This window comes from Myzus persicae, unplaced genomic scaffold (assembly GCF_001856785.1).
Source record: "Myzus persicae strain clone G006 unplaced genomic scaffold, MPER_G0061.0, whole genome shotgun sequence".
In the NCBI taxonomy this organism is placed as follows: domain Eukaryota; kingdom Metazoa; phylum Arthropoda; class Insecta; order Hemiptera; family Aphididae; genus Myzus; species Myzus persicae.
In genome coordinates this window covers 278,503-350,591 of record NW_019102455.1, presented here as the reverse complement: position 1 = coordinate 350,591, position 72,089 = coordinate 278,503, and the positions used below count along the sequence as shown (strand labels likewise).

Genomic DNA, 72,089 nt, shown 5'->3' with positions numbered 1-72,089 from the left:
GAGGAATATGGTTATGGTAATTTTATATTATAACATAACTATCTTATTTCATAAATAAGTGCATCGAATTTATATTTTTAAATGATTTATTTGTAATTGCTACACATTAATCAATTATTATTAGATAGGTCATACAAATTTAAATTGATTTCTTATTGTAAAAAGAAGAAGCCCGTTAATCTTTAGCTGTTCACTTAACAATACAACACATTTTAACCGAATACTATTTATATACGATAATATATAATATTATGTTCCTCACTGTTTCCAACTCCACATAATATAAGGCACCAGGCATCACCAATATATAGATAACTCATGAACCAGATCCAGAGAACGAGATAATGACAACAAAATGTTAAATTTTATAAAACCAATTAATCAATCTGTTTGGAAAAATTAAAATAATCATAATTCATAAGTCATAACTTGTTTCTTAAGTAATTAAAATATCAACACTAGCCTCTGAGATTTCCTGGTTAATAATCTTACCTTTTTTAAAATTTTGTAACAATGATCAATTCATTATGGTTTTAAAAATAACAAAATATAATGGATTATCGTGAACTTAAGACTTACCATATCTTACATTTGTAAAACGGAAACAACACAATATGCGAATGTAGTATCTTTTCAATAAAAATATAAAACCGTTAGTATCATCAATGCGCTTGTACACAAATAATAATACAATATACTATATAGGTATAGTATATTGCAGCTTGATAAGCTCCCACTGATTACCCTATTAATCACTTTACTTTTTGATTGTAGTTATGGATAATATATTATTAAATTCAATTATTTAATACATCATATTATATTACGAGTTTACAAAGTAAAGTTTTTATAAACATTGCAATTTTTGATAAAAATAAATTATTATACACATAAATCAGAGTTGATAAAATGTTTAATATATATTGTATATCGTTGGCTTGATTCGAAATTATTGTATATAACTGAGAAAAGGTGATTTTAGAAAAATATAGCACATTGTTTAAGTTCATTCTCAGTATGAAAAAACAATTTCTCTTCCATGAATTAGTCGTCAAAGTTCCGACTCAACTCCAACAAAGAAAAATATTGTGGTATCTCCATAACTCTTGATAAAATATTATTTATTTTTTTATTAAATAACTATTGATATCAAATGAAATATAATAATGTCGTCTAGATCAATAATCAAAAACAATGATTTTAATGAATGAGGTGTTTTTTGTTCTTCCTGAAAAGTAGTTATTACGGAGTTATGATATTTGCAAATTTGATATATTTTTATTGGGTGTTCATCAACTGCACCGAATTTGGGACACTATCTGTATAATATACATTTATTGCGACGGCACAAAAAAGGTATACTAAAAAGGTATACATCCATTAAAAATAAAATAAAATAAATAAAATATTATTTTTTTTATTAAAAATAAAATACGAAAACCACCTTGGTTGTTTAATTTGTATAATTTTATTCTATAATTCGTTAATATTACCGAAGTTAATACGTCACAAAATTTTCGAATCTATCGGTTTTAATGTTGTTTGTAAATTTATTAGATATTTTCTTGTTTATTATTTTCAACGGGTTTTCCGTTAATTCGTATACTGTATTCCTATTCACTTGATTAGATAAGATGCCGTTTCAGATTTTTAGGAGTAAGATGTTCGTGATTAATTTCTTCATTTCAACTGAAGTGTTACCCTCGTATACAACTTCCAGTTGCAACTTTTTTGTGCGCATCACCATTTACGACCTTTTTTGGTAAGTTCTTTACAAGAGAATCTAAAATTTTGGTAAATAATTAATTCTTTACCACTTTCACTTAAAACGACTTCCATAATATATGAGATCACAAGCCACAACAACTTTATTCTTATAACTCGTGGAATTATATTGAACAATACTACGGATTTATAATATAAACGAATAATAATTGTCCACATTGTGTTATATCTCCATCAATTAATAAAATTATATAAATTATAAAAATAATAGTTTTCAAACGTACCGTATACTTTCGAGGACAACGCCATAAATTAGATTGGCACACTTTAGGTAAGACTATAGGGAATCCAACATGTAAAAACAGATTCGTAATCATCAAAAATCTATAGGCGTAATAATTGACATACAAAAATGTATTACATTCGAATATTGATCGACTTTATTTTTACTATCCAATAATTTTTCTTTCTTTACCTGAAATTGTCTGCGCAGTTGATGTATGCCCTATTTATTACAATGTATACTATTATCAAATGCGCATAATATTATGATTTATGGTATTACGAATACTTCAAATTTATTGAGATTTACCTTGCTTTTACAATAATATATAAAAATACAATTCGTTATACTCTATAATACTATATATCATATTATATATTTATATGATAAAATATGAACTATAAATGAACATATTATATCGTATATTCGAATATAAATCAATAAATTCCACTCAATACAAGGATATTAATTAACCATATTGTAATAATAATAATACTAAATAATACTTCGTCAATCATCTGGCATAACCACGATAATAATATTACTACCAATGTTATGAATAATCAATGAAGTATGGACTCGCAGTTCTGGTTCGGCCATTAAATACTTTACTGGCTATCTATATATACATATATTAATATTATGTACATAAGCGTGTCGTTATCGAGTTTTGGACAACAAACCACGTAAATAAACAAATCGACTATCCGCCAAAGTTTGTGACAATAAATAATATCTTCGATGATTGTTGACGCAGTTGACTATAGAGAAATAGTAAAATATGTCGCATAATATATGAACATCCGTCATCCGAACCTGTATCAATACAAATATAATAATATATTGTGCATTCGTGCTCATAATACGTATCATATTTTTCTGAAAACAATAATAATAATATTACAGGTCGCGCCGGGTCCGAAAGTGCAACAACTGTGTTTGATTATTATTTATTTGCAACGCGGCAGTAAGTTGTAGGTAGAACAGGTACCTAGTGCCTACGGTGTGTGTATAATATGTTTGTGTTAAAAATGAAAATACAATATAGTTAACAACCACCTGTACCTGCAGTCCGAGCAATGACCCGTCGAACACAATGTCGCGTGTGCTGTGTGCAATTATTATGCTGCAAAAGAAACTACAATAATATTCCACACATACATTACATATATGTTGTATGAATATAGATAATATAATGCTATGCACTCAGACGAATGTGTTTACGAACGCCGAACGAGCGTACATAATATTAAAATCAACAGTAGTTGGGCCACAGCAGTGAGAATGGCAGCCTCGTGACCCCGTTCTTGAGCGTGTTAACCGCGATATTGTTTTTTATAATTTTATCGCAATATCATATTATACCTCTATTACATAGGCAATAGGTATATTCCATATCGCGGTGGGAAAATTATTATTCGGTTTCATTAAACGGCCATCCGGTTGCCCAATAGTAGTAGGTAACAAATATTTCGGTAAACGCTGACGATTTATGTTTATGATTCCGAATAAATGTACACCTATTCATTATACAATATTATATTGTTCACAGGCCACTCTGTTCGTTTCAGAAAATTGTTGAACTGCCCAGTGTTGTATTGCATTGTTGCTGATCACCGACAGTTCTCAAATCTTGGTTTAATAAAAACAATACGATTATGGAATATCAATTGCAGTATTTATGTACCTATTTGTTATAACTGGCCGAATATTTTAAGCAAACCACAACGGTAAAAGCAGACAACCGAGCCGTATGTTTTTGTTTTGAAATTATCATATTTCGTTTAGGTTTGTTAAAGTCATTCAAATGTCATTTTTATTTTATCAAATGTTAAAAATATGTGTATTCAGTGCATATTATATTAAAAAACCAATAATTTAAAATAATGGCTAAGAAATATTATTAATATATAAAATTTCTAACCTACCTATCTGCATAAAATACCATTTTGAAATAAAACATCATTTTTCAAAAATAATTATATTCTTATTAGCGTTTTGATTAAAGTGTCCTCGTCATAATTATTAATTTTCAGAAAATATAGTTGAATCGTAATTAAAAAAAAAAAAAACCCGTTTGTAATATTATTAAAAATAATTCATCACATTTAAAAATCACGGTAGGTATACAAAACCAATAAGATGTATTTCAATTAACTCTTATACAGTTTATAGATTTAATTGTAGTGAACAATTGTACATAATGTGAGTGAAATTAAAAATATTTTTACATAGACATATTTGCATCTATTTTTTATTTTAAAATATGCAAATACATGTATTATGTGGTAGAGTATTATTTCATAACCGTTGTGTTTGGATTATTCATACTCATTAACCCTGCACTTGAATTTATGTCTACAATGGATGTAAACAAAACGTAGGAACTGATTTATAATTTAGGGGGAAAAATGAAAGTGCATGTCTGGTTAGTGGTTTTCATTGTACATAATATTATACTAGGTATATACAACAGAATATTATATATGATAATATATCGTCGTTTGTTCCATTACGATTGACTGTTCTAATATGATGCTTGGCTTTATAATTATTAAAAAGATACAATTAACTGGGCAATTTTTTTTAAAAGGTTTATCAATGACTAGTGAGTGTTTTTAAGATTCATTTTATCGAAAAGTTTCAACGTTTTAGATAATTTGAAGTAGGTATGTATTAAATACATAATAATTACAAAACAGTTTGAACATAAAAAACTATTAACTATTTCTATCTTTATCAACTATCGTATATGAAGTTTTTACTTGTTTAAATGCAACGTACATTTTTATTTCATAGTCCGAAGCAGAATAGTTTGTCTGAGAACTCAAATGCATAAGAAAGGAATTTTGAATAAGTTGTAAATTAGTTATAATAGTATTAAACGAGTGGAGTACTGGACCAACATTCTGCAGGATAACTTCACTCCATTTATTTACCCTAAATAATAAAATACTATCAAATGGTAACTATAAAAAATGTTTATTGTATAATTAAATACAACTATAAAAATAATATATTTCTAAAAACTTTCAAACTTTTTTAGTGTTTACCTTTAAAAAATCACTTTGCACATAAATAGTATAAAATATATTATAACATATAGATATAATGCATTACATCAAAATACCATTATTATTATTTATTTATTTGTATTTACTTATCATGAGGTATTCAATTATAAATAGGTAGTCAAATATATTTTAATAACTATTTTTTATCAGATAACCAATAATTATATACATTTTATCTCATAATACATATTAATGAAATCGACGGTTATAGATCGAACCGTGATTAAATTACGTCCTATTTTCGGTCTAATATATATGTTGATATAACAATATAGTTGTATTACAAATTACAATAATATAATAAATTATAGGATGTCATGTGAGAAAATCACTGCATTATTACATTGTTATTCAGAATTGTATTGTTTGAAAGTGAAAGAAAATTGTTTTCCTTCTAGAAAATTATTAGTGAATAGTCTTTATTTAAGGGAAAGCAACCGGAGTCATAAACTATCAAATTTTAAATGAAAATAATAAATATTTATTTTCAGTTTAAGTTTTTAATTTTGTAGTTAAATACAGTGGCGTACACACGGGGGGGGGGGGGTTCAAACCCCCCTTTAGTATTTTTTCAGTTTACGTAATTACGTAAAAATGTATTGTAAAAATGATGACAATTAAAAAAAAAAATAAATACAAAATTAAATTAAGGGAATTTCAGTGTTACCGTCACAATCTAGTTTCGATTAAAAATGTACGGCGAGAAGACCGTCGTCACCGAAGTTATTATTTATTATTTTTTTTTATTTGATATTTTATATTACACTCTATTCTACAATAACATTATATTTTAAACTGAAAAATAATTATTTACACAGGACAGATTAAATGGATTGACCATGTTGTCGGTATACCGTGATATAAATTTAACTCCAGAAGAAGTCATTGATGAGTTGGGACAAAAACCCAGGAAAATAGACATTGTTTTATAATGAAAATAAATATTAGTTAAACAACAAAATATTTTTTTAATTTATCAATGTATTATATATATATGTATATAATTTTTTATATGTAAGCCCCCCCCCCCTATTGAAAATAGCTGTGTACGCCACTGGTTAAATATAACTATTATTATAAAATGCTTTTATAAATGTAAGTGGTCAACTATTTGTTATAGACTATATTTTACTATGAAATATTGTTAGTTTATGCAACATATACAAATACATGCTTTGATTTAAAATAAATCTTTATATGAAGTACGAATATATAAGATTAATAAGTACTTAATGATTTAATTAAATCAGCAAAGCCAATGGGTCTAGAAGTAAATCAGGATAAAACCAAATATTTAGTCATGACTAGGGGAACAAGAGATAACTCGGACCTAGTAGTAGAAAACTTTACCTTCCAACAAGTGGAAAATTTCAAATATCTTGGTGAAAACATAAATCAATACAACAACATGCATAATAAAATTAAACTGAGGATATCAGCCGCTAACAAGAGTTACTACGCTTTATAAAAATTGTTCAAGTCAAAACTCCTCTCTAGACGATCAAAGGAACGCCTGTACTTACTCAAGTTTCCCTACGGCCAGTTCTAACATACGCGCGTGTGAAACATGGTCGACTACTAAAGGAAATGAGGATAAAATGGCTTCCTTTGAAAGAAGAGTTCTTAGAAGAATTTATGGACCTATACTGGAAAATGAAGTATACAGAAGAAGAACTAATGTAGAAGCTCAACAAATTTATCAAAAAACCCGTATCAACTCTTATCTGATGAGTATACGAATCGAGTGGGCTGACCATGTATGGAGGTAAAATGGAATTCTAAAGAAAGCTCTGGAAGGAAAAATTATTGGGAAAAGACCTTGGGGTCGCCCTAGACAGCGCTGGACAGACAGGGTTAACGAAGATTTAAACAAGTGCGCCCAGGGTTTAACATTAGAAGGCAGCATAGATAGAGATAGTTTGAAAAAAGTAGTAGAGGCAGCGAAAGCTCTTGAAGGACCATAAAGCTCAAGAAGAAGAAAAAGAAGAAGAAGAAGAAGAAGAAGAAGAAGCTGCAGAAGTACTTACTAAGAAACTCTATTAAGTATTATTAATTTAGTACAGTTATTACAATAATACATGTACCTAGCTGGTATATGTATTCTCTGCTCAGTAGTTGCGGATATACAACAATAAGAACATTCATGTATGTAGTTTAATATAACCAAGGTCTCCCGCAGAAATATAAGCCAGTGGAATGGAAAGGGAAAGTAAAAAATCTCTAATAATACTACACGCACAATTTTTTATTACAAGTGATAAAACAATTAATATTAATTAAAATAGCTGAGATGGACTCCCCCTCCCCGGCACCCTATGCGAGCACTCATGAATATAACCAAAAGTAGTTTCAAAATTAATATATATTGTTAATAATATAATATATATTTATATTATATGAAATAGTATGCTACTGGATATTGTTTCTCTGCTAGGAAAATGTATTAATCAATTAATCATTGATATGTTTTTGGGTATAGTCCAGTGGAAATATATCTATAGTAGCATGCTACATTTTGTTAGGAATTTAAATTGATTTTTTTTTTAGTTGATTTGCATTTCTATACAGTAAATACGAAAATCGGGCTCGAAAAAATTGGCTAGAAAAAAAAGATTGTATCCAGCCCAAAAACACATGTCTGTTAAAGTACATAATAGTCAATCCATTATAATGTTAAAATTGAAATTATTTGTATTAAGCTAATTGCCTGTAAATAACACAATAGCGGTATCCGTTTTACAATACGAAATTTCACAATATGTACTTAAATTATTATATGTATGGTATTTATACCTTACGGGCACACATGGGTCTGGTCTGCACTCTGGGCCTGTAAAAAATTGCCTAATTAGTAGTTATTTATTAATAATACTAATAATATTCAATAAGTTTATCACTAAAAATTAAAAAATAAAAAAATATATAAAAATACAACTAGGGACGCAATTGGTAATAATTTATGTATCAGATACTTGGATGGTAATAATGTACTATACTATCCGACTCTAAAGGTTAAAAAAATGTTATTATTATTATGTTATAACCTTTAGGCAAATGCACATATTATATTTTGTATTATTTTGTTGAGAACCATCTACGATGATAAATAATGTTACAAAGGAAAGAAACGAGAAAATCACACTGCTGAATAGTAGGTTTTGAATGTACCTACCTCGTCATGTATAAATGTATAAATGTTTAAATTAATTTAATTTATTATTATATTATGATAAACGACACTGAACAGAAACGCCAGAAGTGTGTCAGCGTCATCTGCTTCTAAGGATATCTTATTGTGCAGTCAAAATATCTATAGGTACTCTAATGATGTATATTTTATCTTAATATTTTAGGGTTTATCTAGTTGTACAGTCAAAATATAACATAATAACATATATTGTATGACAATTTAAATTTAAAAATGTTTTTTGATATAGAGTGAGTTTCCGGCCCATTCCATATAGTTTACATAACTTTGAATTTGAAAGCGGAGGACTCATTGATAGTGTTGAGTGAATTTTAAGACTTAGCTTGAAAATGAATGTGTACGGTAAACTAAATATTTACAAACAAATTATTGTCAAAAAGGTTAATTTTTACTTTCGACGGTTCTTGCAATCTGCTGGTGAGACCTGTTGCTCGCCCTTTACTAATAATTGTAGTTTATGTATTTTTGATTTTGTGGGGGAACGAGTGTTCAGCGAATTTCCTAACTAGGCTTGGAAGCTTACAGGAATGGTATACTAAGAATTCACAAAAGAAATTCGAAAATGTAAAAAGGGTGGTCCCTTATGTGTAATTTTGATTTCGAGATGAAAGAAGTGTTGTGTAAACTTTAATACTGCGTGCTAAATATTCACAAAATATAAAATTTCTTTTATGTTGATTTTTATTTTAGATGGGTCTACAGCTGATAACTGATAATAAGCGTAGATATTTTAATGTATTAAATAAAAGTAAGAAGTGCCGTATGTGAACGATCGTCGAAATGTATTAATCATGTACGTCTTGCTATTGCATATCACATGCGCCGGTCCTTATGCATCATTCACAGAGAAAAAACATATTAATAAGTATTTCATGCGTTTCATTTGTGGTAAAATCATGATGTTATGTATATTAATTATTATTATATAACCCGTAGATTTCACTTTAAATTGTACTTAAATAATTACAGGAAGTAGTGCTAAAGATGCTCTATATAGTTTTCTCTGATTTATCATTGTATACATAATATTTGATTTTTGTTTGAAGCAATTATATTTTCACATACTTCAGTCATTTTATTGAACTCAGCTGTATAGATACTTCAAATCTTCTTCAGGAGTTTGGACGTTTTTCCGATTTTTAATGATGCAGAATATATCTTTGTTTTTATGAACATTTTTATTAACATTTTTGATTTAATAAATTAGATGGTATCTATTATATTGGTTATTTAATTGAATATAATATGATATAATTGATTTTTTAATGAATATTAAAAATTATTATTACTACCATGTTTAAGTAATTATGGTGATATTAAATCAATACAAATTTGAATAGATAAAATATGTGAACAAAGTTATATTTAATAAATTGAAATTTCTGTACCTTTTGATTAAATAAAACATAAAACACGTTCATGAATATTCCTATTGCATTTTCAGATTTCATTGATGTATACCAATAAATGGTTCACTCATTACAGACTCGATAATAGTATTTTATACTTTCATAAATTAAATGTATGTATCATGATATATTTTTAAAATATATCGATTAAAATAAGATACGATGACTGATACAAATTGGCAAGGTAGGTATTTATTTTGTTATTTGTAATAATATGTTAACCTCTAAAGTTGAATGAATTTACGATTAACAATTATTAATAATTCTAGGTCTTAGTTTTGTTTAGTGGCTCAAATAAATAAAAATAATTTAAGTTGGCAAAAAATTATATTTTACATAACGTCTTATAATAATTGATTAGTTACATGTAACTTAAATATTTTTTTAAACTAGATGCCTAAGAAGATAATTAAATTTAATAAATAAGACAATTACAATTTAAACTTACATAATATTTTAGGTGTAAAAATAGTTTTTTATTTAAATGTAATAAATAATTAAATAGTCACACAAATTATAATAATTATTAAATTGAAAATCTTCAAATGATTTAAGTCTTTTATATAATATTCATTCAATATAAAGCAGATTTTATTGTTATGGTTATTATTTTTAAGGTATGTTTATTGATGTACATATGTTTTTTTTTATTATTCAAGAAAAAGCCTCAATGACATACCCATTAGCTTGTCTTACATAATATGGTCTTAAATAATTTAAATAAATTAAATTGTAAAATTCAATGTCTTTCATAAGTAAAATTATAGTACATATTATGTTCTATTGTTAGTAAATGTGAAATAGTTTAACGGAAATGAATAATTTTTTTTCTTATACATTTTTACTGTCTTATTAAAATGTATTTTTATTTAGAATTATATTATGTTCTTCTGTTTGAAAAAAGAATACTATTATGTTATCATAAGTTTAATCATAGGAATTGTGGTCCAATAATGATATAAATGGGTCTACTGTCTAGATTCTAGAATCTAGATTGTATATATTGCACTACAACTATTGGTAGGTATTAGGTATACCAATATTATATATATATATAATGTTAGTTATATTTTCTTGGTTAGTGGTTACTATGTTCTTAAAAGCCTAAGCATTTTACTATTTTAGGACATGAACAGTAGTTTATCTATGCGTATGTAGAGGAACTTCAGGACATAGGTGTGTATTATATAATTAATACTATCATTATTTTAAAGTTTCAAATGTTGAATAATAATATTTTATATTTATTTGTAAACTATGCGACGTTTGTAAAACAAAATTTATATTTTTTTCTCGTTGATACATCATTAAATATACATAATATATTGTATTCAAATTTCAAACACGAATTATATTATTCTTATAAAGTATCTTTTTATTGTGTTATTTATATTATGGAACAATTTACATATTATAATATACATCGTAATAAATGATTGGTATTTCGATACCTAGTCAAACACTTGTTTAATTTAAGTTTGAAACAATATGGTATGGATAACGAAGGGCGCTTGAGAAAATTAGGTATTAGATTTCGAAAGAATATTACACACATTAGAAAGTCATAGTGGAACGTTTTTAAAATATTTGATATTGTACCGATTGGATTATTTTTTTTTAACACCTATAGTTATCCACGTATTATCTTCATGTAGCGTATAGTTAAATTGATTTTTTTTTTTAATCTATTAATCTATACCTATTTCAATTATTGTTATGATTATGAAGTGTCTGCAATAAGTATTAACGGTTAGTTATATGCAGTAACTAGCAGTTATTCGTCATTAAATAATATTAATATCATCTAGCATCAAGATTCAAGATTATGTAAATGCAATCAATTAGTTTATAACCTGTAATAATTTGTTGGATTAACTTGTGAATTTAATATATTCTTTACTCGTGTAGCGTGTATTGAAGATTTAAAATGATTAATTAATCAAAAATAGCGTCTTTGGTAGTTTGCTGTCAACCTCACAATATTGTACTCAAAAAGCACACAATGAGTTCATATTATAGCCTTAAAAAAAACACATACACAAAAAAACAATAGATTTAAAAAAAAATTAATGATGTTCTACATAAAAAAAATTAACAATCTAATAACCTAGCTTCCTTGTCGCAAAGAAGACTTTGTTAAGACAAAACCTCGATTGTGAGTACCTATCAAACGAAATGAGTACATAATATAATATATCTATTTAAGCATAATTAAACTATAATATACTGAAGTAATCGAACTCGGGGTACATTAAGTATAGATCTACATTGAATACATCATTAGTTTATCAAGGACTTAACTAGTTTAAATTTGGAACGGAGCTCTCAATATGACAAAATTGCTTAGAGAATTCTTATTTCATACATTATTGCTGTAGTGATAAAACCTTGGTATCTTTTTATTATTTTTTACGAAGATTACGTTTCTCTCATACAAATATTTTTATGGCGTTTGGTATATTTTATTTATAAACATTATGTATTTTAATAATTACATCATAGTGTAGATCAAATGTTTACGAAATAAAGATAAATAATTTCATTATAATAAATTATAAATACCTACTTTAACATAACTGATGTGTACTAAGGCGCATTTTTTTTTCAAATACTAAAACAGTTGAGGTCCTTATATTACAAACATTTGGTATCGGAATTAGTTGTATTTTTTTTTAAATAATATTTTTATTGGAAATCTATTCCCGGTAAGTTTAACTCGTATCGGGCAGAGAAAACTTCAACACATTAGTTTGAAACAAAAATCTCGAGGGACAGTTAAACAAATAACGGGTTACCGAAAGTTTTCACAAGGATTATAGTATAGTATCTTTTTTTTGCATTTGTAAATGTAGTAAATAATTTGTGTGATGCCTAGTTAATTTTAAATAATATGTAATAGGTAATGATATCTTATTTATAAAATCGTGACTTGACCTCGTATAATTCGAATTGCCGAAATATATCTCGTAAAATCGTTTCGTACGTAATACATACACGCGCAGAACATAAACAGATAGGCAGAATTTACGTTTTTTAAGTTATTTTATGCGTTGTTGTCGGGTCTTATACATCTAACGCAATGCATAGTATTTCATACCAAACCGGCTATACCTATATAATACGTCGTACGTTTGAGCAGCGTGGTTATGACCTAGGTATAGGTCCGAATTTTTGAACTACATTTTGGTCTGATGTAATCTGCACGCGCCGGATCGATCTCGTCTACGCTATAATATTAGGAGTGAACATACCAGATTTTTAATATTTGGTCGCATTCTGTCAACTTCCGAAGCACGAGGCGGAGAAAGCTGAGATAACCCATACGAGCGGTTATCGAATATCCTCATTCCACGTACAAATGGGTGTGTCCTGCAGCTTACCTAGGTATTGAAAACTGGTTCAATTATTATATACATACAATATTATGTCTATGGGTTATAAATATATATAATATTTATTTACGCAACTTTTACAGCACTCCCGCAAAACTGCGAATAAACGGAGGCACATATTCTGCAAGCAATCAATTAGAATAACCTAAGTACAATTAATATCAATTACAATATTAATTAGCTCAACAATTCGATTAATAAATACTAAATCGATTTAGTAGGTATATAATATTAGCCTAAATATGTAGTTATATATATATATCAATCATATAAAGTTTAAATCGTCGGCAGTTTTAATTTTAATCGTGAGTGGCACATAAAAATGTATTTTAATTTTTATATATTATTATATAATACATATAAGTATATATACAAAATTACGAACTCCTACGGTTTATATACGATATACTTAAATGTTTTTTAGAAACTTATATGTATATTTTGTAAAACTGTATTTGTTTTCTGCTGTTGGTAATTATTTAAACTTATTTGCATAACTGTGTATACTTATATAGATTCAAATACAACGTTTAAGTTAAGGTTTGTGTTCTTTAAACTGTAGTTGTTTTGAAACTATATATACATACGTATGTACTTAGATTACTACCACGCGTATAATTACTGCCGGAAAACAAATTTTAGCAAATACATTTACCGGCTTATATAATATCATCGTTATTTTTTACAAAAATAAAACTAAGTTTTGTCTATATAATTTAGATAATTATTAGAAAAATGTTATTCTGTGAATCTCCTAGTTGAAGCAAAATCAATGATAAAATACGGTTTCAATTAAAAAATTAAAATACTAGTATACTATAACAGTTAGTATACCAATAATTGTTTAATTAATCCTAATATTTTTACTAATTTACTAAACTTATTTAGAAATTATCGATGAGCTGTAATTGTCTGCACAGGACCAGATCATAGTTGATTTAAAAATGTAGGACGTTTTATGAACTTATAAATAGTTTGTATCTGATGTCGGAAGATTGGTAATATTAAAAATTATGTTGTTGACCGTCACACAACTTTTTTCATTTTCAAATTTAATTGTATAACACTTTTTTATGATTGTGAACATAGCGAAGAGTTTTTTGTTAATTACAGAATATAATAATTATTATGTCGACAAGGAAATTGAATTACGCTGTGGGGTCGTCACAATCACTCACTCTCTGTAGCCCTAATCAATCTCAGTTTTTCTTTCATGCATAATAATAATAATTATGTACAGTTGATTAGCTGAAAAAGTTTAATAAGTAAATACGAAAAACTCGTTATAATAATGAAGGGTAATTTTCTTGATATAACGAACATCGCACTTTCGTTGTTTTGAACATCTTTTTGCATATATTATATTGTTCTTATTTTAAAGTTTTCTAGTTAGTTTATATTGACGATTGACAAGGGTTGTATGCTTCGAAATTCAGGGCGTACCGTGCAGAGCTCATCTAAACTTTTAATCCCTTTTAATAAAACACTTTTCCTTAATATTCGATAAATCAATAGTCTTAGAAAATGATTGTGCTTTGAAAAAAAAAATATGGAATTTTAAGTTGCCATATTATAATATTTAAATATTGATAATGGTTTCACAAAAAATCATAAGTACAAAAAAAAGGCAACATAAAATGTTAGAATATTTGCAGATTGTATTTATATTTGCAAAAAGAAAATTTCAAAAATGCTTATAGAAACTTTTCAAAATAATTAGTGTTTGATGTTAAAAATTAGAAATAATCAACTGTATGTACAATAATATTACAGAGTTCTAGTTATGTTTAATTGCTGTAAAGTTATTTATTTTAGCAAAGCAATTTACTATGTAGGTGCAATTTCAATGGCATTAAAATATAATTTTTTTCATGCTTTAAGAATCATTTTTTACCTAATGGTTTAGAAAGTTTAAATTAATATTTTAATTGGAAACTTGTAACTAAATAAAACTGTATGCATAAAAAAAGTATGGAAAAAAAATATCTGTAGGAAGAGCCGCAGAGGTATGCGCAGAGGTACACGGACTATATTTTTAATTTTAATTTTTAAGCGTACCACACACTTATCTTTAAGAATATAATATAACTTTATGTATAAAAAATAATAATTCTTCAATTTAATATTTATAGTTTATTATTATTTACTATTATAATAGTATAAAATATAATAATAAAATTAATTTTGGAAAAATAAACCATTTACTGTTTAAATCATATATTAATTTTTCCTCTCAAACAAATATAACAAAATAATTTGTATTGATTTTTTTTCATTATTTAATTGATTATAATAACATTTTGAGTTGAAAAACATCCAATCTTTATTATTTCTATTATTGGTTGTTGTGAATTTAAAATATACGTTTTACGTATATTGTTCTCTGCGTAGATCTAGGATAGAAGAAACGGTAAAATGATGTTACATCCAAATAGCTTATAGAAAATTACATTTCAACAAATATATTATTATTCCATGTTCGTCAGAATAGAGAGTGAGATTGTAAACTTATTTGGGAATACCAGTTGTCATATAGATATATTATAGGACGATTGCATCTTTCGAAAATCGGATGGATATAATATTATGTATTATGTCTCTGATTTAAAATTCTGGTTTTTTCATTTGTATTTTTTACTTACATTTACCAACTCGGTGTTTTGAATTATACTATGGAAACAGTGTTCTAGATTTTTAAATAGGCGGTTTGGGTTTCTATGGACTCTCCGCGTATTGATTTATACCAGATTCACTACAGTATTATAATTAAGCTTCATTGCGGTACTTTATTTTTATGAACACACGAGAATATAAAATATTCTATTATTCTTTTATTAGATATAAAATAAACGTTAACCGAGTTCTCGCTCAAAATCGGTTTACAATGTGACGTTTATGTACAGGTATTGATTTATCTAAACAAATGAGAACATTAATATTAAGTATTTTAAATTTAAAATATTAGGTGATAACTGCGTATAACTATTGGATTGAATAATATTTTAATTTTCAAAGATCTCTATATCAATTTCTTTCATATTTTATTGTTATCGCGGGCTTATCAGCGATCATATCATTATATCTGATGAAAATATACATTAAATATATTTTTACGACTATTATTTATTTGCATTCAATGATTACCTATAGTTAGAGAATACTTTTAATATAAATTGTGATTTTCTCAAGCATTTAAGGTTAAAATAAAATTGTGTAAACAATTGTACGTAATAATAGCATTCAAACAATAATTATTCTTTGATCATTATATGGCGTATTGGAAATTCATAAATAAATTAATATTGTTCAAAAGTTTTTAATTTAAAATCATATTTCTATTCGCCCACTCGAAATCTCTCTTACCAACGTGTAATAAAAATATAAATCAATTGGTGCAGTATCAGCTCTAATAATGGATTTATTTTTATATTTAATATTGCAGCCCACGTTCGCCATCATATTCACGGTGACGGCCATTTCATTATATCCAAGAAGCAAAGCGTGTCAGTACATACTCTTATTCTAATAGCTTTTGCTTTCATTGTTATTTTATTGCTCCGGCTGAGTAACTCCGTTCAGCAGCACTCGAACGTTTTACCTACATATATGGTAGGCGTATGGTATATAATAATAATATTATTATATTCTATAAATTGATAGCCATATTCATGACTGTCATAATGTGTTAGGTGTGTTATTTTTTTCTTTAACCTTCACACGATCACAAGCCGTCATAATATTATTATTATTTATTCTATAATCATGACATCTTTGCTCTGTTTAGGAGGCACCGTACGGCCGGGTATTATTGATCGGTAAAAAAAAAAATATAGAAAAAAGTAAAAAATCAAACTTGTCAAGTGTTTCTACCTTGCAGGAACCTACGGATTGTGTCATAATAATGTTATAATAATCACATGTTTTTATGGGTTGCCCGATGGGCATTGTTGTAATAAGTAATTGCGACCTACGGCCACCACGCCTGCAGTTGTGTCCGAACACATTTTCGTCTGTTATGGTATGTCTCATGGAATGCAGCTGCCATTTGGGTCAGATATCAACAATTAAAGACGCGAAGAAACCGAGTCGGTTACATCATGATATGGAGCAAACCGGATTTGGTGCGGAAGTAATACACATATATACAGGAAAGTGATACATATATTTGTGCATAATAATATATAGTAAATATATGTAATAAGAACGGAAAGTGAAAACAAACTGTCGTTTTTTCTCAGACAACTTATATTTATTATTAAAATTTAATTATGTATAATAATACATAATACATAATACATAATATAGGTAGTATAAAAGTTTATTTATTTACAAACATTGGGAGTAGGTATATTTTGAGCACATTTTGTTTTTGGAACATCAAATATATTTAATAATATTATTATTATATCTTACGAGGATTTAATGTCACAAAAAAAAAAAAAATAATAAAAAACTAGCATTTAGCAAAGTGCTAAAATATACAGCAAGTTATATATGGCTTTCACCTCCGCCAGGTGAAACCGCTTGGCCAAACGGGTGTGAATATATATACTTATATATTTATATAGTTCCTACGCACGAAATTCATAGAAAAAATTATATTTATATGTATATAATACTTTTATAACGCGTTGCACATTATTAATTAAGTTTACACGAAAATAATATTATTTTTACCATTAATATTACGTTAAAATATAATAAAATAATATATATAGTTATCGTACCTATATGAATGACGTACAGCGAAAATTCATAGTATGGATTGCTGTACGCAGTGTCTATAATATAATGTTATTTACAAATGGAAATATTATTGAATTATTCCGTTTAGAACTGCACGTTATGGCCTCTTAGAAACGCGTCGATCTGGCCGGCGGCCAAGCTCTGTTGTCCGGGCGTCCGGCCGGGCTGGACGAGCACGAACTGCTGCTGGTGCGCTTCCGGTTGCTGTTCGAACCGCTGCGGCTGCTTAGGCGCGAACTGCGACGCCGGTTCGAAACGCTGCGACGGCGGCGGGAAGAACTGAGGGGACGACTGCGGTTGGAACGCTTGCTGTTGCTGTTGCTGTTGTTGTTTCTGTTGCTGTTGTCTGAACAGGTTTTGCGACTGTTGGAACGCCATGGCCTGTTGTTGCTGCACCAATTGCTGTTGTGGGCCCGGAGCTCCAGGGAATCCGGCGGAAGGCCTCTGGAAGTCGAACTCAGCCGGTCTCTGCTGCTGGAACGGTGACTGGAACGGTTGGACCGCTGGTCGGAATTGCGGTTGTGGTTGTTGGAACTGCGGTGGTTGGAATTGCGGCTGGGCCTGGGGTCGGAACTGCTGCTGGGGCAGGGGCTGTTGTCTAGCCGGTGCCGTTGCTCCCTGCAGGGGCAGACGTTGGTTGATGTTGATGCCGGCCTGCTGTTTGGGCACCTGTTGGAATATGACCGTGTTGTACTGACCGGTGGCCGGGTCGAAAACCAGTTCGGTGGTGTACAGCGGAGAGTTGGGCCCGGCGGGTGACTGGAGCTGCACCTTGCCCGACGGCGATGATGGTTGTGGCAAGTTTCGGATGGCCGACTCTAAGTTTCCGGCGGCCGGTGGGAATTGTGGTGCCGGAGCGGCCGTGGTCGGTGACAATATCTGCGGGGGTGGTCTCCTGGGGCTTTCTTGGAACGTCGGCTGCAGCTGCTGTCTGCCCGGCATGCGCGGCGTCGTGGACGGCTGCGACTGCGGCTGTGGTTCGAAATCGCCGAACGTCTGTTGGAACAGTGTGGTGGTCGGGCGGTTCTTCTTGGGCTTGGGCCTACCAGCGTTCGCCGGAATGTTGGCCGGGATGTTCTCCTCTTCGCCTGGCTTGCCCGGTTGGTCGTCATCTTCCTCGGCCGAGACAGCGTTCGGGTCGCACGGGTTGCCTTGCACGTACGTGAACTCTCGTTTGTTACCGTCCGGGTCTACGTAACCGTACTTGCCCCTGACCACGCAGTCTGTGCCCCTGGTCTCCTCTTTGAAGCTACCGTCGTCAGCCTCGTAACCGAAGGTGAACGAACCGTCGTCGTTGAGCTTGTTGAAGTTTCGAATGGTCTGCGCGGTCGGCTCTTTCTGTTGCTGCGGCTGTTCCTGTTGCTTGAGTCGCTGCTGGACGAGCTGCTGAGCCTGCGGCGATTGGGACCTGGGACCCGCTTTCGTCGGCTGTTGTCTGATGATAACTTGCGGCTGTTCGTCTTCTTCGTCGGCGGCAGCTTCTTGTTGCTGTTCTCGGGCTCGCTGTTGCAACACCCTGGGAGATTGTCGAACCACAACCACCGGTTGTCGTTCGCTTTCGACGTCCACCGGCGGCCTGTGTTGCAACGGCCTGCGCGCGATCAACACCGGCTTGAACTGTTGCTGCTCATCTTCGGCAGCGGCTTGTTGCGCGTCGTCTTGTTCACCGTCATCGGTAGCCGCTGGCTTCACGTTCACTCGTCTGCTGTCCACATCTGTTGACCACAGCGTTACCAATAATAACGCGACCTGTGAACACCATAGAAGGACGTTGTTAACACAAAACTACTTTTTTATTTTAAAAACAGAATTTCTTAAAATCGGCTTGAAACCGATACGACAATAGTAATAAAGCATATTATTATTGTGATGATATAGGTATGAGATAAGCAAGAAGGGACGTCTTTTTTTAATGTTTTTGATTTCTTCGGAAACAATGAGCTTATTATATTATATTCACTAAGATGACGTCTATGGGTTCTCATTTATCTACGTTTGAGCTGAATTCCCAGAGAGATAGTGATTAAATTGTTTGTAGTGCAGGAATTTTTGGAATTTCAAAGTTTCCGTGTTAAGTTAGATGGTTGCCAAGGGGTGAGAAGACAAAGGCATGTTTACAAAATATTTATGACGAATTTTTTCATACCTGTAAATATTTCCGAGCTTCAACTCCCAATCTCGCCCCCCCCCCCCAAACCTTCTTTGGTGGGCAATATATTTTTCTAAATGTCAATAATATGCAACCGTATTTCCCCGTATACACAAAAATACGATCGAAATGACTTAAACACCAAAAACTTCACCATAATGTCTTGTATGATGATAACTTATCAGTTACCACATATTAGCAGATTCGACCTGGTGATTTTAATTTACTTTTTTTTTTAAATTAGCCGCGGTGGTGACTTACAAGTCTTTCCACGTCCACGACCATCCCAGGTGTGAGGACCACTGCAGATCGCCGCAATAATGATATTATTATTACAGACGTGTTGTAACGTCCCGAGAGGATGAAAACAAAAAACCTACTTGCAATAGTAATAATAATAATAACACTCGCAGGCTATAAATCACGGCACATATATATAAAACGCGTGTAATAACACAATATCACATTATATATATTGTGTCGGAAAACCCACGGTGGTTAGAACCACGAGAACATTATTCCCACGGTGAACTGCGTGTGACCCGAGTACGCAAAACGTCAAGGACGCCGTATATATGGTATAGATGTCACGATCTATTATAATGTGTATATAGGTGTCAGACTTGTGCATTTTGAGAAATACGCCGAGGGCCACGGGTCAAACGATCAGAAAACGGACTGTATTATGACGAAATCGGTTTTACGAAAATCCCTCGCTCGTATACCTACGGTATATTGTAATAATATATTATTGTATTAGATGTGAAGGATTTGCGTGGAAAGAAATCGCTGTGTATTCGTAAAAAATGAGGTGGAATAGGTGTGACCACTGGCTCGAGATAACTACTCGACATACCATTTTCTCGCCGGTTTATTATAATAATATATTATTGGAAATAAATCTTAATCGCAAATAACAATTAGTAATATTACAGTGGTGTGGAATAATACAATTAAATAGTAATAATTAGTTTTGGTACCTAACGACCGGTTGAACATTAAGCGATTTTGGAACGAGGTATGGTTCGTTTTTGGATGCTACGAATCATAATCGATTACAACATTAATTTAAAAGGGACATCGTAACTATTTAGAGTGGTACAAAAAAAGTCGGAAAAATGTACCTACAATATAGTACAATTTTACAGGTAAAAAAACACATCACGCATCGCTAATGTATGTAAAAAACGGATTAGCACAAAGTCGTTTCCGCCGACCGCTCGTCCGAGTAGCCCCAGAAACGTTACGGACCGTTGTTTTGTAATGTAATAATTATTGTTATCGTATTACCATTACCGTTATTGTTATTATTATTATCGATGTTGTTGTATAACTCTATATTGTGTCTACTGTTGTGTGTGCACGATGACGAACGTAGATAGTAGCAAACATAAAATGAAAAAAAAAAACGTAATATAAGCCTAGATAACGATTAGTGAAAGTTGCACACACTTTGTACACTGTGCTTATTATTGTGTTCCGGTCCGTCGACAATTAAACGTTCGGGTATTATGTTAATTCGATTTTCGAAAAAATAATTGTGTTATACATTATTCAATAATTTATTTATGGGTAGAGGCGATATACCCATAACTGCACACTGCAGGCGCGTGACTATTCTGAAATCTACGAGTAGATAATAGTAATAGTAATCTCCGATATTTACGAGTAGAATTGAATGATAATAATAATAATATTTCAGTGGTCGGACGTTATAATATTATATTATTTCGAAAAATAGAAATACTTATTACATATACCTACATATTATTATACTATTGGACGATGTACTTATACATTATTATAGTTACACGTACTACTATTCGTATTATAATAATGTTATAATATTACTATTGCACCTTCGAGCGTGTGGGGCGGCGATTGCGCAATGACCACCGAACAATTTAAAATGAACTGTCGACGGGTACTCGAAAAAAAAAAATTAATAATAATAATAAAACGTACGATTCGTGTATGTAATAAAGCGCGTACTTGTACATGTCTTCGCGGTTGGGAAAAATAATAAAAATAAATAGATTTTCGTTTTCGTCGCTCAAGGTTCGTAACGATGGTATTATTATTATTATTATTACTATTCTTTGCTTAGAAAATAAACGACATGAAAGGAACATGCTGAGTAACTATATCTGGTCAGATAATATGCACCTAATTGACAACCTCACTGGCCAATCCAAACTTAACGCGATGCACGTGGATGATGATGTATCAAGGTCTTACATGTCCGTATGAGAAAATATTATGACGTCTAAGGCATATAGTGTACAGATAGGTAGCCAATACCAGTTGTATCGATCTTTTGCTTCGAATCGAAAACAAAACCATTTGTTTTCATCGTCGTGCCGTCGTACGTAATCTCCGATGCGATATTATATACTATTTGTATTATTTGTATTATTGCCGTATTACTTTATGTCTCTTTCAGCCTATACCGTACAAGTTCTTATCACCCATATGACTACAACCGCAATAACGCACATACCGAGTGACAAGTTAAATAAACTGGATACGATAAAATCGCACGAGAATAGAGTAGCAAAAAAAAAAACGCATTACACTGAAAGTATGACCTATGGAGAAAATTAAGCCACACGAAAGAAGTCGTAAACAGATATATAGTTCGTCGTCATGCATGTCTGTGCAGAAAAGTTGTTGGTAAATGGCATCTAATAAGTATAATATATGATTTAATGCAAAATTAAAATAGGTACTAATGTTCAACACAGACGTGTTCGGAAACATTATTTTATAATTCACAAAGACTTGAGCCTAAATATTGTATTGTAGAATTCGACCGATGCAAAAATTAAAATAATAATAGTGATTATAAAAAAAAAAAATTTTAAACATAGGTAGTATCACACTCTGCGTGTCAACCTAACTCGAAAACAGTAACCAGTAATATTAAAATATTATTAGCTATTGTACGATATCGAAACGCGGTCGGGAAAATGAATTTTCAGTTGATGGGATGGAACACGCGTATGCCATTATAATATTATATGAGACGAGTTTACTCACCAAGAGGTATGTCGTGTACTTCATCGTGTCGGCGGCACCGTGCAGGTCGTCGAAATGATAATATACCTATTCGCTTCGGGTAAAATTATTTTTGTCTTTTAAACTGTGTCGAAAAATCAAAAATAATAATAATAATCAACTGCGCAGCAAATCAATACGCGCGTTGCAGCACTGTGGAAGGCACTGCGGCGAGAGGTCCGCGAATGGTCCTTAAACGATCGTCTTATTCTGACACTGGCCGTCCGAGCGGGTGCCGAGTGGGTTTTATAACTTTCCCCCGCCGCCGCGTAGTCTCGGGGCCGAAACCTCCGCTCTCGCACTCATACCGCAGACATCACAACCGCAACATCGTCGTCATCGTCACCGTCATCGTGGGTAAGTCGTTTATCGTGTACACGGGTCCTACTCCTGCCGAATCTCATCCTGCAGATCTCGCAGATCTCTCCGGTGCCACATCCTGCAGCTAGAGCACCTCCTCCGCGTCGCGTAACAGTCGCAAGACGTGTCCTAAGTTGTTTGCGCAACACGGACATTAGATACATTAAACGTAGATACCTGCTCGATATTATGTAGATATAATGTCCAACGTTTGCAATGCGATATCTTACGGATTAATTGGTATATTGTCCGACCGAAACCGGTAGGTAGGTACGTATAATGTTATATATCCATTGCCAATTAGATCAAGATATAGTATAATCTCTCCGCGACACACAAACCTGAAACTCTAGGAATGCTGCGCCGTACCCAACCGGCTCGTATGTGGTACTTGTTTCCAAAGAAATAATATTTACCGTTTCCGGTACAGTATTTTTCCGCCAAAAGCCAGAACGATACGATTTTCCACCAAAAGACGTTTCAGCCAAAAAAAAAGGTTTGCTTACCACCAATGACGACTTGGGTTTTTAGGCAATGTGCCCGTATATTTATGTAAGATATGGAATAGTGGCTTAGTGCTTTGCAATTTGTAAATAATCGCAAAAACTGTATAATTTTAGGTACCTATAAGATTATATAGGTACACTGCACAGTGATAACCGTTAGAAATATAAACTGCATCGCAACCATTAAGAACTGTTATTTTTGATACTAATATTATTAGGTAAATTGTTAGTATATTTTCGAATATTTAAGCGTTAAGTCCTCCGATTAATATTTCCCAAGATCTTCACCCGATCTGGGGAACACAGTAATATTATAATATTATGTATACCTACAGTAATAGTATTACAATGTAACATTGCATCGTCGCTTATTATTCACCGCACCTTTGATTATTATTTTTATTGTACTTTGCTGGGTACATACTAACATACCTGATGACTATAATATTATAATAATATCGTACAAGCAGTATGTTATAGGTGCATAATATCGATTGCCCCCGGGATGGCGTTTAGACCTGGTAACGGGTTCGCACACCGCGCTGTAAAGTTCATTTAACGTCGATTTATTGTTGCTCGCAGTCCTTTGTCCGCGTCAATGCGTTACATTGTTTTTGTCGTTTTAATCTTACACATAGGTATAGTGTACCTCTTATACGCATTGTTTGACGGCACCACAACAAATTACAAAAATGTTATGTACACGTCGCACCGAGTCCCTGCAGCAGGTTGATATTATTATGCTCTCGACCGAACTCGTCTGCCGCAGACGCCAATATTATAATATTTTTATTATAGAAATATCATTCGGCCAGACTACGTCCGTGGCAGCGCAAGTTAAAAATATAATATCGCTTCGAAATATTTTTTTTTATATTTTGACACAAACAACTGGAGATAGATTCAACGAATGCTTAAAGCCAACATAAATCCAATAGGTACTGTTAAGATTTATCCTTATGTGTTTACATGAAAAAAAAATTGTCCAGAATTAAGACATCAAATCATAAAAGTAATCATTGTAACAGTGTACATAACACAGTTACAATGATTACTATTTTGAGGTTTCTTCTTTTTTTATGTATACCTACCTATTTTCGTAAACATTTTTATACGTCATACATGTCTACTGATTTATTTTAATAGTCATATAATCTGAAAGCTGTCATCAATAGCAACCATTTAATTAAAACAAAAAAATATTTGTTTGGGTGATCCAAAACTAAACCCACGTGTGAGCCACCCTATAGTGCCCAATATAGGGGTTGAAACAATAAGCAATAAGACCCCTCCGAGTCTCAATAGGAACCTATTGATATAACTTTTATTGAAATTGGTCCAGTAGTTTTTGAGTCTATCGAGGACAAACAAACAAAGAAACATTCATTTTTATGTAATCCCTGCAGACACGTGTGTCACCTTACGCATTTTCGTTTTGTAATGTTGCGGAGTCCCACGCCATGACATATAGGCATAGATGTATATTTTTGATTACTTGGCTAAATCTGTAAATGTATGATAATAATTTATATTTATTCTTCTACCTGCTGCACACATACGTGCGCCGAAGTATATAGTCTCGTTTCATCGACTGTTCCGTGTGTATTACTACCGCAGGTCATCGATAAGGTAAAACAGTATAATATAATATTATAATTTTATTTCGATATAAATAAATAATAACTGTACTCGGTATAATTCTTTAGGTGTCTTGTCTTAAATATTCAAAATCTGTCACTGGTGCGATTGTATACAACGTAGGTGTACCAGAGATACAACGCCGTCTTGTGTTGTATAGTTATTATGCACGTGCAAAATTATGGTAGAACCATCGATCGAAAAAAATATTACAAATGTCCCACGCCGATTTATGACCCGTTGGACGGAAAATAACACGGGAAAAGGCCAAATTGAATTATGACGCACGGGCCAGTAATTATGAATATTGAGTCTATAATATTATCATAATAGTTGCGATTGCGGCACCACTGCCCCGCGGGTCTTTTCACGACTAAATATTATGACTGGTCGTACCTCATCCGGACGCCGATCTACATAACAATATTTATCGGTTACGAAATATTACGTATATTATCGACAATTATCCGCACTAAGTATAGGTAATAACATCTGAAATATGTCGTTATAGACGCGTGCTTTTTATTCTATGTATTCTATATAGGCGCATACCTAAGTTCGACAATATTTAGTATTCCCCGATTTTAAAACGTTTTAACAGCATTTCTTACCTCCACTTCGTCTCCGTATTCATTATGTTTCATAGATATTACCCCTATAATAATAATAATAATAATAATAATAATAATAATAATATATTATCACAGGAAAACTATTATAAAATAAAAAATACAATTAATCGTAATTTAATAGGTGGTAATATATCTTAAAAGCTCGACATGATAATATTATTATGGTATTACGCCTATACCACGCCACATTACATTACATAACTTTTATAACAATACGAATATTGTAAACTTATCAAGTCACCTGTAAGTTTTCGCGCTTAAATTTTAATAACAATTGAGTGGTTTGGGCGTTGAGCAATTTTGTTGTTCAGAATACAGTCGATTTGTTGACATTATAAGTATACCTACCATATATTGTATAATTCCATTTTTTTTCAATGCATTTTTAATGACAATACAAAATATTAAGGTAAAATAATATTTGTCATTTGCATTCGTAAATTGGTCGAGGTACACCGCTTGACCATTAATGAAAGTACCTAAATCGTGTATGTAAACGCATTTTAATACTTTTACACTAGTTACAATTTACGTAATAATGAGACTAGACTATAATACAATTCTAAAGTTAAATAAATAATTAATGTCTAATGATATGTTTGTCTTAAAAACGTAACGCCGACGACTAAATTTAAATGTAAAAACGGTGAGTAATTTTTCGAATTACTCATTACACGAACAACGGTTTAGTCGTTGTTCACGAGTGTTGTATAATATATCTCAACAAAATAATAACGATTAGATTATTGCAGGCCATAGCGGCAGAGCTTATATTATTGTACGGCATTAACTTGTTATTTAGATACCCTTTTAACAAAACAAACAAAGCAAATTACGGATTATAATAGTTTTAAGATGATGTCCATTATTACTTTTAAATTAGATGTAACCAAACACAATATCTGCACTTATTACCCATAAATTATTAAAATAATATTTCAGTTGAACGGATTTGAATACTTGGGTATTATACTATTATATTATCTAAACTGCGTGTCTGCGTCTCGTGAGCGAAATGAAAATTATAAATTTTCATTTGTTAAAATCATTGAGAAATTAAATAATGATTAACATTAGATAGAAATAAGACGTACGCTGTTAATTTGGTATTAGAAACCTTAACACAATGAGAGATAAAGATTTATTACCTATATGGTATATAATGTTACGTATATTATGATATATTTTATTATATAACATGAGGATTAGATTAAACGTTTGATTTATCTATTTTCATTACATAAAAATTAATATTGTGTTATTGTTATTATAGACATCAATGATGTATAGGCAGGCACCTACCTACTGAAACTAAACAATCGTTATTTTAACATTGTCAACTGTACTTCATTTAAATTACACCTACAACGAATGATAATAACATGCAATATGCAATATTATTCGTGATTATCGTTATAAATAATCAAAAGTAGGTACCTAATTAAAAATAGCATATTATAATATCGTAAAAAAGATTAGATAGAATTTTTTTAAAAATAATTAATTAAAACTAAAAAATCAAACAAACAAAATATGCTTGAATAAAAATATTAATGATGTTGGTTTAGTATTCCGACAAAATATATAACAGCGCAGTCCTACAGATTTTACGTAACACGTTCACTGTAGACTTTTTAAATAACAATAATCTTTCACGCTTAAGAAAATTGTAAGTTGTTAATGTTTCTTATAATGTGAACATATTTAATTTTAATTTTAAGAAAATACTTTTTTTTTTCTCATGTATCTTTACGCCACTTCGTTTAAATTGTTCTGTTGCACATTTTGTTCGTTCCGTTACGCGTGCAATACTTTTGGCGTAAGAAATAAACTTCTATTAAATGACTAGATACTTTGCTGTACACCTTTCTGTTCCCTTTCAGTCTTTGGTAGTCAGAATCTCATTGTATTATACAAAGGTTATACGGGTTGTTTGTGATTTATTTTCGGCCTTGGTTGATTCAACAGGAATTGTTGACCCAATTGCATTACTTGAACCTGAAAATTTGTCTTCAGTTAACTTCGGCAATCTGTCAACCGTAATTCGTATATTTCGCAATGATTTATTTTTAAATCTCGCACCGTTTGGGCGTGAGAAATGAAATATACGTTTATCAGCATTAATCTGCATTATATATTATTATTATTCTGTATTGAAAATGACGGTGTCGATTTTTGTGTTTAAAAAATTACGAAATTCGCATAAAAGTGTATTTCTATAAAATGATATCATTTGAGGAAATTTACAGTATTATAGATATTATGTAGATAGTATTGGTATATTATTAACATGATACCAGGTACATAATATCATTAATATTCGTTTAGAACGATACATATTCTAATATTATATTTTTTAATATTACCTATTCATTAATTATTCATTTCAACTAGTAATGTTGTAATAATACAATAATTATTTTTATAGCTAGTATAAGTATATTAGTCAAGTTTGTGTTTGTCAATAACAAACGGTATGCTGCAGTATACGTTCATTGTTTGATTTTAAGTCGGTACCTTGGTATATTCAATATATTGATATATAGATAAGCAGGTATTATTTTTCAGTTGTGAATTATTATACCTATTGAAGTTATTTATTATTTTTAACCTTAACTGAAACGCAAACAGTTTAATCGGTTTGAAATCTCATAATACAAATTGGCTGGAATAATAAATTATCAGTGTCGATCACGTCGTCGTATATAGCGTAAACTATACCTGCGATTATTTTGAAACACGTGTACGTGAACACAATTAAAATTGCGGTAGAGTGTATATAGGTAGGTACCTATTACTATATTATATTGTATCGTGTTATTGCTGTAACTATATAAAGTGGCTATTCTCCGTAGTTTTGGGTTCGGCTCGATCGTCGTTTGACTGACATCTCGTGCGCAGGAATTATACTTACGCAAAACGTATTCAAGAAATGTTCAAACCGATTTCTAAAAAAGCGGAGCCGATAGATCCGGCGAGCAATCGCTGAGCCGCAACGTCAGCCATCGCGGTCGGTGCCAATTGGCGGCCTTGAACTTCTCCACGATTTTCTCGGGCGAACACACGAATACTTCGGACGTCGCCAATCGCAATATTATATTAATAATAACAACAATAATAATAATAATAATAATGGCGATAACGATGATGATGATGATGATAATAATAATAATAATAATCCATACCGTTCGGGAATACTGATGACTGTAATATAATATATAGGTGACTTTGGACACGACCGGTCGCAGTCGCGATTTCATCAGGCAGTTTAGACATCACGATTGCAGCGGGGCCGGAATGGTTAATGTTCGCATTGTTTCGGTTTTCACCGATCGCTCGCCGTTTTCGAACTGTTGCACCACTACGACATATACGCGATAATAATAATGTATTATAATGTTTCATTCATATACCATCTCACAAGGCACACGCACATCATCATCGAGGAGATACGTCGCAGTCAAGTCATCGTGTCGGTAATAATATTTCTCAACGACGACGACGACGACGTTGGAGCTTCTGGCCGTCTGCAGGATTATATTATTACTATTACCAATAGTAGGTACACACCACGTGTTCAGTGTTGAATCCATCAGACAATTTTTTTTGACGGGCTCCATTTGTTTTTTCATCGGTCGCAAGCATTTTAACACTGCATTTGACATTTGACGTTTGATACATAAAATATGTTATATTTAAAAAGTATTCTATACAAATTAGAAACGTGTTATCGTTATTATTATTTTATAGTTTTTTTTTTAAATCAGTCTAATCCTGCACATTTTTTTTTGCATAATAGTTGATTGCTTCTTTGATGAACTCCGCGGGGGTGGGTATCCTTCGCCTTCGTCACTTATTTTAGTACAATATCTCAATGTGTCTGGTGCCGTCCGATTTCAAAGCATTGACATAATTCGATTCAGTGCACTGAATGATCGCGTTTGACTGCAGTGACAGTGCCAATTAGTATGCGTACAACCGATTGAAGAGTATAATATTGTACGTTTAAAATATAATACATTTCGTTGACAGTTGAGTATTTGTCAGATGGGGAGGCGATAAAAATCCACGGCGGCATTCGCCCCTCCCAATCTCTGTAGTACAGCTGAATTTAAAACTGCACGCATTAAAGTCGAGTCGCGTAAAAACTCGAAAAACGTGAAAACTAGCATTTTTTTATTCCTCTCGAAACTCGAAGTTTATTTCAATATCTGAGTATACGAGCGTGATGGGTGTATTGAAAACAACGACGGCTTGGACATCGTGATTAAGTAGTTAGCGGTCCACCGCAGTTCACCAGTGACGAAATCGTGGGCTTAAAATATAATGTACATCGAATGTAGTATGGGTAAGTAGGTATTGTGATTCCAAAAATTATTAAAACCATACAAATATATTATATAAAAATATATTATTGAACGGCGAACCAATGGCAACTTAGTCACATCGTTACAAACAGTTGGGCAATAATTTGTTGAATCACGCATATATTGTTTGACACAGTGTGATAAAAGTATGCGGTATTATTATTATGTGGGCACGGGAGGTCAGAGACCGCGAGACAAAAATGTAATAATAATCATCAGTCTCGATAATCAAACATCCGCCATCGCGTAATAATTAAATTGTAGTGCGCCGTTCGTATCGACCGCGAGTCGAGTTGGCTGCGGTATCTCGTCGGTTCAGGCGCTCCTGATCGGAATCGCTAGCGCGGCCAACGATTTATTAAAACTATTAATAATAATAGTAATAATAATTATCGAAACAATATTTTAGTCGCCGTGAAAACACATGTTTGTGTGCGCAAAGTACTGCGAATCATAATATGATGCGCGTGTAATCTATGTAACATAAAAATGAATAAATGCTATAGCCGTCACCAACCGCATCATTTAAGGATGGCTGTTGGACCGATTTGGCTAATTTTTTCAAACAAATATTTGTTATAGATCAAATAAGGTTTTTTTTCGGGAAGAAAAGTTAATCTCAAATCGACTTATAATTTTGATATTTGATCACTGTACTTTTTACCCTCGTTGGTTCCTCCGAAGTTAAGACTTAACAACTACTGGAGCGTTTTCAACGTAATTGTATAGCAATAGGTTCTTCGAGACTTGGATGGTGTTAATGCTTAACTTTTTAATCCCATACAGCTACCTAGTTAAAGTGTATAGTTCAGTGCTCAAACATTGGTTAAATAATATTATTATAATGATTCATAGTAAAAGTATGGCGTATATACTCTTTTCACAAATTATTTCATGAAAAAAACTTATCTTTGAATGGGAAACACAGGACGGCATAAATATTAGCTAATATTAGCTATTATATATAGGTGTTACACTTATAATCCATATACCACGTAGTCACTGATCGCCGTAACTCAAAACTACGCATTGTACGAACTTGAAATTTGGAATACACGTTCTTCTCGTATTCTCACAGTGCAATAAGAAAGGATTTTCAAAAATGTCGCGTTTTAGTGGAGTAATCAACAATTATAATTATTCATCCATATTTCTACTGTTTCTAGCTACCTGCAACCTGTCCCTTTTGTCCGAAGGTCAACAATGAGAATTGTTCCCAGAAGTTTATAACGTTTATGTGTACGATGTACATAAAAAATATTAAAAATAATCTCCTTCATCGCCCCTACGCCAATATATTATGCTTAATAATATACCAATATAGTATTATACTGATACTATATAATAATCGTCGATCGATAAAATGCACATCGATAACATAAACCAATACCCATACAAGTTCTATTTATAAGTCATCTCTCTATTATTGCCTTGCCACGGAGGCTATACAATGTACACTGTTACGTGCACGTGAACAATTAATTATTAATATTCATTTCAGTTGCTTGACTGACTACTAGCAGTTCGGACGTGCGTGACATAGTCCAACATGGCACACGACTTCGGATTAAGACCTTACATACAAATCTAATTGAAGCAACCGTCTTTACAGGCCGCGGTACGGGAGAAACAGTTTTTCTACCAAGAACACTTTTGATTCCATCTGACTACCGCTCAAGGTAGTTTCCCGTCAGGGTTTGTTTTGCCATGACAGTTGAAAAAGCGCCGGACAGTCTTTGAAAGTGGCAGGAGTGGATTTAAGGAATGACTGTTTCACGTATAAGCTCTTCTGATAGTCTGGTAATACTGCTTCCCGAAGGAAGAACTAAAAAATATTGTATACAAGGAGGTATTATAAAGAATGCAAAACGGCTTTGCACAAAAAGACTATTTTGCACACAACGAATAACAATGTCACTCATAATATATTCTAAAATAATATTGTAAATATGAAAAAAAATACACACCGATGAAGCCGGATAATGATAAAAAAAAGCAAAAAACGATTTACTAAGCACAACAAATGTATTGCACTCAACAATACTTCCCATGATATTGTAAATATGAAAAAAACCAAAAAACACATGTGGCTACACATTAAAAATTGATATAATATACACTTAAAAAGACTTTGCTTCCACAGTGTTTTACACCTAGAATGCTTAAAAGGAGTTTTTTCGGTCAACGCCGGGTAATTCAGCTAGTTATATTATTATAATATTTACTTGACGACGATCTCTTCGTTTTAATTATTAACAATAATTATTGTTACAACACACGCGACTATAATTATACACATACAATTATAAAAAAATGATATGAAAATAATATTACACTGACGATTTCGTACGTACACAAGCCGATACTAAATATACCATATTGTAATATAAATTATTGTTTCGTTTATTTAAAACGTTCGTTGCCGAATTTATTTCACTATTGCCGTCTGCAGAAGTGGACGTGGCGGATTTTAACGTGAAAACGTATAATTTAATTAATAGCTTTACCTACTAAAACGTATGCACTTCGTTTGTTGCGATTAATTAATTGAAATAATATTATTACAATATATTTTACGAACTAAATGCGTGGATCGACATATCGACAATAATAATAATATAAATTATAAAATTTGATTGATGGTAATATTAATATACAATAATATATCAGCTATATAAACCGATTTTTATAAAGTATTTTTTTTTATGTTTTAGTATTTTTACTTGAAGTATTTTCCAGCGTACTAGTACCTAATGGAGAACAATAGATAACCATGGTGTTAATAACTATTTACCAACAAATAGTTACAATATTGTAAATAGAAAAGCCAGATTTAGGTACAGATAAAAAAAATACACGAGTTATCTGAAGTTATTTCTCTCAAGGATGAGTCGGTGTGCGTAAATATTACTGTTAAAAATCTATAGTTATAAGTATATACTTTTTTCGCTTAAACTCATAAAAGTGTAGGGATAATAAATGTAAAATATGTTGTTTAAAAAAAAAAATAGAAATGGAATACTAAGAGGAAAATAATAATGGCTAAAGCTTTTAATATTATAAGGTTAATAATTAATAATTAGAGATCAAATAAAATGTTTAAATAAAACTAAAAACTAATTAAAAGCCTCTCATACAAACTTATTTAAATATGATATTCTTTCTCTAATTATTATCTTATTTATTTTCCGATACTTTGCGCATCAATGGATTATAATATGATATTAATTCAATATTTGATATTCAACTTTTAATTAAATGCTACAAACAGTATGACTTACAGATAATTTAAAGAAAATATCTATTTTAAACATATGTAGGTTAGGTACCTGAGCGCATTAAAGATATTATATCAATATTTTGAGATGAATAGTTTCAATAAATACTTTTTATATTTATTTACCTAATATTATACTTATAATATTTACAAAGACAATTTGGAAGTAATTTCACACTAATCCACATACATTTGAGACCACTGAAATAATATATTTTGTGAACTGAAAATTTTTTTTTAAAATTATTATAAATTGCTGTGATTATTTTATGTTATGATTTCATACTTAAGAAGTGGCAATTATATTTGATAGCACATTTTAAAATTACTAATTTAAAATTTCTCGTAAAGCTGGTAGGTAGGTAATTGAAATACACGTTTTTAATTAAGTAAATCAAATTATATGATTAAGATTCTTGGCAATTAGGTAGCGAAAGAGAAATATATAATAATTATAATAAAATACATAATGTAAAATTGTATTGTTATCACGCATCGTAATATAATTATGTTGCTTTTGACATGAAAATATTTTAATAGAATTTTCTCATGATCTCCATATGAATATGTTAAGCCATCTATTAATATTTAATTTCATGGAAAACAATAAAGATTTTATAAGTAAGAGTAAAAAGTATGTACACCTATTAAATGTAAATATTAATATAATAAAACTTTTCCGTTGTAAAATGGTAATATATAATTTATACGACCATTACTTTGTTGTTGGACAAAGGTGTAAGTATTACGCAAGAATAACGTTGGTTAAGGTTAATATGATAATTATTATTAATATTACGAAAAGTATGTGAGCAGGCGCATTACCCATAGGTCTCTATGTATATTGTACACATTTAACAACTGCAATCTTACCATTATGTCATTCATCATTCGTTGTATAGTATTTACCGTAATGCATTTACCGTATAATCATGTGCATCATTACGACTTACCTGTATGGAATAATGGCCATATGCCTATATCCACCATAATATAATAATAGCGATAAATAAAAATATAATAGTAGAAGCGTGCAAAATTGAAACGAGTTCTTCAAATGGGATACAATTTTTCAAATTATTATTTTTTCATTTATTCCTACACAATTTATTGTTTTAATTGACGAAAAAATGACCAGATATTGTTCAGCTGGTCAATTTAATAACTGTCATACCTATCATCATCGTATGTTATCAACAATAATAGTTATCACATTAAATAACTTTTCTAATTACATTTTACGAACATTAAATTAGGTATAATATATTTATATCTCTTTCTGTTCTTTTCTGCGGTTTCAGTGTACAGTGTACACTAGAGGAGGATTCCCTCTCATCTAACAATCTATAATATTCTCTTCCTAATTGTAGCGAAACATAATTTTTTTTTAAGTGGAATGGATTCTAGTCCAACTTCAAGAACAACTATATATTATAATATTGTAATATAATGGTAGAACTTTTTTTTAATAACTCTTGTGTAACTTATACAGCACTAATTGCCATTATATTAAAATAATAAAATTACAAATCAATTGTCAATCGTAAGGCATATTTAAAATCGTTCATTGTCCAACATATTATTCATCGAAGTATAATAATATTATATTTACGTAGTGCATACATTTAGCATTGCATTCGTCGTTTAAACTTATGTGGCTAATGGCTATACAATCATAAATTAAAAACTAAGTACAACGGTTTGGAATTAATTCAGGAACCTATATAGGTACCTCTCAATTGATTGCTTGTTATTAATGAACCAAGATTTTTTTCTAGGGGGTCCTAGAACTACCATTCTATTATTAACGCAATATAAAAAAATATTATTGTGCGAACAATCAATCACAGAGTCCAATATCAGAAGATTACTTCCACCCGTTGCTCCATAGAAATAACCACTTGCCCACATTAAAATAGCACAACCATAATTAATAATGTATAAATAAATTTTAAAAATGTAAAATAAATAAAAATGAAAATGTTTGATTTATTTGATATAATCTGACCAGCGCCAACAGAGGGGTTGGGGATGATATTATATTTGGGCACTCTCCAATTGCCTCCCACATCTAGGTATAGGCGACCTTTTTTTCACTCGAATTGCTCCCGGGTGTTGTCGGAGGGGATTCAAGTGCCTACACATTTCAACCCGTGGGACGGATTAGGCAAGACAATGTCTAGCACTAGTTAGGACACCAGAGTCTACAGTAATTTCGGTGTGCCACTGAAACAAACTCCAGAGCGAATTTAATATTGCATGGGATGAGACAGAACAACTTATAACAGGGGTAGGCAATAGGCCGCCCACGGGTCAAGTCCAGCCCGCGCAGGGGAAATAACTGGACGGCCAAAAATAATTCAGTAATTCTGGTTTTGCGCACATTTTCATAACCATATTAATAACTGCCTATAATTACGTGGTTATTATATAAATACTTTTTTAAAAATTTAGTTTTAAATAAGCTCAGAGTTGAAAACGAAATTACAGCAATGGATTTGTATATTATAATAACAACGGATTGTAAATCGACAATACCTCAATTTAATATTTCCTATCCACAAATCATTATTGTTGTATATTATACTCATTCGTGGTTTAATCTGCACACATATTTGTATTAATAAGTAAGTTTAATTAAGCACACAGTAAATATGTACAACTTTGAAACTTTTGATTACTGTGAATATTAAAATGCCTTTTTAAAGAAGACAATTCCATAATAATTTTAAAGATAATACCATTATCGTTCTATTATCATTAACTATAATTTTTAATAAAATTATATACCCAGCATTTACGAGTTAATTACTCATATTGCGTTTTATCTACATTTGTAATATTAACGTACAAACTACTGTTCATTGTTTAGAAAATTCGTGCACATTATTTTGCGGTTGTTTTCAGTGGCGGATTCAACTTAAATTTTAAATGATGCATTTTCATAATTTAGTTCTTAATACCAACACCACTTCCACCCTCCGCCATTTTTGCTCATAACGAAGTTATGAAATGTGACCGAAAGAGCCCAGAGGTCGGGCCTTAGCATGCAACTCTGCGCCAGTCGCGGGGTGGTCCTATGAAAAGTTGAAGGAGTTGCGTCAAAATAATTGAGCCTTTCAGCTCGCCAATGGTTATATTTATACTATTTAAAGCATAATGTAATAAACCTTTGAATTGCCACGCTGAGTGTCAAGTCGTGATGATAATAGGATTGACATTTTTTTCTTTTTTTTTTTCTGGAAGAACTAAAACCTATACTTCAACCGATAATAATAATATAAATTTTACTTAAAAACATCGTTTATTTTCAATAAAAAAAAAAAAAGTCATATTAAATATACACAAATATTTACACAAGCCTAACTAAACGGACGTCTGTCACACTTAAGAGTCCGAACCGAACGAAAAGTCGTGGGACACGGGTGATCGGGACTCGGGCAGCGCGTACTGTTCTGCGAGTTGGTCAAGAACGCCGCTGGTACGCATCTGTCTGGGTGCCGTACGGTAGTTGGAGGACAGCTGAGGGGCTGCTGGCCTGGACGCCGATGACGTGCGCCTGGCCGCGGGTTTGGCGACCGGCTGGTACAACGTCGGTGGTTCCGTCAGAGGTTCTTGGTGTTCTTCGAACGTCTGGTACGAGTGATCGACGGAGGATACGTGAGACTGCACACGTCCGTTTCCGGTCGCCTGTCTACCACCAAAGTCCTGGATTGACTCGAACGACGCTGACGGACCCAAGTCCGACGACTGTTCTACGGGAACGGCCCTGAACGAACCGGATACTGGTGGAGACGACTTGTTCGGACGTGGCGCCGGCCGGTGAGACGGCGCAGACTGTTGCGGTCGGCTCACGGGCTGTGCCGTCCATTGGCCGTCGTCAAAATCGGATGCGACTGATATCGGCTTCAGTGATGGTTGTTGTGACCTCACCAATCCGACTTCCGATTCGGGCCCGTTGTTGTTGTTCCGGAACAGTGGTTTCATGGGTTTCGCGGGCGACGGTCTCTTGGCCGGTACGGGTGCAGGTTCCTCGTCCTGTTCCTCGTCCTCTTCCGGCCGCAACTCCACCAGCGTGGGCGACGGTACGGTTATGCCCTCACCCGAAGGCTGGAACCCGTACTTGTTAGCACCGTACTGGACGACGCGCAACTTGCCCAAGTCGTCCACGTAACCGTATTTGCCACTCACCTCGCCCGTCACCGTCTTGGTTTCGATCTTGAACGATCCGTCCGATCCTTCGTACCCATAAGTGTAAGATCCGTCTTCGTTGTGTCTGCCAAGCATAATATAAGAAACACAATTATTGGTTGTTGGTCGGTTTTCTGGAGAATTACGAGGCAAATTCACGATTTTATATTCACGATATTTCACCGGTGTGGGGGGGGGGGGATATTATCACGATTTAGGGAAATGAAGTAGCCCTTCCATTTAATTTTTAAATTGAAAATTCTAACCTACCTAGCTCTGGGATATCATTTAGAATAATTTATTTTGGTGATTAAATCTCGCTGGGGAAATAAAATCTCAAATAAAATACGTCTAGTAAAATTAGGCAGAAAAACACACGACATAATTTTTCATTTATTGTATTATCGTCGTCTTAATAGACGATATACTATTGTTGTTGTATTATTGCGTGTTTGTAGCAGTATTTGCGTGCGTGGTGAAACTTTGTATACCTACCTATCCCGGCGCTCGTCACATAACTTTTACATAAAAATGGCATTGTTCTGGGATTCCCAGCCGGGTTATGATTTCCGCACAGGAAACGTTTTAAATCGTTTCGTAAACGGACGTGTGAGATTCGTTTTCGAGTTGCGTCATTTGGGTTTCATGGGTGTCGAGTGTGTCTATATATATACAGTGATTGTTTTCAACGATAATAGGTCATTACTCTTTAGATCACAAAACGTCGGCTTTTATGACGACCGTATATTGACGGGAAATCGGATGAAAATTGAAAATTAGTAGCCGGCGGGTTCAGATAAATATAATATAGGTACATATCTACATACTTTGAAATATTAAGTAAATAATAATATTATGTTATCGTCCTGTAAGCAGGATGCGTTGTACTTTGAAATAATATATTATCGTAAGTCTCGAGGAGAAAAATGTATTTATGCAATAATAATATTATTATCTTTACGATACAACGAGCGCGGCGAATGAACAGATTATTATTGCGGCGCATTTAAACTCGGATATAAACGTCTAGGAACGATGACAGTATTTTTTTAATGATAACGAGCGAAAATATTTGGTTTTCGGTGATTTGCTATGTGGTAGTCGTATGCTCTGTACATTATTCGTCTATTCAAAATCGTCTAGACTGAAAAATATGAACATGAACTGTTCTACGATCTCGTGTAAAATAATTGCAATCAGCACTGTATCAGCCGATTAAACACGATACGTAATAATATCGTATGATATCGAAATGTAATTAAATATTGAAATTCAGAGAATCATAATACTATACAAGGATAATATATTAAATAGATGATACTACTGTTACACAATATTTCAGTGCATTCGTGTCGTAGGTACAGTGGGTATTGTAATTAATATTAACGTTGTTAAGTGTAAACTTATTTCGTGACAAAAATGCACTTTAATAAGAGACAAACGTTGTCATCTTCGTTACTTGTCCAGAACAAAACTAGTCATGAATTGCCGTAAACGAAAATTCACGATTTCCGCTTGGTTTAGATTTAGAAAACTAAAGTAAGTTAAACTAATTATTATGTAATAAATAAGTAAGCCAATTATTTTGTATAATTAACGTCGTATATATTTTATGTTTTAAATAGTGATTAGACTGCTTAAAGTGAAATAAATAATGATGTATGCAAGTAGTAGGTAGGTAGTAATAAGTTATCACCTTGTAGAGTTATAAAAGTTGTACTGCACCATTAAATTAAATACAAGGTTACAATTTGTATTAATTTATGTAATCCATAGACAGTATAATATTAAAGATTTTTAAACCTTTTACTTTATAAATAATAAACTACTTGTTATTTTTCTAAAAATTACTACGAACAACACGAATATATATTCCATTAAACCGTCTTCGTTTTCAGTCAATACAAACGTATTATGTACTATAGTAAGTTGGTGAGTTTCATATAAAATTTGAAATCAAGTATAAAAATATTATAACTTTAAAATATTTACAAAAGTAGATAACTATTTCACCATACCTAGTAAAAAATACAACATTCTACAGCCTATTCGAAATCGCGTGAGCAGTTTTCTAAAAACACGCTGCTTTTATAACAATTAAAACGCAACTTGGCTCATTTACACCGCGGAATAAAAACAATTATTATTATATAATTGTTTTTACTCGTAATACCGAACGAGTAAACTACATTATGCGTGAAAAAATGTGATTGTTGAAAGAAAAAAATCGTCGAAAAACGTTAAATTGTAATTTGTCTTCTTTCACACCGAGTGAAATACCTATGCACAAGCTACGCGGGAAACGAGTTCTTATGTACCTACATGCGTGTATTAATTCAAAATATTATATTATTTTCATTGATATATTACACAATAATACGAATAATACGAATTACGCTTCGCCACTTTTGAGTTATATACCTATACTATTTCTCGGGACGTAACTTTAAAGAACATTATTACGCGCTCGCAACCGTAATTTATGTTATATATTTTAATAACATTAATATTATGTCGAGCACACTCCGTCATACCTGTGGATCTGTTTGAGTATAGATACATCTTGGTTTTTTCGCGACGACACTACCGCCGATTGGTCGTTACCCTGGTTGTAGTCTTCGGCATTTTGACCGTAGCATGTGCACAAGCCCAACAGCACAATAATCTGCAAGTCAAAAGAGAAAAAAAATGTGTTTAAAAAAAATTAAAATAAAAAACTATAGCAAGTGCGCGTTCATTATTTCCGATACAAAAGGACGAGGCGCATCTGTATATTATTATTATTTTAACAATATTATTATCATAATACGCGCGGCTGCTGCAGCAGCCGTTGACAGGCGCCAGATCGGACCTCCCGCGCGCCTGCACACACCTGTTGATTAATTTCACAATTGTCTGATCGTGAGAATCGGACGATGGCGAGGTCACACACCGCTGGGATTTTCAAAACAATGACGACTACCGAGGTGTATGACCCACGACCAGGGCCTTAGGACGCTTTTTTTTTGTCAAATGCGACCGCGAAACGCGTGTCGGAGAAAAGTAATCATATATATGTATAAGATACCTAATGTAATAGCATAGCAACCGCAGACTAAGACTCCTCCGAGTTTTCAGTAATGCTCTCGAAAATATTATTAGATTATTGTTATAGATACGATAGATTTATTTTCCGTCTCGCGGCATCGTTTTTAATCACGTCCCACCATATTACGTATATAATATTGTGTACAGGTGGTGGCTTTTCTTTTTCCCGATTCGAATCCACCGAAAACACACACACACACACACACACACACACACACACACACACACACACACACGAGATTAAAGGTATATATACAATCGAAAACTGGAATATTAGAAAAACTAAGCTATGTGCACCGACACGCCAGGGCCTTATAGTATGCGAGAAAAAACTTCTTGTACAATACCTATATAATATAAAAATATCAAAAGTACCAACAAAAAATAATATTAATGGGATTAGTTATCAGCTGTTATTTGTACGGTTCGTCACGGACCGGCGAAAATAATAAATGAAACGACACGATTTGAAGGCATCAGGTACTTGCACCTATATAATATATTATTATTACATTTAGATAATATGACAATGTCGTTTAAATACCCTGTGGAGCTGTGCGTTTTTATTGGACGAATAATTAATTTAATATAATAATATAATGTTACGCGGTGAAATAATATTGACATATCGTACTTACCACTGATCTGACTAGCATCATGGTTCTGGTTGTTCTCTGACAATAAACTGACGAATAAACATGGTATCTACACTTAAAAGGTCTTAAAAACGTGAAGCCCCTCCACGGGCACGAAAGGGTGACGCCAAGGCCGACGACAGACGTAGTAGTATATATAATAATATGACATTAAGTGGTGATTTTTTATTTTTCGCCTTTCACCGCTGCAACCCCCCAACCAAACGAGTTGTTTTCGTCTGCTCCGGGAACGACTATACCTATAGGTACGACGTTTAATACAAAAATAAAACAAAAACGTTATTTTTTTTTGCATGGTACAGCATCAACGACTAGGTTAGGTTAGGTTACAACACAATAAATAATATCAGCTAAATATAAATAACAAAACTATATATTTTAATAGGTGGTATGATTGCCGCTTATAGTCCATCGATTAAAAAAAAAAAAACATTTAGGTACATGGCATATTTAACGTCTCCGGCCGTTTATAACGATGATAATAATAATATTCCATAATATGCCATATGGAGTTTTGAATCGTTCGAGGCGAATGTCAAGGATGGGTGTTGGCCGCGCTTTCGTTTCAATGCCGAAACACGCCCTGGGGAAATGGCATTCGGTTCGTGTGGTCGGAGATAATTTTTTTTTTCGCATATTTTATTCGACGTGTTCAATATTCGCACAACAAGGTTTACCAAGGCAAACGACAAAACGGTTCGAAAATCGACTACGCCTTTAACGCTGGCGTCAGTTCCTGGTCGAGCGAGCGAGCGCATCAAGGCGGGTTCCCACTGTACGAGCGTGTACTGCATGAAAAGAAAAATTATCTGCTGTGTCCAACCACACGGTAACGTGGTTAATCGTGCGGTGACCTAACGCGACCAACCAATCACGGCAGAGGACTTAAGCGATCGTGTATGTAGTGGAAAAACCCGCCTTTACGGTCGTCAGCTGCAGAGCAGTATATTGTGCGCGCGCACTCGAGTGTGTCAAGTGGAGTACACACCACCGCAGAGATTCGAATGAAAAAATGTAATATTATTCGACTTGCTGGTAACGCGGGTTACCGACATTTTGTTTGTACCGCCGCACGGTACAGTACGCAGTGGGAACCTGCGGCTTTATAATCATTTTTGTAATATTATGCACGCGCCGATGTCGACATCGTGGTATCATCATAGAGAACCGTAAGTGGTCGTATATCACAGAGAGTATACCGTGGGTCGGGTTACCATATAATAATATATATATGCGAACGATAGAACGATCGATATACTGCAGCAAAACGTATAATAATTATGACGACGTGCAAATAAGGCAACAAAGATTTTTTATTGATTTATATAAAAAAAGCTTACAATATATTATAGTATAATAGTAAAGGGGAAAAATCGTACAAAAAAATAACGAGTACAATATTATGATACTCTATATTGGACGGTTATCGCCCGGTCACTTTCCCGTGTACGAGATGGAGAACGATCCGGTAGCGGGATCGAAGTTGTGCACGGCCGGATGGGACTGGAACTGGTCGGGGTCGTTGGACCGGATCTTCTGCTGCGTTCCGGCGGAGAACCACGTCTGCTGTTGCCTGGCGGCCACGGGAGCCTGTTGCTGCAGGGATCGCAGTTGCTGTTGCTGTTGCTGCTGCTGGTGCTGAAGTTGCTGCTGATGGTGCTGTTGCTGTTGCTGGTGGTGGCTCAGCTGCTGCTGGTGGTGGCCGTCCGACGACGACGAGGACGACGACGTCTTGTAGTACACGCTCGGGTCCTCGCGGTACTGTCCGTCGTCGTAGTCGTCCTGCGACCGCGACGACTGGTCCCTGTGCAGGTCGTTGGAGTCGACGCCCAGAACAGGTGGTGGCACGGTGATGTCCGTGCCGACCGGCTCGAAGCCGCGGGCCGACGCGCCGTACTCGACGGTCCGAAGTTTGCCGGTCTCGTCCACGTAACCGTACTTGCCGTACACCTCCCCCGACGGGTACTTGGTCTCGATCTTGTACGTGCCGTCGGCGTTCTCGTATCCGTAACTGTACGAACCGTCCTCGTTCTGTCGGTTCACCTGTTTCAGGATCGGCACGACCGTGTGTTGTTGTCCTGCCGGCGCGGCCAGTGCGCCGCAAGCGCAGAATGCCGCTAGTGCCTGCGATTCGAAAAACACAAAAAATCAACACTCGAAGTGGGCGCAGGTGTGGGTGCAGTGAGGGTGGTTGGAGGGGTGAGAAAAAAATGACAGCGCGACGTGGGTGCGACTGCGTGTGCGGCGGGAATCACTGTGGGTAATTGATATTTTTGGAATTCAGGAATTTCAGTTTTTCGCGGGTACCGTATTGTTAGTTTATTGTACGTATTCATGTTTCAGGTAACCTGACCATAGCGAAAAAAATTACGTCTCGTCTCAGAAGTAGTTTGTTCGTTTATGTTTTGCCGTACGTCGTCGAGGTAGTAGGTAACAATGACGACGACGACGATGAGTCCCTTTTCGATAACCACGCAAGACTCGAGAATGATTTGTTGAAAAAAATTAAAACCACGTGAAATATGTGCGGCAACCGACGTAGTTGTGCGTGTGTTGCAGGTCCTATTTTCGTGTGTGCAATACAGAGTTCGTTATGGGGGTTGTTAGTACGAATTCGTAATCATAATCAGCGCCGTATTCAGGTAGGAAACAGCCCCGGGTGGCAGATTTCGAGGGGGCGACTAATTTTTTCATTCCTCTCTCATATCTCCATTCATTTATTTCCCACAATATTAATATTATATGTTTCTATTCTATTTGCTGCCATAATATTCAATACTATATCATTATGTTTAGCAAAAAATACCTTGGCCGTATTAAACATCAAAAGTGATCTAACCCTCACCGTCAGTTATCATGATTATATAATTAAAGCATAATATTCTGAGTCGCCATTCAGGAAAACTTTTTCTTTGACTTATAATTTTATTTTATTATTAAAATATGTTTTTTGCCCTTACATAGAAAATGCCTAGACATAACCCATAATAGTTTAAAGCGACTTATTTGTGACGGTATTAACGTAATATAAAATGGTTGTTTCGATTGGTGACAAAGTATTATACTACAATTTGGTGATATTTTTAAGTTCGATAACTTGAATAATATTTTGACCAAAGCTTAGGCGTTTTTTTGATGGTTGTGACAACGATATTATGAATTATATCATGGTTGGAGGCGAGCATATTATTATATGATCATATGTGTACGATCATTTTTGTTCAGGCTAAGCCTTTAAAGGCTATGCTCACCGCGTGTTCGTGTGCACAACTTAAACATGGGTATAACACGAAAAACGATGAAAATAAACAGGCACTATATGCGCATTGTGTTTAGTTTTATAAATATAGGCCTAAGACGATCGCAATGTCTTCTGTGTTGAGATAAGTCCCATCAGTGCATTTGCGACTCGAACGACCTATGTGAAATTTGCAAGGAAAAAAAATAAATCGATGGTTGCAGTCATCCAAAAGAATATCATTGATATCATTGTTGCACGCCTTATAACACAGTATAATAAGTAAACTCGTACTTACATAAATACTATGGGCACCTACTTAAATATCTTTTGTGCTTGAATATTTAAAATCTACAGAAATTGAATAAAAATGCTACCTACGCAAAATAAAAACGTCGGACATTATAATATTGAAAGGCATTATATATTATCAAATATTACGATTGCTTGTTAGTTTCATTTTGTTCATAACAAAGTATGTATTTCTATATAGGTATCTACTTACAACGTCTGACGACTGAGAACAATAAATACCGCAGAGATTTGATATGAATAATACATAATATTAAGAACCACTAAAAATATTCACGTAACTATGTATACTATATAAGTAACCTTCGAAACGAGGAAAGTTCAAAAGCCTTGACACGAGGTGTACGTAAAAAAAAAAAAAATGTTCGTTCGATACACATTCAAATGAGACAGAAATAAAATTGAATTTTTCGTTATTTCCAACAAATCATGATATTAAAAATTATTATCAAAAAGCAATTATATGTTCGTTCGATATTAATCGGCGAGTGAGGTGTATGAGTCTTAAATATAAATATATTATTATACTCACGGTGAATACTCTGAAGTGGTTCATCGTTGTGGTCGTGTCTCTATATTTTGATGTGCGTACGACCAAGTTGAACGTCTTCATCGGCAATGCTACGGAATTGATTCGTGGTTAAATAGCCACCGTACGTTTTCTCCACCCATTGTCCATCGCAAAAAAAAATTATGACACGACCTCTACCGATCGACAACCAACTAGTTTTTTATTATTTATTTATTATTATTATTATTATTATTTTTTTTTTGTTCATGACGTAGCACACGCAGACGTAGGTACCTACACACACACACACACACACACACACACACACACACACATACACACGAGGGAGGTATTTCATTAATCTATACTCGGGTTTACGTTAGCCTTGAGCGAATTAAAAACAAACGTAGGTACACCAGGAATGCGAGTGTGTTATATAATTAATAATTTATTATTTGTATCAGTACACATTACTTGCACTATTTATAATAGGTACGAGCACAAAGATTCTGTTTCACAGGTATAGTTCTACAAAACGAATATAAAATAAATAATGACTATTATAACGAAATAGGTATGACGGAGAGTTGGGTGCCCGCCGTTTCGAGAACGCTTCCTCGATAACATAATATTAGTTTTTTCCATAATAATCGTATAATTATACTACCGACGATTATTTAGTATAATATAATATATTATCATAATAACTAATAAGTCATAAACTGTTTTGCGGCATAAATAAATATTAAAAACGACTTCTACGTCTACCGAAATCTTTGGAATCGAGCGTTCGTTCGAAATGAGTTTGTAATCCAACTTAGATTTAAATATGTTTACTTTAAGTTGACAGTTATAAATTTAATACTAAATTATCTGAAGAAAAAAGTGGTAATTTTTTTTTTTGGAAATTAAATTAATTTACTTTCGTGAATAAAAAAAATGCTAAAATCCTATTTCAATTCAACCACAAATATGATGATTGCGACGGGTAATAATATTTTCTCGTTCTACATTCAATGAATAAACTCAACTATAGAACCTTAAAGTATATTTTATTACAAAAAGAATAATTTTCAGACTGCTGTGTACATATTTGAGTTCAATTCTAACACGTAAACTTTTAAACTTTAATATTTTACAGAAAACCTCTGTAAAGATATACCATTTAAGATTAACCATTTTACCTGTACAATATGTATGCATATACTATTTTGATGTACATTAATGATGAATGATGATTGATGAAGTAAACTGTTTCATACTTTTGTTATATAATGTAAAATTATATTATTATATTCAATTTTTCACACCTACATCGTATTTATGATAATAATCAAGGTTATCGTCTAGTTTTTATCTTATGAATATTATTTAACTCCAGTTAAAATCATTTTAACATTTTAATAAAATGTAATGCAAATTTTGTTGAAAACCGTAGCTAAAAATAATTGGATTACAAAACTGATTAAGGAATACAGAAACGTCTAGATTTCAGTTTATCATATTTATATCATTAATTATACAGTGTAAAATAGTTGTTTCGCAATATCTGCAATATCGATATCTATTTATCGTCACTAGCCGCAGGTGTAGACTTGTAGTATCCCATATCATATCTTATTTTTATCAAATAGTTTCGATATTGAATTTCAGTGTCTAACTTATATTATAATATTGAACATATGTTATTTTTAGCAAATCGTTTCGATGTTGAATTGTATAATGCTTAACTTGTATATTATAATATTGTAACTCTCCGTTTTGACAATCCAAATGGCGCAATATGTCCCGAGCTCGAGGTACCGGTAATTCATACGTCATAATATGTGAATTTAATGAAAGATTTACACAGCCATATAATACATACATTTCATATCCAAAATGTGTGTATGCTTTCACTTTTTGACGAAAGAAATGCATTAAAATAATATCGAATGCAAGCCTCATACGCGCCGGGCTTACAGACGTTCGATGAATGATAATCGACCTGAAAGTATTTGTTCATGTCACAGAAAAACATGACGGTATATGTTTAGTGTTATATTATTATGTTGATCAAAACTACCTATACGTAATACTAAAAACGAATAAGCAACACACTGTATATTGCTAGGATACTCTCATATTTACGTATTGAACACTAGATTTTCAGCTCAGTTTTCTGTATATTTTGTTAAGATAACATTTGTGATTTAAACAAACCATGTCCGGAAAAACAATACGAAAACACGTATTGTATGAATCTTCATTATCCGGAACCCCAGAGAATAATGTCGAACGGGAACGTGCGGTTCGGAAAAATTTCAACAAAAACGTACACTACTCTACATCGGGTTTGAAGAAAGAACCAAACGTTTACAATGAATTAAGTACTAAAGAGCACAAAAATATTATCTCTGCTACAATATCACCACCACAAAATCCCAATGAATTAACAAAGAAAAAAGAATACGGGAATATTAAAAACAATAGAAATCGTGCACGACAGGACCTGGAAATAATGAAAATATTTACATCGCCGGAATGGTCGAGAAAAACATTTCAAAAAACCACCAACTCTATAGTAAACTCAATAATTATTAACGACACTAGTAATCCGTTAGTTCATACGAAGTCGGAAAACGCATGGAGCAAGACTTATAATGAAGCAGAATCGATGGAAGATCCTATACAAGAAATCACCGACCAAGAGACCGAAGAAACCGATGACGCCGGGGAACAAAAAATCGTCCTCATCCCCGAAGAATCGTTTCACAGTGTCCGACAATTTCCAGAAGCAGAAGAGAAAGTATTAGAAAACAATCTACGGGAAAGCATAACTGAAAGCATAGTAGAGAACCGAAATAGTATCGAATCGTTCGAGGTATCCAGTTTCAATAGTAAAGTCGCTGAGCACGAATACGACGTGTCTTTCGAAGCACCGGAAGACAATATTATTATGGAAAGCGATTCTGGACCTCTGCCATCGTATATCACCCCTGATGTCGAAATGCCAGAAAAAACATTAAAAGAAATAGTTGATGAGAGCTGCTATGGTTCCAATGAAGTTGAGGAAAATGAAAATCAAGTCGAGGACCAGTGCTATATTTTTGAGTGGGTATAAATGCGATAATATTATGTCATGCAATAATATTATGCCATACAATAATATTTAATAAAATAATACATGACTGTTTCTTTTTCTTAAAGGTATTATTTTGTATTTTTTTTAGTTTTTTTTCTGATTTTTATTAGATTTTAAATTAGCTTATAACGGGGTGAATAATTCAGTATTTTATTTTATTTAACACACCTATTAAATTACTTTAGTAGGAAAAAAATGTCAATCTATTGTGCATGACGGCCATTCTTTAACATAATAGTGATATGGTTTAATTTTATTTGGATACAGAGAATGTTGCGAAGAACAAGAATGTAGAAGCAGTGAAGAGACTTCGCCGGAGCATGACTCCACGGTGTCCACTCCCCACTTGTCGTCCGACGAAATACTTGAAGACGAGGCTCTGATGCAGTTTTTTAACTTCGATAATTTTAGTGACAGCTGTAATAAGTTACAACATTTCAATATTTGTTGGTACTACAGTTCATGAATTTAATATTGTGTTCTAGACGGTTCTGAAATAGTTGATCCGTCGCCCACGGGGTCATTAAACACTGATGTCATGACTCGAATAATTCGTCAAAACAAATCACGTACATATTACACTCTCATATTATTAGTATTGACAAATGTTTATCGAAGTTTTGAATTATCTAGGTAACTACATGACTGAAAAGCAAATGAGTAATGAGTCGGCATTCACAGAAGCCATGAATCTGATATTCGAAGAAACCAAAGAATCGCTGGGAACACTTTTGGTCGAGGGCTTGTACATCGTGTCAAAGAGACACCGTCAGGACCCGTTTAGATTCTTAGGTAAGTGGTTGTTGATTCAAGCTGATATCAGAGACGAGAACCACGCCAAAGAAGAGTCCATGTCGAGTTTTAGTATGGAACAGTTAACACAAAACTTTTGAGACCGCTAACAAAGTTCTATTATAATTATACACAGTAACGTCAGTTATGAGACACAGACTGTCATAATATTTTAATTAAATAAATAAATACAGCATGTACCAGTTGTAGTTCCTACTACAATGTTGTATAGTCTAGCAATTTAAACTTTTTGAAAAATGGCTCACATTTTAATTTAAAAGCACAAACCGAATACGAGATACAAGATTTTAAAAACTGGATGAATCAAGAATACCATGTTCTAGCAAATAATTTGAATATAGGTACTAATAAAAGTTTAAAAGAAGTACCTACATAAAATAAAGTTTTTTTCTATGCATTAGAGCTTTGTCATCGGAGGTCATTAGCCGCTGGAAAGTAACTTTGTTTTATTTTTAAGCTACGTGATAGAACATTTTAATTAAGTTCTAAAATGTGATTTTCGTTTTCTGGAGTAACAATTGAACTTTGATACAATTCAAACATTTATTTGTACGATTAATAAGTAAGAAGAAAAATATAAATAGATTGAATATGACTTGGTTCAATATCAATTATTAGTAATGTAATACATTTCATGATTTGCAAAATCATTTATGATAATGGTATGCTGCAATGAATTGCAATACTGAATAATGCACTAGGATGTCGGGTCAATGCGACGATTCAGAGCTGATTGTCTTTCAACATTGCAATGTTTAGATTTAAATATTTAATACAATTTCGCTAACCTCAAGTCCATTTATCAAGATTGGATGTTGACCATACATGTCGGCATGCAATCAGATTCCAAACGTGTTCATAACAGAAAGAACAAAATAAAATATTGAGTGCAAAGATTTTATTAAATTTAAAATTTTGATTATAAATGCTGTAACATCAATATTATTATTACCTACTATTGGTATTTATTTTTACGAATATTGAAACAAATATGTAGGTATGTATTTATATTTTGTATAATTAAAAAATATCCATAGTTCGATACATTTTTCTATTTCATTTCTGAAATTCCGCTTTCTATGTTATATTTAATTGTATTTGAATAACGGGTGTGAAATAAATATTTATCGGCGCACATCGTCTTTGACACGTCAGCAGCACATGACTTAATCAATTCGTAGAATGTTGGATTAAAATGTTTTTTTAACAATGATATGTACTTTTTTAAAATATTTAATCCGTGTGCGAGTATTTTGCTTGAATTTGATTAAATTAAATTAAATCATTTTCATAAAAAATAAAATAATATAATTAATATTTATAAATTTATAAAATAAAATAACTTTCATAAAAAATACAAACTTTATTTAATTTTTTACGGGATCCGATATATTTTGAAATACATAAATAAACTCATGGCCGTAAATTAATATTTTATTTATCGAATTTTTGTAGGGAATTTAAATTTTAACTATATTATAAGAGTTTTTCTTACTGTATAGAAGAGTAATACAATTTTTTTTGAATGATATATCACCTTTAGGAACAAACGTAGTTTTGAGTTGTCAAATACACTGGCACTCGGTTGACATTGACTGATCGACTAAAAACTTAAAATTTTACAAATCAGTAATGTTTGTTTCTACTTTTTACTAAGCAGTTTCAAATCAAAAGTAACTTTCAAAAACTATTTGAAGTCTAAGAAAATATTTTACATAAATATAAAAATCTATTAAATAGGTAGGCATGCATAATACCTGTAAGTGTAATATTATATCCACCGACTAAAAGCTAATTAAAATGAAATATTATTATATTATTATTGATCGAAATAAATCTAAGGTTTAAATCGTATATTCCAATTGAATAAAAACATACGGAAATCAGTTGATTATAATATTATACATTTAAGAAATAATTTGAGCTTAAGAAATATTATATCGTCGATAGCCTGCAATATCGAGGTTCGAAATGCCGAGAGGTACAATAATTTTAAATCATTTTTCATTGACGTATTATGTCATTATATGTGTAATGCAAACAATATTATATATTATTATTATTTATGTATAATACTTTTATGCGCTATACAGTATTATTTCGCAGCCACTTCAGCTGATTTGTATTTGAGGCCAATATTGTCTGGCCACCACGCCACTCGGGAATACAATGGGATTTTAGAGCATTGTATGCCAGATCCAGAGAAACACCGGATTTGGGTCAAGTGTGACAACTTTGGTTTACCCCTATTTATCGGTCGGTTAAAGATGGCGAGGACCCTAAGGAACATGTTCACCCTTAACAACCGACCATCATAACATAATATTGTACTGTGACCTGTGAGGGCGGACAGCCGAAAGAATATTATGCACGCAACATTTTATCCAGAAGCTAAAAAATGATATATTATTATACATTTTCTTTTTCGCCGCTTTTCCAGTACTCGATCTATGATTTATGATCCGTTCGATCTTAACGCGACTGGGTGTGGTTTAAGCTATACGGACGAGGCGATATTATTCGATCCGATACTCTCGCAGGTTTATGTATGTGCAGGTTGAAGTTATCGGTTTTATTGGTAGGGATCGGCGTTTTCAATTTTTTTAACCGATATCATGGAAAAAAATCAAATCCAGCAGTTGATTGATAAGGCCGACGACAGTTTACCATAGTATTTCTACTGTGTTTGTCATATTGTATTGTCATACTATCGATAATATTGTGATAATTAAAAACCTAATAAAATAAATGTCATTCCAAGTCATTGTACCTGCTCATTATAATACTATTTCTTTTAGCGGAATTATTAATATAATACATTATACATATCATAGATAAGACAGATACGTAAATGTAATATATGATACATTTTATTGTTACGTAATCATGTCGGTAGTTTGGAAATTCTCCTTTAAATTTCCAGAACAATTAAATTTTTTTTTTTAATAAGTATTTTTTGATTATTTAATTTTTTTAATTTTCCTATTTAAAAACGTTTTTATAGAGACATTATAGTCATTAGTTTATTAATATCTGTTGTTAATTATTATTATTAATAAATAATTATAAATGCTGATATTTTATAATAGTTATACTTGTACTTATATCGGTTATCGGTTTATCATAAAATATCGAGGAGTTTTGTGCATCAACAAAAAGTGGTATCGGGCAATACTTACATTTCTAACACCTGCACCTAACACGGGATGTTAGAAGTAATGGACCAAGATGAAATTTACTAGCCACGTGATAACTTTTGTATAGATATTAATAAGTTATTATAATGTTTCTAAATTATAAAAAAGTGTAAATTGACAAGATCAATAGTTATCATACAGTACATAAATACACATCAAATTTTTTTTTTTTACAACCTGTATACGAATATACAGGTTAGAATAGTTAGGGGGTATAATAAGGGTGTACAATGTGTACTTTGTACAAATGTATCTATACTTTTAAAATATTGCTTGACGAATTGTTGCAGTACGTTTGCAAGACAGTAGCAATAATATCTTGCTACACTAACAAAGTCTCGTGTGTGTGTGTATGTAATTTATTATTTTAGATAGTACAAAAAACATAAACAACCGTCTATAAAGTTGTTTGGTTTTTTAATCTCTCATGATGGGTCTGGCCAACCGTTTTATTCTCGGAGAACACCAAGCTTTTAATGCATTCGGATTGACTGTAAAGGCGTTCGCTTTAACATCAAGCGTTTTTGGAGTTTCCCTGATTTTTGGTGTCGACAATTCTTTGATCCTATCTGTAGCTGTACATGGAAAAAAATAAAAGATGTTTTCAAGCAATTTATTGTCAATTCGTACTAAAGATTTTGTTAAGCTTTGAAATATAAAACAACTATTCAGTTGTACAATAATACTATAGTTTCCAGACCGCCCCAAACAAAAGTCTTAATGTGTAATTTCTTTTATTAATATCGCGGTGTTTGCAGGCAGAGAAAAAACACTTGTTCAGCATTGCTACGTTACACAATATACACGTGTGCAGTATGTGTAGAGAACCATATTATTATGAGACACAAAATTTTAATATTTTGAATAACTCAAAAGGGTATTACTAAACCTGTAACGTTTGGGTTTAGTGATCTCATAATTGTTGTAACAATGTGTAGGACTTTGAAGTGTACAGAGCTTTTGAAAACTGTTAATCCTGACCAACTGACATTATCTTTTAAGTAAAAACATTTACTGCTTGGAGAATTATAACGGCAAGGAGGAATAAAAAATAGGTATTTCTGCAGTATTTGAAACCAAAAAATTTTTCAAGGAAACGTTATACTTTGGCATAAGTTTAAAGGAAGGAATATTGAGAATGCTAACAACTACTATTAATAGCTACTATATACATTTTATAAGATCCCAATTCAAGGCTGACATGATTTGAATAAATTAGCTACCTGCTGCTATAGTTATTATTACATGTTTAATTTTTGATTTGCAATAATTATGTACGGGTTTGTATACACATAATTGATATTATAGTATTATACATAATATGAATAATATATTATTTAAAAAAAAAAACCACTCGCTAGTCTATAATATCATATATTATATATTTTCATAAATTTTAGTTTTTTACATTTTTTTGTTTGATATTTTTATTCAACAAAATAGTTTGTTTCATTTAATATTGCTATTGGGTTCATACTTATGTACGTTTATAAATGTATATTTAATATAACAATAAGATAAGAATATTATTTCATTGTAATGCCTATTGTTAGTTTATGCTTTAACATTCTACACAAGGTTTTTTCGAAATCAATACTTAAATTGTATTGTATTTGTATCTTGTATAAAGTAAAATATCTAAAGGTAAATGACACTACCTACCTACATACCGTGTTAACCGTTTTCACTATTTTCTACAAGTATAACTATAACTTTCGCATATTATAATCATATCGTGACATAAGTTACCAATATATTTTTTTGCATGAATGAGTTTGTCTCGTGGATCGTAGTTTATATCCATCAAAGTACTTTCGTTTAATTGCTTAGCAACAGCCAAATTTTTAGTTCTATCACTGGCGTTATGTTTCAGAGTTGAACTTTTAATCTAAAACAATTTCTTAACTAAATTAAATTAAATAAGTCACAAAACAGTCTGAGGTTAAGACACTAAGTGTCTGGTACATATGTTACCGTGTATAATTCTTCATATGTCTTTTCATTCATATCCGGGGGACGATTGACGGGTCGGGACAAAGGTTCTAGATGTGTCATAATTGCTTCTAATGGTTTTTTCTTTCTTTTCTAAATAAGTTAGAAAATAAATCATATTATAAGTTCACAAACCCATCGAACAGTAAATATCTTACTGGCGCCAGTGGGCTTGGTGGCGCTCGCCTGGGTGCACCAAATATTTTGAGCTTTTTCAAATAAGTGAGCCATTCAATTTTGCTTTTAAAACGAGTTGATACAATTTTTTCATCCCTTTTAATCATAATAAAATATAATATTACAAATGTATTGCTATTAATTATTCGCCATGTAGGTATATTACATATCATCTATAAACGGTCTCGGCCGAGACAGTTCGATTAATCGATCAGTAATTATTTTTATTTTGTTTCCTGGTGGCCTAGTTGGAGAGTTATAGCTTCTCCAACTATCGTTTTCTATTTTTGGTATTGCTAAATATTCCAATCTATCTGTAAGTTTGGCTTTAAGAGCGGCACGAGAAATCACAAAAGGTCCCTACACATAACACTATAAACATATTTTTATTTTTATTTATTAATCATAGTCAACCTCGAGTTTTGGATTTGGCCATGGTCGCAATTTCCGACACATAGGTCTACTCAACATTTCTATTCGAATCCTTCGGCACAATTTAATGTACTCGTCATATGCCGTCGGTTTCTTCTTTTTTTTACATAGGGTTGGATTTGAAGATTCTTTTTGCTATGGATTTCAAAAAAGCAATACATATATTTGTAACTTAAATTTTACTCAAAAGAATGTCGTATCAATATCTTGATGCGCTATTTACCAGGCCATCCGCAGATATCCCTAGGGCTCTAAGAAACTCATTTTCGTCAGATTGGTAAGACATTATTTCTTTTATGTAAAATTTTAACGACGGACATTAATTACATAATTTGTATATTTAATTAGTCAAATACATCACATTCGTTTATATTGATATTTGTAAAATTGTTTCTAGGCGATCATTAAACAAAATATTAAAATAAAAAGACACTTTTAATAAATTACATGCATCAATAATGTATGATGATAATATGATATAATATTATGAATTATTCTTACTTCTATAAATGTTTTGAAAATATATTCTATATAAAATAAAACAGCGTTTTAATAATATTTAAATTAAGAAGAAATACAATTTCTAAAAACTCTATAGTATGGAAGTGATGAGATTGGTCTTTCACAATTTGCCTCTCCGAAATAATGTAATCGAACATAATCATCACATGACAGTACGCGATCCTTATTGCAATCCTGAAAATATTCAACATTAGATAGGTAGATATAATTGAAGAGTTGCTCGTCGTTAATTTCATATGAGACGAACAGAACATAATTATAAGTAGGAAGTGCGTGCTTTAATAATTATAATTATTCATAATTAAATATATATTACTTAATTTCAGAACTGTGTTTGACTTTTAGAAGATTTTAAAATAATGAAAACAGAGCATTTAAGTGTAATAACCAATTGTCAAAGAACCATTTCGAAGAAAATAATGCGAATAAAGGTACGTGTCGAATGAAAGATTACATCATCCCTTGAAATAAAATAATAGAGAATAAATAATTGGCAGGGACTTGATGATTGACAGACACGATACGTATGAAATACTTAAATGTAATAATCATTTGAATTTAATTTAATACAGTTAAATTTTATTTTATTTGATAAAATGCAAAAAAAAAAAACAAAATTCACCTAATTTGTTTCGAGTTTATTGATTATTTGCATGTAACAATGTTTAATTTACTTATGCATACATATCGAAAATATACGCATTTATATTTTATAATGTAGGAAAACGCTAATAACTAGTTACTTTTATTAAGATGCCAGTTAGGATAATATGAGTTAAGATTGTTAATACGTGTTTAAAGAAGTTTCTAGTAAGAAAAACGATAGCGTGGTTTATGAGATAAGACTGCACTAGACACTTAAGTATGTAGATAATTTTTTTAATAAATCGCACACAGCATTGAGTCAAATTAAAATTCATAAATTGTGTTGGTTAACGAGAATTTGAAATTAATTGATAGATTTAGATATAATCATGTTAACTACGTGTTTTTTTTTATGACAGATTAGAAATAACATTTAAAAAATATTAATTTTAATCTGTACGCAATTTAATTATTATATAAATTATAAAGCAACATAATAACATTCTACGAAACGAATAAAATTAGTATAAGAACCAAAGAAACACATGATAAAGTTATGTTTTTTACAACGTTAACGTTTCATTTGATGGCGATTTATTTAGGTACCTCGTGGTCTGTGGCAATAAAATATAATCAGTGGTTATTATAAAAGTGTGATTATCGGTTATTTTAAAAATATTGTCGAAATTCTGAGTACCTATCCGCTATCGGAATGAATACGTGACAATATATAAAAAATATTATTTTAGTAGTTTTTAGGTTTGGAAAATATACTTTAAACTGAGTAGCAAAATATGCACTGATTTACGATTTTAAACAATTTCATCTGTAATCAGTATTTTTAGTGGAATTGCATTTTAATACCCTATATGGTCATAGGTCGTACCTACGTACAGTGCAATTCCATTAATAAAAAGCACTAGACATTTTTATAAAAAACCAAGCGTTTATGAATTATTGCCTGGTATAAATGTTAGTCTGCAATATCTACGCTAGCATCTAATATATGATATTGTGTATATATTGTGCGGATTGCTGATAAATCGAGGAACAACATCTAGTGAAATAATATCCATTAAACATAAAATTATGTTGGGCAACTGTTAAAAATGATATAGAAAATACCAATAGTCTGTTATGCTGCACAAATAATATAATAATTATTATATAATATACTCGTTACTTGTACGATTAATTGAGGATGTTTTTTTTTTTTTTTAATAATTGGGCGTTTCAAATCACAATTCAATAGCAACATTGAATCAATAATTAGTGTGTTTAAACAATGGTAAATAAAGTATGCGTAGGAAGAGGTACTTAACTATAATCAAAACGCTAATATCACGATATTGGGTACAATTGTGGTTCTAAAAAATATAATAAATGCGTTGGACCACGCGTGGGTCTATATATATAGGTATGAGAGGTTAGTCTGAGTTAGTTTAAGTCTAAGTTTGGCACATAAGTGTTAAAGAAAGTAGATGTGTATATATTATTATAGCTTTGTAACTCGACCGGGACTAGAGAAAAAACGAAAAAAATTGCACTTTTAGAAAACTTAAACGACATTATCATGATATCGTTCTCGACCCATAAGATCCAATACCTTTGCGTATCTCTGTATGTACTGATTTACGGCTCTGGCTGCACAGTACGGGTCTCTGACGCACCTTTCGAACGCTGAAACGAAAAGTTTCCCAAAATGTACAGTGACATGACAATAACATTATGATGCAGTTTGTCGATGCGAGCGCACGAGACATTATATAATTTTTTTGAAACATCGACGCAGCGTACCTCCGATTCGGTTGGGGTCGTCTCCTTGGAGCACTGGCGTACCGGCGTCTTGCCAATAAACGTCACTCAACAGGAACACACCGCAATATTTAACTTCGTTCTGTTCCATGCATTCCAGTGTCTGATTGCATCCGGAAGACGCTTCGCACATGCATCCAATGCATTTTTCCGTCCATCCGGGTGGAAATTCTTCTGCAAGAGACAATATTTCATTAAATATTTCAACTGATACTCGTCAAGTGTAGGTAAGCACGATACCGTATTATGGTTTAGTCGGCCATTGTCGTTTTATTTTGTACTTATGGAATATATTGCCTACCTATAATAGACGTTGTAGAGATTCTACTTTATTGTGAGTTTTTACCATTAAAATATTTTAATAATGCATTGAACTCTATTTGTGTACAGTTAAAATCGTGTTTTATCACGTTCCAATAGCATGATAATAATTCAACATTTAGCATGTATTAGGACCGAGAACCTATGATATTTCTCTTATTTTCTTTTTCGGGAACTTTTTTTTTATATACAATACATACTATGAATGCTATTCGGACATTTTCATATGAAGTAAAAGAAACTGCTACCTTTTGAGTAAGTTGGGACCAATCAATAAAATACAAATAAAAAGGGAGAGGGTTGTATGATGTCGTTAACTTAATGGTATACTATAAATTTGAGCCCGGAAGCTGCTTGCATTGAATTTCTGAAGTGCGTTGAAGTTAATCTATTATTGACAAAAAAACCCCTCTAGTAACTTCAATATAAAATTATAATATCAAATAAAAATTATAAATGTAGAGTATAAATAAAAAAATAATAATCTGAATTTAAGTGAAAATAACAAAAAAAAAATGTATTATAAAATCATATTTGTATAAAAAGAAATAAAATATTCAGAATTCAGATTATCAAACAATATAACTTACTTTTTATATTTTAATAATTCATAAATAAATCCATAATAAATTTACATTATATTATTCACCAATCATTATTTGTTTGTGTTTTGATTATAATATTATAGTTCAGATTCCGATCAGATTTACAATAATGATGCGTTATTATTATTTTTTTTAATTACAAAAGCTCTTATGGATGTAAATATATGTACCTCTGTAATCATGTAATTAAACACCGAGGGTGGTACTCTATAGGGATTAAAGTTTAAAGAGGTAATATTTCTAATTTCCTAATACCTTTTTTTTCTCAGTTTTTTTTTCTGGAAAATTGTAAGTAAGCGCACGTAACATTTTTTTTATTATTTCATTTATCGTTGCTTTCAAATTTAAAAAGGAAACACCTGTCCCAGTCACCCATTCAACTTAACTTGTTTCTCAACATTACTGTATAAAACCATTATGAACAGAGCTTAGGTAATTATATTAAACGCTTTAATTTTTTTCAACGAACTGAATACTGTTAATTTGTAAAAGGCAATCAGTTCTTTGCATGATAACAACTATTAACTTAATATTATAATCTGATAATGTAATTTATGAAACTAACATACTTAATAGTCGTGTTAAAAAATATCCTAAATAAATGTTAATAAGCATGCTATTTTAAAATAAAGAAAATTGATTATCGAATTACAACGGCTTTAATAAAAGTAAGTACCTAGGTGTGTAATAATTTATTTTTTTTAAAACTTAGAATTATTATTGTAGTTTATTACAGTTTACTAATTTAGCAAATAAATTCCTTGTTCGAGATAATATTATTTACATAATTTAGAAGTTCCAAGGATGTGCTAACTTAGACTATAGTAGTGAGACTGATGATGATTTGTACTTATTTGCTACTAATATCGTATTTCCCATCAATTTAGATTTTGAAAACATGACCTGTTGTGTTTTCGATAATATAATATCATTAAAAATTTAATATAAATGCAATTAAATTTCAATATAAATTCTTAACAATTGTTTTAATTGTTCTTTATTTATAGTCTGCAGTATAACTCAAAACATTTTTGTTTTGTTTTTACCACACGTTGTTTTTATAATGCTACGACGTAAGTTGATTTGAATCATGATATCATATACCTATGACAAATTTTATGTGTTTTTTTTTTAATGGTTTTAGTTTTAAACTATTTATACATTAGTGGAATGTCTTGAGTATTGTTAAAAATTATACCTATAAAGTTATTTTTTTATAATTGGGTATTATAGTAATGTACATTAAAAACATTAGATGCATAATTTATTCTTAAAACATATATATTGCACTGTTACTGTAATTGCATTATTTATGATGTCTATTTTTAATTTTGTTTCGTGAAGTTATTTACATTTTATAAAGCCTAATGAGTTTTTGATTCTAAGTGGAAGAAGTTATTTTTTTAAGCCTTTATCATTGTTATTTATTATTATCTTAATTTCAAAGAAAAATGAGACTACCACATAATAATATTATTAATGTCTTAATTCTTAAGAACCTACAATAAGAAAACACAGAAACTGACAAAACAATTAAACATAATATTTTATAACATTATATCCACCTACTTATCTCTTTTTAGTGTCGTTTTAATTTTGCTTGTTATAATCGACATTTAATCTTTTGCATTACCTGGCCAGTTTATCGAAGTCGCCACAACGAGACCGATTACTTTGGAGATAGTGATTTTTGCATTGAGAATATATTATATTAATTAAATTTGATAAAAAAAAAATAAAACACCGTACAACAACAACTACAGCTGCAAACTATAGCAACAACTATTTAAAATAAATTATCTGGACATACTGTTGCGTTACCTACCCGAGGAATCGAGGCCATCGAATCATTAAAACTGAACTCAAAAGGTGTTGGGTGGCCAAAGCCCAACCTCCGCTCTCGACTGGACGGAAATACCCACCGGACGATAACAGGATACAACAAACGGACGAAGTTGACAAACTATATTATTGCCAACTGTATTAGATTATAATGATATCCTTGTCACACGACTCTAAGTAATTGGCACAGATATTGAATACAAAATCGGCGAATAACCGTTGTACGTTCCTTGGGCGCTCACACATTTGTGGAGTAAAACAGTATTGCTTACACATTTTCGCTATTCGCTACACTCCGACAATGCCGGATTCGATATCGCTTCGGTTAAAAGTACCTGGGTATACCGGCATAATGGTATAGTGGTTATAATTAATAATTACCCGGACAGCAGCTGTGGGCAACTAGCACTAGGTAGGTACACTATGCATAAAATAACATATTATAAATATAATAATATAAATGTATTGTCTGCGGATGTATGGAATTTGTATTCGCTTTTTTTTTTTATGTGCAAATACGGAGACCCAAATTCGGACTTATTGATGTCGTTGTTGTTGTCTAAACGAAAGCGTCCCACGACGTGTGTTATTAAATTAATCGAATGCCGGTGCCAGTATTATCGAAGGTATTACACAGTTGTATCGCATATTATAGGCGTACGTAGGTATATCTATAACGACGTGACCATTAAAGCCCGCATATATTATAGTCGTGTTTAATGGAATAATAATATATTCAATTCGCTACGAATAGTTGACAAAAAGCAGACGTAGAGTATACCACTACGAAATCGGTCACAAATAGTTTTCGAATAATAGTTGCCGATAATTTTTTAAAGGATTAAAATAAAATACATACCTACCTAATGTTTTTAAAAAGCACCATTAATTAAAATACAGTTCTGGAAACATTTTTAAAAGTCTTTATATCATAAATAGATGGGTATTAAAAATATTTTCTTGAAAATAATGGAGAAAATTAATTGTCATAATATGCTGTTAGCTCATGTTGTTATAATAATATGTTCCTATAGTATTATGTCTTATAGCTGTAAATATTATTAATTGCCCATCCATCAATGATTTCAAATGTAAATTGGAGCAAAAAAAAAAATTAACTATTTATGTTTTATAAATTGAAATATAAAATGAACTTAATGCAATTAAAATAATGACTATACTGAGAAAATTATAGACTGGAATATATAATTTATTTCAGATTTGTATTATTATTATTGTTGTGCTATTATTATGCTGTTGTACTATTACTATACTTGTATGACTATTAATGACTTTGTCACAACTAAATATTTTCAGTGGTACTCCAAAGTTATGTAATTTATTTTATGACTGTGAATCAAAATTATTATTATAATACAACAATACATAACAGTATGGCACATGTATAATATTATGGGTAAATAAGTAATAAATTCAATACATACGATGATACTTAGTCGAAATATATCAATAATAGTAATATTGAATCGAAATAATGGGTACGTGTTTGAAATTCAAGATATTATATACATTTAACCAAACATGAAAATATTTAATACAATTATGTAAATTGTTGAGAATAAAACAAATTCCATTTATTTTCGTGCTATTAATAATATTGCAATACTTAACAGAGCTGATGAATGGTATAAAATATGTGTGTGGGCGAAACTGGAAACTAATGCATAAAAAATGTTACTAATTTTGGTCAACAGTAATACAATATATTATTCATTATTATATTCGTGTTACGAGTTTTCAGACGGATATTTTGATATTCGCGTCTAAGTAAATATTTCAATTTCCCAGAATTCTGTGTTGTCGTTTTATTTTTGCATGGCATTAATTTTACCTGTATCTGCCAAATAGAAAATTACATGGTAAAACAACAGGACACAATATAATATCCTTGAATCTTAAGTTTTTAACTGATATTTCATAACTTGTTTAAATTGTATGGATAATTTGTTCAACACAATAATAGTATTATGCATTCGTAATATTATATTTCTAAAGTTATAGTAATTATAGCAAAAAAAAAAAATCACTCATGCCTAATTAAACTAAACGTTATTGTATTTAAATTAAAATATAAAATAAATTATATGTGTGATGGAAATTAAGTATAATTTAAATTTAATTAAAACAATGTTTTGTGTGATAGATACGTTATATATACAAATCGAATAGATAAGTATCTACGTTTACGAACAACAAACAAATTCAAAAAGAACATTTCGTTTTTCCATTAAAATGTGTTATTATTATTAATGCAAGTGATATTTTGGCGCGGATATAGGTTTTAGTAGAACGGGGGAAAATTAGCTTTTATGAAAAACAAAACACCACAATTACCTTGCAAATCATTTTGAGAGAAAACCAACGCGACGAACACTGTCGTTAACAGGAATTGAAGTAGCGCGCCCATGACATCCAACTGCTTCGACGGATTTTTGCACAATGAGTGTCGTATAGATCACACGGGGTAGAAGATAGCTATAGTGGCTATTGCTCGCAAGTTGATACTAAAGTGGCCTGGCCTAGGTGTTCTCAAAATGCCCCCACCTGTACAATACTCGAATCATATCTAGGGCCACCTGTGGTTTATTTTTTAAACGCGAAAAAACCCGCGTACAAATAATAAATGTTATAATATATTTGACTCATCATCCGTCTCCTTATATACCTACATATTGTACTGTTGCATAATTATCACGTTTTTACAGTAGGCAATAAGAATATATGTTTGGACACGTCATAACCTTAAACAATATGTAAATTTCATGGTTCTCTATAACACATATTATATTATCTGCTTGTGTATATGATGTGTTATTGGCATATTTTTTACTAAATCCACTTAGCCGTACGCCTTTGAAGGTATTGGGTTTCAGCTAAGACCTACGAAAAATAATTCGATTACCACGTTAAAAAATGCGGTATTAATTATTATTCACAGAAATAATCCAGCCACGACCACAACAGGTTTAAATGTTATGACATATTCTACTTAAGCTAATGTACCTAATATAATATTGCTGTGCCAGGTGTTTCAATTATTGATTTGGGAATAATACCGAAGAAAATGTTCGTAATAATACTGTGCGTTTTGAAAATTAATTGGTCTCATTTGTGCGTATGACAGACGCAACTTTGCAAAATTGTACTCGAAAAAATGAATACAATTGAGACTGCCAAACACAACGATCGGTTGACAATTCCGGTATAAATTAATAATACTATTTTGATCTGAATAATTTGATTAAAATACATCGAACGATCTTTATATTGTTGTGTACAGTAATAATATATATTTATTAAAACGACTATTCAGTGACTGTATTATTGTGCGTTCAAATTTCCAACGAGACAGTATAGTATTCGGGGTAAAAACATACCCTAAAAGAATATCCGATGACAACATAAGTATTTGAAAAATCAAATAAAAACATTTATTGTAATATCGTATGTACTTAATACGATATACTATATATATATTATACAATTCCTTATAAACAGTATAGTATGGCTGCTGCAGTGACCGCGGTCGCATCTGTCGTCGACTGAAAATATTTGCAACGTATAGTCTTTCTCATCATATTTTTATACTGATAATATTAAAAAGTACAAACGAAATATTATGATCGCGAAAGATAATGCGAAACGGAATAAAAGTCGAACAAGATACGGAGACGCATCCGATGACAATGTAAGTATTCGAAAAATCAAATTTAAACATTTTATTGTAATACCGTAGCGTATACTTTTACATATGTGACATGTATATCATAATACAATCTTTGTGTACAGTATAATAGCTGTTGCAGTGACCGTGGTTGCTTGACACAAAATGTTAGCAATGTACACGAAGAGTCTTTCGCATCATATCATTATATTGATAATATACTGAAACGTAAAAACAAAATATAATGCTCGCGATAGATAAGGAAACGAAATAAAAGCCGAACGGAGTCGGTGGGCCGTGGGGTATGGCAGTATAACACGGTACTCGTATCCTTTAGTCCTTTTCTTTCACTCGGCTTGGCGCAACGCATAGTGTTGTTTATATAGGTACTAAATATATATACTGTGTATTTGTGTCATAGTAAACGTGAACGCAATGATAAATAATCGCAAACGAAAAACGATTCTGAGCTGAGCTCGTGGGATACTGTTCGAGTAGAGTTTATAGGACTGTTAAAAACGTTCAGTTGCTCGTAAAGACATAATAATTAATCATAAAAAAAAAAAAAAAAACAATGATGAACATTGATTTATTGTATGTGTGAACTTAATATGGAGTCTATTAATAATGGTAAGTCTCAATGGCTCGAGCTACAGATCAAAAATACAAATGTAAAAAAAATCATAACCTTCAAATGGTATACGATTAGCGTTCTTCTATCGTCGAATGGTTTTAAACATCCATATTTTGAGATTTTTAAATTGTTATGACCATCATATACACAAAGTATAGTTATTCGTTTTGTCCTTCGGTGAAATTACCTGCTCTTCAAATAAATTAAAGATGTAGTTACAAGTTGTACTAGAAAAACCAAATCGTCATCTGCTAGATGACCGTATATTTTACCGATCGTAAATAGACCTATATTTTGTAGGTCGTGCTAACCTGTATACTTGATCAATTATAATTAAAAAAAAAAAACATCGTGATGCAATGACTAGAGGCAATAGAACAAAAGGAGTGCTCACACTCTTCTGATTAGTTACCGAAAACAAACGCCATCAAGGATTTACCCAAGCCTTTAGCGCTGCTGCCATTGTTATACACATATTCTAATATTAAAATACTAGTAAACACGAGGCGTGCACTGCAGTTTTTTTTGTTCAATCGATGAGGTTAATAAACAAACAGATTGTTCAATAATATACATTATAAAGTTTTAAGTCTGACACATATTTCCTGCGCTGAATAATTATATAGTAAATAATGATATAAAGTTATTAAAATACAAAATAACATAATATATAGTTTATTATTACGGACACTCGCATTATATTTGTTTGGATTAAAAAAGAACCTGTTGCAATCCTGCGAGACTTTTTTTGTTTTTTTTTTTTTTGGTAGATTAAGTTTCTGTTTTTAGTGCTAACCGTGGCTTCAGAATAGAGATATTAGTAAATTACAATATGTAATTGACCAACGAGTTGTATAAAGTGTACCAAGGAATCAATAATCCTCAAACACCTGTTATGCGTATGTGGGTTAACATACAATTTATTTTAAAATATCGACATTTTGAATACACAGAAACCCAAAATAATTTAAATTAGGTTTTTATTATTTTGAAAAACATCAAATCCAACTATTATTATAATAGTGGTATGTATGATAAATACTTTTCACAAGAAAATTGAAAATAGTGTTTTAAATTAGGTATAGGCGGGCTTTCGTCGCATCACTGCAGTTCAGGCGCTCGCCGTTGAGCATAATAAGACGAGGTCTGGACTGTGGATCGTCGGGCAGCAATCATAATAACGTTTAAGATTATTGTGACGCCAGTCTATCCCGATAGGTTCTGAACAGTACTTTGGCAAGCCAAGAATCGTACTTGGAAGTCATGGGGCAGGATTCCTCTGCATCCGAAACCTCCGAGTTTGTGGATGGCCGCGTAATCCTTGCAATCAATGACCCCGTCGTTGTTGCAGTCCTGCGTAAAGTCAACGATGGGAATGATATTAAACAAACGAATATCGTATAAAATAATAATACATTGTTTATAAATGAGTGAAAAAACAGAACAGTCGATCGACGACGCCGCCGCCGTAAACGGAAAAGTTGATTACACCCACGGCGTATACAAAAAACAACTAATTATTGCGGTTAATCTAACGGTTTACCTGAGCGAATCTGGCCATGTAACCAATCACTGATTTTTTGGCGCATTGAGGGTCGTTGGCACATTTCGAGTAAGCTGAAAACACAAGACAATATAATAATATTATTATTAAACGACAAAGACTTTGTCAGCATAAAATATTTTAACCATCGCATTTGCAGTCATACCAAACCTCGTGCATATTTTTTTTACATAGCACGGCCCCTTTAGAAGTACCCCCACACAAGACCCATACTGTCGAGGGTCTTTAACGGAAAAAAAAATATTCTTTATAATTATTTTCGACCAAAAGGGCGGATAGTACCTATATTAATCGACGTTGCTATTGGTATTACGAATAATGCGATATTATAACTATTATTAAGTGCTGCGACGAAAACGATTCCGTCGTGGGGATGTAAATGAATAGGTCCGCAGGAATGTCGATTTACCGAACAAAACTTTGGTAGTTAACGAAAATATTATTCAACCACGTTGGACACATCATGATAATAATAATAATAATAATAATAATATCCTGTGCGTGACACTTGCAGAATTGACTTTTGTTCGTTCAATGCGGTCGTTTTCGGAGTATAATACAGTGCCTGTGTACCTGCCTACTTTTAAACACTATGCGAAAAAAAATCGACAAACTGCCGAATCATATACTGTTTTCGAAAATGTTATCGAGTAGATGTTCACGTGTTGCGACTATTCTTCATGTACCTACGTACGATATTTCACATAAATGTCAACTCCGAAACAACGTTTTTACTTTTTTACCACGCACAAGAGAAATGTGAAATGCTCACAATATTTTAAAACGCAATGAACGCCATTACTGGAATGTCATATTATATTCGTGTACATTATGCCAGCGATGGCAACATTTTTTACTTTTATTTTAAACTATTCCGTGAGGTTTTGAACACTTGAAAATGCAATTTGTGCATACAAAGACTTGCGTAGATGTAGGTATATAATGACCTTATAGGAAGTCATGTAAAAAAATATTAGTTCCTTTATCGAAAATAATTTTAAAACATATCGATCAACACTCTATGCGCACGCATGTACAATATAATAATTGTGATGATGTCTAATAATCGTGAACTTAGTTCATGATGTTAATCATTCCGCAGTGCACTTATACTTGCATGTATATTACATTTAATGTGATCGCAATACTTTTTTCCGGACTAGAAACATATTATCTTTTTTAATCGGGAGCACAACGCATTCATCTTATCAATTTATTTGTAAAATTGGCTGCCATAATCATTATAATTTATTGCATTATAAATGCAATGCTTATTTGCATTTAGATTATTATATTCATTTAACATAAAAATATTTAGTAAAGTCACACATTACAAAATATTATGAGTATTACGTAAACAATACATCAGGGTTGATACCCTACCCCCTACTACTTATCAGCAATGCTTGTTGCTGTAGGATTCTGATCTATTTGTTTTAAGTTTATACTAATCAGCTGAAAATATTTAATTAACACTTCATAATATTGACTATTTCGGGTAAAAACGCATAATATTTTTTATAAAATACCTAACTATTATGTTCATGCGTTAATAAAACGTAATTAATTTAATATAGAACACTATTCTATGATTATTTTGTTTACATGCAAGTTTGTACTTAGTAATGAAAATAACAAGATGATGACTAATAATCCGATCACATTTAATCTTGTGTTTAAATTATACATTGCTGTTAATAAATAACATGAAACTGATTGATAATTAGTTAATAGTTTTGTTTGTCTACATAAATAAATGTTACTGTGATAGTGTCGGCAGTTGGGTAGTTAAATATAATTAATTTACCAATGTTCTTATTCCTAGTAATAATTAATTATTTTTCTAATTGTTGATTTTCCATTATGCATATTTTATTTGTGACAGTTTATCACATGGTTCAATAGTGAATTATATTTTTGGTAGAATTCTGTTTTAATTACAGTCCTTATTGTTACAATATTATATTCTTACTGTACCCATTGAATATATGTTTATGTATCAACAGTATACAAACGTTGATTCCCCACCATTCCAAGACTGCAACCATAAACAAACAGGAACAATATTATATATTCTAAAATTACTTTTTCAAGGATTCCAATATGTATTCTGAATATATTATTAGGTACCTACCTATTTAAAAAGAATGACAGAGCACTGTATGTTTTGTGTGCGGGATGGATTGTTATAGGTACCGGCTATGGAATCTATGGTATATTATAATATTATAGTATAGATGTTATGCTGTCACAATGATTATTGGCTTGGATTTTTATTAAAGTTCGTATCATATTTATTAGGTAATCTACACTCATTGATGTGGCAAGTATTTATATTTGAAATGGCTTAAGATCTAAGACCAATTTTAACCTTGTTAAATCTGCAAATGTCACTTTTTAAATTAATATGCATATCATACTATAATAATACCGTATAGGTACTTATTTAATTAAAATAATTATTTTAGTGTTCACATTTAATTGTTGGGATTAATATAATTGTCTTAAATCTTAATGTCGCGAATTCGCGATATGATGAAAATATAATATGTACATTATCATGGTTTGTTACATAACGTAGTGGGTACCTACTCAAAATAATCCGGGACCTGATTACAATTCTGTATTCCTTTTTGGTAGAAGTGTCCCTAACGTCTGCCCTTGCAGGCCCCCGATTTGCACCGATTGCACATCATTTTATACAGGTAAACGTATAGTAATTGTGATTTCTTAATGTTATGAGTAGGCACACAATATTATCCCAAATCTGTCCTTAATTTACCGACACCTATGCAAATAAATACAACGATAATTCCCACGTCGTCGGTGTGCGAAAAAAAACCTATTACATTTGTGAGTTCTCACGTCGTTGTATGTATAACCATCCGCACGACTATCGCCAAAAATACAATTTTCTACTTATCCTACAAAATTCATTATTAAAAAAAAAAAAAAAAAACATTCTAGAATATATGTCCGATTCGTCTGTTTCATGGACGTAAAACATTGTAATCTACGTAATAATAGATCACTCGCCGTGGTCGTAGGTGCGTAGGACTCGTATATTAATCCGATATCTTACCGTCTGAGTCGTGTGGATTACTTCCTTCAACAACCGGTTTTCCAGAATCAGACCAATACGGCCATGTTATACCGAACATACCGCATACATCTCCGCTGCACTTCATGTTGGGCGTACACTCGCCGATGGCGTCGCAAAGGCATCCCAAACATGTCTCAGTCACTGGATGATGTTCTGCGAATACCTGTTGAGGAGCTGCAAACAAATTAATAATTTATTATTACTATTATTATTATTACGTCCGTGTTAAAATTGATTCGACACGATGCTAAATAAAAAAAAAAAAAATCACACAACACAATCCATACAACGGTCGAGTTTAACGAACGTATAATATTTATACATATTATATTAAAAAACATGTTTGCGTTTTTTTATTTTCATAAGAACATTAACAGCGTGCACACATCGTCCTCTGCTGGCTTAAAATACTTATACTCTTACAATAGTATATTGATAACGTATGAATAATTTTGTGGTTGCCAGAGAATTGAGCGAATGAATAAAAAAAATAACCAATACCTACGGTATCACTTCGCGCGCTTTGTTCAAATTTACTTTGTAGAATTATTAAATCCTATTAGACTCAGACCAGAACAAAGGACTATTGATTTTACAATGATGTGTGCTTCTTCAAGGTTTGTCGGTAAAAAAAAAAAAAGTTCTAAAAGTTTCATGCATCACCGCAGTATTATTCCGAGTGGTTTTCGAGAAAACGGTGAAAAATTGAAAAGAAAAACTACACCGTATGAATATTTTTTAACGAGTGGTTTTAATTTTACCCTGGTAATGTTCTTTAAGTAGTAACCCATAAGCACTTTATTCAGAGTAGGTTTTTGAACTTATTCACCATCAAAACTTAAATACGAACTAACACTACCAATAAATCAACACTATTTTTAAAATTTAAATAAAAAAACTGATCACATACAAGCTATACGTAGTGTAATAATTTTTGTTTGATTATTACTATTTATTCCTTGAAATAAATGAGTTATATTGTTTTTGAAATACAATTCATACCGAGTATGTTCAAGTAGATAGTTACGAAAATATTATGATGGATGTTTCGATTCAACTTAATATAACATAGGTATCAAATTGTAATAATAATTGACAGATTCTTTTGTAATTTATTAAAAAAAACTATTTAAATATGATTCAAAATATCTGCATATTTTTACTTAATTTCAAACTAATTGACTAATTTGTAAATAAATTGATTAAAAAAAAAAAATTAAAAAAAATAATATGTTAAAAATGTATAAAGCAAATTATAGTATCACCAAAAAATTCATTTTTTTTTCAATCCAAGTTTATATATAATAAAACAATTTAAGCAGTTTTAATTTAAGTGCAAAAATTTTACTTTTATTTTTTATCCGAGAGTGAGTAATAATCTCCTCATAAAATATCAAAATACGAAATTATTATATAATATTGTCAATGATGTCCGCAATTTACTAAAAAATCTATTCAATTATATTTTTCTCTTAAAACGAATAGAAATCGGTAATCGTTAAAAAATCCCAAATGCTACTATATTAATTTTTATGACCTCGATTTATGATGGCAAAAATAATGGTTGGTATAATATATTTTTTAACTGTCTTAAAACGTATTTCGAGTAAAAAAAAATCTCACTCGGTTCGACATCGTAGTATTATAACAAATCGGTTCCTAGACGGACTTCAGTTAAAACCTCGATACCCTTGTAATAATCGTAAACGAGTCGAGTAAAAACTAATATAATGTCGATGTATCATTTCGTGCAAAAAACGAGCGAGTGCAATATTTAACAGCAGACGAGTCGTGATTTTCACACAATACAGTCGTCGGATCGTCGTTTAATTATTGTACGGCTTAAGTATGTTATAAACC

At 31.9% G+C, this 72,089-nt stretch overlaps 7 protein-coding genes across 7 annotated transcripts in view; 1 reads left to right on the top strand and 6 right to left on the bottom strand.

Annotated features, from left to right (window-relative positions):
- Positions 1–17,495: 17,495 nt before the first annotated feature.
- Positions 17,496–23,283, bottom strand: LOC111032193 (mediator of RNA polymerase II transcription subunit 12-like). Its single transcript, XM_022312440.1, has 2 exons — positions 23,026–23,283; positions 17,496–19,586 (listed from the first exon to the last, which is right to left on the bottom strand). The coding sequence occupies exons 1-2, from the start codon at positions 23,047–23,049 to the stop codon at positions 17,922–17,924; spliced, it is 1,689 nt and encodes a 562-aa protein (XP_022168132.1). The 5' UTR covers positions 23,050–23,283; the 3' UTR covers positions 17,496–17,921.
- Positions 23,284–37,108: 13,825 nt separating this feature from the next.
- LOC111032177 lies at positions 37,109–41,872 on the bottom strand. Its single transcript, XM_022312416.1, has 3 exons — positions 41,740–41,872; positions 40,549–40,679; positions 37,109–38,099 (listed from the first exon to the last, which is right to left on the bottom strand). The coding sequence occupies exons 1-3, from the start codon at positions 41,758–41,760 to the stop codon at positions 37,211–37,213; spliced, it is 1,041 nt and encodes a 346-aa protein (XP_022168108.1). The 5' UTR covers positions 41,761–41,872; the 3' UTR covers positions 37,109–37,210.
- Positions 41,873–43,093: 1,221 nt separating this feature from the next.
- Positions 43,094–45,968, bottom strand: LOC111032178 (cuticle protein 3-like). The gene is made up of 2 exons (XM_022312417.1): positions 45,840–45,968; positions 43,094–43,881 (listed from the first exon to the last, which is right to left on the bottom strand). Exons 1-2 carry the CDS (start codon positions 45,918–45,920, stop codon positions 43,192–43,194), a joined length of 771 nt encoding a protein of 256 aa, XP_022168109.1. The 5' UTR covers positions 45,921–45,968; the 3' UTR covers positions 43,094–43,191.
- Positions 45,969–47,986: 2,018 nt separating this feature from the next.
- LOC111032198 lies at positions 47,987–50,046 on the top strand. Its single transcript, XM_022312446.1, has 4 exons — positions 47,987–48,911; positions 49,210–49,361; positions 49,428–49,511; positions 49,561–50,046. The coding sequence occupies exons 1-4, from the start codon at positions 48,022–48,024 to the stop codon at positions 49,833–49,835; spliced, it is 1,401 nt and encodes a 466-aa protein (XP_022168138.1). The 5' UTR covers positions 47,987–48,021; the 3' UTR covers positions 49,836–50,046.
- Positions 50,047–54,428: 4,382 nt separating this feature from the next.
- LOC111032197 lies at positions 54,429–55,839 on the bottom strand. Its single transcript, XM_022312445.1, has 6 exons — positions 55,777–55,839; positions 55,536–55,688; positions 55,288–55,481; positions 55,103–55,217; positions 54,927–55,037; positions 54,429–54,840 (listed from the first exon to the last, which is right to left on the bottom strand). The coding sequence occupies exons 1-6, from the start codon at positions 55,837–55,839 to the stop codon at positions 54,640–54,642; spliced, it is 837 nt and encodes a 278-aa protein (XP_022168137.1). The 3' UTR covers positions 54,429–54,639.
- Positions 55,840–55,872: 33 nt separating this feature from the next.
- On the bottom strand, positions 55,873–63,790 carry LOC111032196 (lysozyme-like). The gene is made up of 4 exons (XM_022312444.1): positions 63,599–63,790; positions 58,458–58,649; positions 58,267–58,340; positions 55,873–56,249 (listed from the first exon to the last, which is right to left on the bottom strand). Exons 1-4 carry the CDS (start codon positions 63,669–63,671, stop codon positions 56,118–56,120), a joined length of 471 nt encoding a protein of 156 aa, XP_022168136.1. The 5' UTR covers positions 63,672–63,790; the 3' UTR covers positions 55,873–56,117.
- A 2,672-nt stretch (positions 63,791–66,462) lies between these two features.
- LOC111032192 (lysozyme-like) overlaps positions 66,463–72,089 on the bottom strand; it is a 5,871-nt gene continuing 244 nt past the window's right edge. Inside the window, exons 2-4 of the mRNA XM_022312439.1 lie at positions 70,209–70,403; positions 67,106–67,179; positions 66,463–66,915 (exon numbers count right to left, since the gene is read on the bottom strand). Coding sequence (XP_022168131.1) covers positions 66,769–66,915; positions 67,106–67,179; positions 70,209–70,403 — 416 coding nt within the window. The 3' untranslated portion in view covers positions 66,463–66,768. The remainder of the gene's footprint in view (positions 66,916–67,105; positions 67,180–70,208; positions 70,404–72,089) is intronic.

Bases quoted from the DNA above. Each gene is read 5' to 3' on its own strand.
- LOC111032193 (XM_022312440.1), bottom strand. From the start codon at position 23,049: ATGAAGTACACGACATACCTCTTG. The intron at 19,587-23,025 runs GTGAGTAAACTC...TGGTGTTCACAG, and splicing joins AGTACACGACATACCTCTTG to GTCGCGTTATTATTGGTAAC.
- LOC111032177 (XM_022312416.1), bottom strand. From the start codon at position 41,760: ATGATGCTAGTCAGATCAGTG. The intron at 40,680-41,739 runs GTAAGTACGATA...TTTGACTTGCAG, and splicing joins TGATGCTAGTCAGATCAGTG to ATTATTGTGCTGTTGGGCTT. The intron at 38,100-40,548 runs GTATGACGGAGT...TATGCTTGGCAG, and splicing joins ATACTCAAACAGATCCACAG to ACACAACGAAGACGGATCTT.
- LOC111032178 (XM_022312417.1), bottom strand. From the start codon at position 45,920: ATGAAGACGTTCAACTTGGTCGTACGCACATCAAAATATAGAGACACG. The intron at 43,882-45,839 runs GTGAGTATAATA...TTCGAATCGCAG, and splicing joins ACCACTTCAGAGTATTCACC to GCACTAGCGGCATTCTGCGC.
- LOC111032198 (XM_022312446.1), top strand. From the start codon at position 48,022: ATGTCCGGAAAAACAATACGAAAACACGTATTGTATGAATCTTCATTA. The intron at 48,912-49,209 runs GTGGGTATAAAT...ATTTGGATACAG, and splicing joins GACCAGTGCTATATTTTTGA to AGAATGTTGCGAAGAACAAG. The intron at 49,512-49,560 runs GTACATATTACA...TGTTTATCGAAG, and splicing joins AATTCGTCAAAACAAATCAC to TTTTGAATTATCTAGGTAAC.
- LOC111032197 (XM_022312445.1), bottom strand. From the start codon at position 55,839: ATGTCTTACCAATCTGACGAAAATGAGTTTCTTAGAGCCCTAGGGATA. The intron at 55,038-55,102 runs GTAAGATATTTA...TAACTTATTTAG, and splicing joins CACCAAGCCCACTGGCGCCA to AAAAGAAAGAAAAAACCATT. The intron at 54,841-54,926 runs GTAACATATGTA...AAATTGTTTTAG, and splicing joins CATATGAAGAATTATACACG to ATTAAAAGTTCAACTCTGAA.
- LOC111032196 (XM_022312444.1), bottom strand. From the start codon at position 63,671: ATGGGCGCGCTACTTCAATTCCTGTTAACGACAGTGTTCGTCGCGTTG. The intron at 58,650-63,598 runs GTAATTGTGGTG...TGTCTCTTGCAG, and splicing joins CTCTCAAAATGATTTGCAAG to AAGAATTTCCACCCGGATGG. The intron at 56,250-58,266 runs GTATTGGATCTT...GAATATTTTCAG, and splicing joins ACATACAGAGATACGCAAAG to GATTGCAATAAGGATCGCGT.